Raw genomic sequence first — 70,842 nt, 5'->3', positions numbered from 1 at the left:
ATATTATTTAATTAAATTTTCCAATGAGATCAAGTTTTGAGAGACAAACCTGATTTGTTTCTACGCTGAGAAAAGTAGTGTTTTCCCAAAAATTATTTCATGGGAGCAAATATGAAATAATTTTTAGTACTTAATTCTGCTTTTGAACACAACTTTTTAAATAGATGTGTTATACACAAGCGTAATTGGAATAGAGTTAGACAATTCATTGAATTAAAACTTTTTTTCAGTGAAGGAAAATGAAAATAATAAATTACATTATATATCAAAAAGCATCGTAAAAAAAAAAAATATTTATCATTGTGTTGCACCCATATCTTACATATCTTACATATCTTACACGCAAAAAACGTATAAAAATTATGCCACTTGTATTTTCATTCTTCTATTTCTGAAGTTGTTTACTTTCACGAAAACAAGCAGCTCCATCATACAATGTCTTTATTATAATTTTCTGTATTTAAAATAAAAAAGGGGCTGGTGCTCGTTACAAAAATCGACGTAGCCTAATATGCCGATTGTGAATGTAAAAAAAAAAAAAAAAAAAAAAATTTAACGATTTCAGGACACGACAAATATCCACTTCACTAATTGTCAACTCCTCGGCTTCAATCCCCCACTGCTCCGGTTCGAGGAATCATATTCCTATTTTAGTGTCTCTACCACATCGCGTTCTGTTTTAGAAACTCGTAGTTTTTTTTTTTTTTTTTTTTTTTTTAGAACTGGGCTTTGTTATTAAACGGAGACGTAAATGTGTAGGCTGGAGTTTGGCGTTCCAATTTTTCTCTTATCTATACACTGCACTATTATAATGTTACAGTTATCATTATTTTCGCTAAAATTAACACCCGGCAATCAGCTTGAAGCATATACAACCACTTCGAGGCTAATTGTGCGATGAACAAGAGAAACCAAACATGAACCGTTTGTTTCAATAAAAATAGTTATTGCTTTAAATCCTCGGAAAATTATTTTTTTCTGAAATAGTAAGAATATGTACAATAAGTAAGCATATACAAGTGAATATTTCATTATTGTACAAAAAAGATAAAAGTTATTCTAGAAAAAAAAATTACGTGATTACTGTCAGATAGAAGTGATCCGCAGTTATACTTTACTATTTCAAATAACTTTGATGAAGTGTAATTGGCATACACGGTGTTACAACTAATTGTTTTTACATTTTTCATGACGCTGATTGCTTTGGAAGTACTCGAAGAAATGATTTTTCAATAATACAGGAAATCACATAAGTAGCAACAATGAAACGTTATGTTTGACTCTCTTCGGCGATAATTTTTTTTATCGTCACTCCGTTCCTAAGGCAGTCCACCAGCAAGGCGCATAAAGATATTTTTACAAAAACATTCACCAGCTCAATCCAATCGCGCCATGTATATCGCACGTACGGTATAGCCACGCAATGACAAAAGGTGTCAGGTAAATTTCGCAAACGACTCGATTACCGTTTAATATATCCTCGTTGTCTCGTCTTGCCCTCGTTAACCCCAACGCGCACAACTCACCCGATGCTCATTTTTAACTTTCACATGCGTGGATACATATATACATATGTGTATATATATAGGAACATGAACTCGTGATAGTTGGAAAATTGAAAAATTATATTACACGGGCTCCTCCGTTTACCCGACACCTTCTGATTACCAATGCCAGGCACTCTGCCGGTATATTGTGTTTGTTATACGTGCGCGTCGATATACGGCTCGTGTAACACTAGACGGATCGGCTCGCTCGACTTGCCGATTTCACGGCGACGCGACTTCATACCAGAGAAGGCGCGAAAAACCGAACAATATATTTTGGTCCGCAGGCAAGGGCAGTGGTGTATGGGAACAAAAACACCGACAACTTTCGATAAGCGCACTTTTTTTGATAATACAATTATCGCGCTCGAGCGCTTACCAAAGTGCCAGTGTTTCGTTAAGAGGATTGAGTTTCTCATTTTAATTGTTTTTTTTATTAATCTGTGTACTTATGGTTTTCTTATTTTACTGTAGTTTTTGTGGCTTGGGTCTGAGAATCATTTGTTTGTTTGTTTTTTTTTGTTTTTTTTTTTTTTGCTTTGTTATTCATACATTATTCTCACCAAGCTTATACTGTATATCCTAAGGCTATCGATATTTATTCATAAATGAAATATTCAATGCTCGGAATATTTAATAAAAATTTCATACTGAATCAAGATATTCACATATGCAATATTGTATTGTAATATTTAAAAAACACCATCATCAACATTTTTGCAACTAAATCCAATTACATCACAACCCATCTTACGATGTATTTTTTTTCCGTAAAGGTAAATTGTTTTAAAAACATCAATATTATTTTATGAGAGCACATGCGTATCAAAACAATAGTTTTTTTCTCGCGTCCGCACCCAAGTACCTCATCAAAGTTTCATTAGCTTCCGTTCGCAATCGTTCCACTTATAAACCATCATCACCCAAAGTCACGCAGAAACATCGTCACAGCAACTCCAAGGTTTTATCCTATGGCGAACAACTACTTAAGCCTAGTTGAAAAAAAAAAAAAAAATGCGATGTGCGGCTTTGTCATCGATCATCAAATAGTACTGTATATTGGCTTAACGAAGCACAAAAGACACAACAAGATAAGTACGTACGAGAAAGCAGTACTATCTCATGCACAGTAATTATTATTCACGAAGCCATATATATAGCTATAATCAATACCGTCAAAGTAAACCCTCTATCGCTCTATACCCTCTTCGCCGCGTTTCAATAACTAATGATGAATCGCCGCTTCGATCGTTTTGTGATGGTATTTTCTTTAAAAATAATATCGTGGAAATAGTTTTTTTTTTTTTTTTCCTCCCACTGTATTATTGTTTCGAATATAGTTGCTCTCCAATGAGGGCTCCCAGCTATGATGCATGTGTACTTCCTTGATCGGAAAATGTTTAGAGTAAAACGTTTCAAAACAGGGACACACTCCCGCGAATCGGTTCGCATTTCTATCAGATTTACAGCTGTATATTGACGATTAAAGAAAAAAAAATGTTTAATATTCATCTTGTAAAAGAGTACATGCATCTCTAAACCAATACATTTGCTTGGATTGATTGGCCGTTTGAGAGTGATACGCAAATTGCCAGTGGTTTGTTAGTCCTACATGGTGCGTCTAAGGCAATGCAACTCCAATTTTATATAAAATTTATAATACTTGTATCTCAAATTCATACAGGTTTGACGATAAAAAAAAAAAAAAAAAAAAAAAAAAGATCTTCATGACGCAACGTTGGCTCCGAAAACGTTGATTTTGATACTGTATTTAATGTAGGTGCCAATCCTCGTTCTCCTAATGAAAGGTAACTATTGTTGGATTGTAAGATGTATTGCAAGACTAATTTTTCCTACCGGCATATTTTATGCATACGATGACTATACTGATGCAAGTGCATAAGCGCAAAAGACGCCATTGTTGCTTGCACACCACTGCTCTTTGATAAACGTCCTATGCGGGGTGTAGGTGCTGCGGTATCGATTCGTAAAGTTGGCTTAGCCGGTGATGACAACCAAGCTTGTTTTATGTATAGTCAGCTAGCCAGCTCATCTGCGTACAATGGTCTACAGCAAATGGAGCATAATACGCCTTATTGCTCTCCCAATCGTGAGACTCTTTTGCGAAACAATTATGGCCAAAAATGGCACTAACGCTTTTTTTGCCCGATAAGATAATACGGCTAGCCAAAGACAATCAAGTGACAATGATCGATGCATAAGAACATTTAAATGATGGTGGCTATGTACAATACGATGATGCAAAATGACGGTGTTTTATAGTACTTTGTCCAAGCAAATGCCCTCCGCACGCTACATTGAAGTTCATACACGTAAATGCGAATGTTTTATTAGCATTTTCGTGATTCCCCACCAAGATAGCGATGATTTTCTTTTAAAGCGTAAAACGCCTATTACTAATGTCCATCGTAAAAGATCCATATCTTGTTTGCCTTTGAGGTTTTGATATTTTTTTTTACTTAGCAATTACACTCTGATGCGCGTGAAACACATAAAATCGTGATCTTAAATGATGGAAGATTGAATAAAATTATTTAAATGTAGGTGTATATATATCTGATGAGAGGTAAAATTCCATCTCCGTACAAGTACAAACTCTTTTGATGGAAAAACCTGGATTTTGCTCCAAGCAGTCCTCGATTCTTGTTATTTCCGAAAACACCGCTCGTGAGCTCATCGCGCATCCCACACCCCGAGCGATAAAATCACACGGACTTTTAAAACAATTTGGATATGTCCATATCCCAAGTGTGTACGAAATACACCCACTCGCAAAAGCACAACAGACATCCTCTGTCTTGAAAGCTCCGGTGAAAATTCATCGCTCACGTGTTTGCACGACATACATATATACGCAGCAGATAAAAAAAAGGCATTGCAGCTGTATCACATGCAGCGGCGCATGGATTTAAAATTAAAACCGTCTCTCCCTCCCACTTTGGGGTATTTGATTCGAAACATCATCGTCGTATCTACTGCAAGCGTTTAAAAGGTACAAGAAATTCCACAAAAAAAAATTTAACGTTTAGGAGCTCCCCCGAAATGGGAATTAATGCACAAAGATTGCTGTGATACATCTGCCTTTAGAAAAATTATGGACAAATTTTATAAACGCAAACAATGAGCTTGTGACACATTTTTTCCCATTTTCGAAATAGGACAACTTTTTTTCATCCTTTGTACATAAATTATTACAAAGAATTTTTTTTTTAATCCAAAAGTTTTTAAAGCAAACGGGCAGCTTAATTTATGTAAAATATAATGATTTTTCTAGTAAGACATGACCAAACTTATTAGCCATAAAAGAGAAAAAAAAAATACTTGAAAAAAAAACGGCCTCTTTTTTAGTCATATCGAACATTCGTGCCAAACATGTATAATACATGTATAATGAGTACGAAATTCATTCTTCGAGGCCTTGATTGAAATTATTTGGTTTACCGTACGGGCTGAGCTATGACAATCGTTTTGACGAACTTACTTTTTTTTTTTTTTACTGCTTTTATGCTGAATAAATATAAATTCTTCAAGCGAAAATCAATAGTGTCCGAATTAAAAATAGATATGTAAAAACAGTTTTTTGCATATTTCAAAATAATTTTTGTGCTGGGTATAGCTTTTAATTTACTCACTGCATAAAAATTATTCATAGTCTTCGGAGAGTCAAAACGACAACGTTGAGAAAAACTTTCAGTGCACAAGTGTTTTATTATGTTTATAAATAGTAATCTACATTTTGTGTCTTACAGCCAGCATCTAAAATTTATTTTATCAAACGAGGTCGAATCAATATTAAATAAAGAAAAAAAATAAATGTCATTTTTCTTAAGGTAGCCAATAAATAATGGAGTTCAGAGAATCATTGCTAATAATATTTTACGAACTTACAGTTAAAGCATTTGAAAAATCATTAAAATATTTCATTCGATACACTCAACAATAAACTTCTAAAATCTAAAATCTAATTCATTTATCTGCTAGAAAAAAATATATTTCTCAGCCAACCAAAAGAATGCACTTTCTTCAGAAAAAAAAGTTTCCTTTCCAAGTCTGCCTGAAAATCTTTGAGTCGAAGATGATCCTCGGAAAACATTTTTCCAATGTCAAGGGACTCCTCACCAGAAATTTTATGTGAAATCTCTCACATATGCCGGAATACAATATAAATATACCTTGTCATCGGCACTCTTTGCACGAAAAAGAGACTGCCGGTACCTAAACACACACACGCCAAGAAATGAAAACAGCACACTGGTAATGCATGTGTGTATACAGACCCTTGTATGCACACGTGCCTATACAGATATATACACGTGAAAAAGAGGTCGTCGCAATCGAGATTTTCAAGCGAGTGGAGTTGGTATCAGATACAACGTACATGTACACGTGGGTGAAAGAGAGAGACCGCCGTCTTTTTCTGGATCATTCGGTCGAGGTCTCTTTTGCCTTCTCACTGTCCTCTTTTTTTTGGAAAAAGAAGATAAGAAAAGAAGAAGGGTCCTTCCAGTCTTGCGCGCTTTCTCTCTTTCCTAAGACATCGAGCTCGGAGATTTTCTCTTTTAATAGCTTGGGGCTGTATAGATTTTCAGATTTTGATTGCTTCGCTCGATCCTCTTTTTCTTTTTCTTTTCCTTTCTTCTAGTCCGTGTGGGCTTTAATTGTCAGAGGCAGAGGTTTCGGTGGTTATTGGTTTTTCCGGAGGGCAACGAGGCGAGCTTTCATTTTTTTTTTTTTTTTTTTTTTTTTTTTTTTTTTTTTTTTTTTTGTTCTTTCGAGATTTCTAAACTGTCGTCGTTACCGACATTTGGATGTGTAGGTGCGTGCGGTTGTCTTCGGAGGGACGGATTTTTTCTTCCATTAGCAGTTCTTTTATTGTAATAATTAAGCCTGTGAGATTCACAAGTTTGTATACTGTTTTTTAATGGTAATCAAATAACCAAGCTTTTTTTTATAGAATTTTTATTTTATTTAAAGAGACCACGTATTCATAAATTTTTTAGATTATATTATGGACTTTTTATTGTTATTATTATTATCATTTTTATTTTATTGTTGTTATTATTATATTTTCTTATTGATATTGTCATGATAATTAAAATTATTATTATTATTATTATTATTATTATTATTATTATTATTACTGGGCACGACCAATGTATCGGAGTACCTCATTATTATTATTTTTTTTATTATTATTATTCTTGGACTTTTACTCTACATAAATACTTATTATTTCGAGTTTAGAGGTAAAGATTGGGTGAATAAACATTATTGTCGCACAATTAGATCTGTTATGACAGTAGAAGCTATGGTATACAGTTAAATGGTTGGAGCATCTTGTCTTGATTCGGCCATCGTTGCACAATTCACAGGCATATTTTTATTGTTGTAAGTATCTTCGTAAAATGCATAGAATTATAACTTTGTTGTCACCGAGTCGATGGCAATTTTCGAAAAATTTTCTAGCTAATAAAATACCTAGTACATATACAAAACAAATAAAATTCCTGGCTGATGATGTTGAAATTTGATAGATGCACCTTATAAAAATTGAAAAGTTATACAATCAATAATTTCCAACAAAGAATAATATGGTTATAACTTATATTTTGAAAAAAAAGAAAATAATGAAAAAATATGAAAAATTTTTAAGTATCGAAAAAAGTATTAAAATATTTTTAAAATGCTTTTTAATGAACCTTGTTCTCAGAGGGTATTTTTTAGTATTTTTTTTCTCGGCAAAATTATGTACAGCACTACTGTAAGTGTTTTTAGAGAAAACAATTTTAATTGAAAACATTAAAAAACATATAAAATAATTTTCCCCAAGTCTCACTATGTTCATGAAAAATTGTACATGCGAACATGGTGATTTCTTCGTGCGTCAGGCGTAACGACTGACGTAACTCAAAACTGTCAATATCAATTTGGACGCTCGAAAGAATGCATACGAGCAACGAACGCAAATGCTGCATACTCACACGCGTTACTGAGTCGCAAACAATAAGACTGGATACGAACGGGATCAGAGTGGTATGCTAATAGAGATGATACCACACAGTACGAGAAAAGACAGAGTCAAAGTAATTATAAAATTTTTTAAATATTTTGTTTCAAGAATTTTTCAATAAATATCATTTCTATGTATGTATTGCATTATACTTATCTGCAAGAAAAAATTTTTTGGAGTATTTATTGTAAATAGCGACGAACAAAAAAATTTTCTAGCAAAACATGCAATTTAAATTTTGAGACCCTATAGGAGGACAATGCATTTTCTCTTACATATTTCTTCAGCAATGTTACAAATAAATTCGTGGAAATATACTCAAATATAAATTTTTTTGTGCTATTTCGACGTTACTCTTCATGTTTAAAAACATTTTTTTTTTAGTGTGTACTCAAGTTTTTGAATAAGATCTTGTAATAGTTTGTAAGCCGAAGTAGAAAAAAATATAATCTTAATTGTTTTATTCATACTATAATTTTTTTATTTATTTATTTATGAGTATGGGTCCACAACTTTTTCAGAATCTATAAGTTAATTCCCTACGTAACACCACTATATGTATAAAAAATAAATTTCTTGAAAATTACCGGTTCCAGGTCTACAGAAATTAACTAAACCGTTTTTAATACTTACAATAGCTTCTGTTTAACCACTCAGATTAAAATAATAGATAGCCTAAATGACCTATTTTTAAACGGTAGCAACCGCTTAAGATCCCTCAAAAAAAATTTTATCTTAACATTTAGTAAATTTTTAAATAAAAAATTACAATTATTTTAAACAATGTCAGTAAATAAAAAATTACAATTATTTACAAAGAGTCATGAAAAAAATTAATATGAGAATGCATTGTGAATTAAATGTACAGAAACTAAAAATTGTTTCATTATTAAATTATGATAAAAGGTTTTTATAAACAAAATGAAAAAAGCCTTACGAGATTCACAAAACAATATGTTACTTTTAATTTGTGGCTAGTTCACAAAATTTAATTATTATAAATTCCTTGGTACTGGAAAGTAGATTTTTTTGTGAAATTGCTCGTATTTTTGTAAACATAACACGAGTGTGTGCTTGGTGAATGTGCAAGTAATAAGAAATAGAAAACTGTTAATGGAGCAACGGTTACTGTGAGTTACAGAATCAAAAGATCTTTTTTATTCTATACTAGAGTAGCGAACGGAAAGGTGTGTCACAATTGATTAAACAATGTTGCCTGTCACCGCGTAAATCAATTAAGAAAAAAGAGAGGTTCTTTACATATGATTTTCAAAATTTTCAATTCATTTTAAATCATTTCATTTTATCGTGACTTATTTTTTAATATTATAACAAGGCACTTTTAGGAAGATAGAAATAGAAATATTTAATTTAATACTTTTATACTATTAGAGAGAAGTCGTACAATGCGTGTAAGCCTCACTAAGTAGGTACTACTCTGTCCGAATGTTTAATGAAATAAATAGGTACTGAGTCTGTTAAAAAGACAAGGACATGCACGTGGAATTCAGAAATACAACAAACTTAGACATTGACAACACATGAAAAATTACTATTTACGTTGCGTTACAATATATCATATGTTGTTAAGGTATTTAATAAATAATTTTTAAGATAAATCATGCATAAAACTTTCCTATTTTTTCGGATTTTCTGATAATTTATTTCATGCAGTGTTTCGTATTTCCAAAATTAGTTTTTCACAAACGGTTGAATGGTGACTTGAAAAAGAAAAAGAAAAAAAACAGAGGTATTGCCGAATGAATGCAAAATTCGGCTCATCGAACGTGAGTTTGCACTTATTTTGTGTGTACATACACACGTGCAGCAAACTCTGTTATTACACGCAAATTATTTTTCTTGACAATTTCAGCAAAAGACAAAAAAAGTGTGCATCACCCGCGTGTATTTTGCTCAAATGCATTTTGGCTGTTTGATATTTTTACGCAACGCGTTACCTTGCGTTTAAACTTTTTTCCCCGTGTTTGCATTTATATATTTCTTTTTCATTAATGCAAACTGTTGTTCTGACTTAAAAATAAATTCCTGCTCCCAGCTTTGAACGAAAAATCCAATATAAATGGTAAAATATGTCAAACAAGAAAAAAAGACTCGTTTGGTCTGAGCAGAAATTGAGAAATCGTTCTATTTTTTACAGACCTCGAATTGATCTGGGTAATAATTAATTTGTAGAAAGGAGAATACGGACCCTATACGTGAGGGAGTGCGATGGCTTTCGGACACATGACGGACACCGTGAGCAGAAATAATGTATACCCAATCGATTAAATGGATGAGCGGGGTTTCTTTGTTGTTGGGTTTGTTGTCTCGGCAAAGGGTAGACGATGTTCTGAAAATAATATTGGTATTTGCGTCGAGGAGTATTATTGTTTGCGTCGAGTGTCTCGAGTGACATTGCAAGCTGATGACTGGACTTGGGATATTTATACACGTATGGATTATTGTACGATGTAAAGAGTTTGAGTGGGGGATATTAAAATTTTTACGAAACGCATTACGACGATGTTTGATGTGCGTTTGAGGCGCGACCGCATCGATCTGTTGGTTAGTCAACTCAGTTTACTTGGGCTGTCGCATGTATATACATCGAGAAGTTTTAAATGGAAGCTAGTGGGTGGCTGAATTTAGAAAACTGTAAATAATATTGTAATATTTATTGCTCGCTTGGATGAAAAATACATTTTTTAGACTATTTCAACATAAAAAGTATTTAAAGTGATATCAATGGCCGACGAATTAAACATCTACAAACGATTTTTCATGACCCTTTAAATAAAAATGTTTAGCAAATAAATTGGTTTATTTATTGAGATTTAAATAATATCCATACTTTTTGGGCCATTGGAAAATAATTTTCGTTACTTAGAGGATTCAAACTACTCGTTATGTGTATTGAACCTGTCCAAAGATAATTATCAGGTTTGATTATGATTTTCGTTTAGTTTGCATTACTTGCTTTGGACTCAGAACCTTATTACGTAAACACGTGCATGCATTAACCCAAATCTCGGACTGCACTGATTTTTCGTTGAAAATTATGTTTGTATCCCCGAATAGTATTTTCATGAGAAACTACACTTTTTCCTCTAAAAACCGTATAAGACACTCTCCCGTTCATTAGTCAAGCCTCGAAATCAAAAACAGACAAGCTATTTGGGTTGCAAAACGGTAGTTTGTAAACGTGCTGAATCAACGAAAAAAAAAAAAAAAAAAAAAAAAAACATAACCATCTGGAAAATGTTTGGAAAAATAAATCGCGGGTGTGAAAAAACGAACTCTTACTTTTGAAAATGGTTAAGTTTGAAAATTCAAAAAGAAAGCAAGTCATCGAACAAGTTATTCTTTTTGATGATACTTTTTTTTCAGTACACAATGTATTCGAAGCACAACCTCGAGATAACAGTGTAATCTCATCGTCGTCCGACCACCGACGCACCCAACGTCCTCCCAACTTAAAAAATTCAAAGTAGCCGTTAAAAATTAATTCCAAATAAACGCACGCTTTTAAAACACCAAGAGTATATTCGACCGACTGCCCGACCGAACCGATCAAAGAACCCCCGATCGAACTCTTAACCGATATTCAACTGAATTTTCACTCCAAATTTCAATTCAAACCCGCGAACCGGCCCCATTCGCAAGAACACCCTCAACCCCTCGTGCAGTCACGCGATCTTCAAACGACACCGGACACGCCAACCCACCCCCTGCATAAAAAGCTCAATGATTCCACGAAAATAGGATACACATGCCAATGAACCTCTTCACGCTAAACGATCGACTTTCTTTTTTAATCCACAACGTAAACAACGACCGAAGAAACGGAGAACCCACGGACCGGCTGGAGATCGGTAAGAACCGCTCCAGGAAAGAAAGAGAGTAGACGCATGTATCCGAGAAGAGGGGGAGGGGGGGGCGTTTAACAAACGAAAAAAGAGAAAGGCCCAAGTCACGCGAGCCAAATGGGACGATAAAACAAATATGTGTATATACGCGCTCTCACGTGAGGACTGTTCTCCTATACCGGTAATTACATTAGAGCGCGCGTATATAAATATACACCCTACGTTGTGGTACTCGACGACACGCGGCACCACAGGCTATGAAATATGTATATATGTTTATCCAATGTGTAGGTATATAAAATAATATACTCACTTCGGGGTTACTTCGGCGAAAGAGGAATCAACGGCGTGAACGACAGGTGTTCCAGAGTTGCCGATTCGAGCGCTTTTGGACGTTTCAAGACGCACACGAGGCGACACGAGGTATGTTTTGTTTTTTGCACCGCCAAACACAATTGAGCCTCAAAATCACTCGTGGGTTTTCTGAGGCGGGGGTTGTTGGCACAATATACGCACACACACGCGCGCGCCCGCCCTATGCACAGAGTCACTACTCGCGGACAAAGAGAACCAAGTGTGCGTTGTGCATGTAGGTACCTTATACGGACCTGCAACGTCGTTAGTTTCCACTCCACGCGATCACCGTCTCATCCCCGTCCCGCGTGGAAATCATTTTTTTCCTCGTTTGAATGTAATATCTACCCCTGTGTGTACGGGCAGTGGGCTCCGGAAAGCCAATCTTTCAGTACAGCGTGTGTGTGTGGTATAACACTCGGAAAATATAAACGAATTTTCAGGCTCAGAACAAGAGTTTTCCGGAGCAGAGCCGTTGCGCTGCCGTTCGCCGACGCGTCTAGACTGCGGTGCGGACCTCCTCGTCGCCGTATAGTACCTCGGTGGCTCTACCTCTGTCCCTCGCGCGTACACGGATGGATCCGTGGAAAATTTTTTTCTCGGGGCAAGGAATAGGAGAAGGGAAAAAATGGGGTTTTTTTTTTCTTCTCTCATGGATTGATTCATCAGTGATTCTTAAGTTGCGAGAAAACGTCACGCAACAGTTTTCAAGGGTTTTTGTCGGGCCATTTGGGGGCGAGCTCTGAAAAAGCGTGGGATACCGATTTCTTGGATCCTTGCGTTTTGAAAATCGAGATCGGGCTGTGGTAGCCTGACACCAAACATATTTGTACCTTTTTTTCACGGATCGTGCGGTGTACATTCATGTACAACGGCGCGAGTTGAACAGCCGGCGCAGTCGGTCTTACTTGTATACATACACCCAACTCCGATTCGATCGCGCGCTCTCCCCGTACGCGTATACATGTATAGAAGGCGCGTCTGTCTGGTCGATGTATAATGCATCGTAGCTACAGCTATTCCGTCTCTGCGATGGATATATATGCGTATGTGTACGGGGCTGATATTATCTCTGCCCTCTGCTATCTTTTTGTCTTATTGCCTTTCTTGTCCGCATGAATATGCACTTTTCGTCGCTTCCAAGGGGTAAGTATTTGTTTGTTTGTTTGTTTGTTTTTTTTTTTTTTTTTTTAGGGATATGGATCGATGAAAGGGATGACGGGAGGGGAATTGTATGCAGGTATGTTTTTGCATTGGAGTTTTATGTACATGAAAGAATCCGTGAAAAGCTTGTTTGAATATATACTCGTAAGGGTGGAAAAAAGGTGGACAGGAAGAACAAAACAACCATTGTAGGATTCCAAAATTGGCATTACAATGGCTCAAAGACAAACACAGAGTCTCGGGATGAATTTGTGTAACTCGTTATTTTGTAGAGACGTAAATGTTTCGTAAGTACATCTTATGATTTTTGTTTTTTGTTTTTTTTTTTTTTTTTTTATCCTGCGCGTCTTCAGCCAATTTTAATAGTAGTTTTTCAACAGTAGACTGCATGGTTGGATGGCACTCGTGTGTCAAAGACTATTTTTCCTACCAAAGGCGTATAGTAAAAGACCAAATGTCACGCAAAATCCCCTCGAAATAGAAAAAATAAAAAATTCAACTATCGAAAGAGGTAGATACTACGTATGTGCTGAATTTTTAAGAAAAAAGAAAAAAAAAAAAAGCACGGTAAGCCTTTTTTTTCTCAATGGTAGATAATCTTATTTTCTTACAGTCTGCTCCAAAGTATTAATTAACAATAATGTCGAAAGATAATAACATTGTTTACAGATTCGATCGTACGTAATATATGTGGTGCACGATGAGTCTGCATAAGGGATCGCTTGCTGTGTACATAAATGTGCGTGTGTATAGGTGGTTGAAAGAGGGAGGAGTAGTCACGGCTGGACAGGAGGGGAGGGCTCGTGTCTGGGGGCTTCGAGAGTTTCGAGCGAGCACGTGCACCCGTGGTGTAAGAGAGGCGCACACGAGGCGGATTTTTAAATGGCTCCGGAGGGTGGGACCTGACGTAGCAGGGTACGATTATAAATAGGGATGCGAAATATTCAAATTAAGAGTCCTCTGAAGTGGATAGTTTTTTTCTTGGGATTTATTGTACAGGAAAATTTCCGATGTTTTGGAGCCTGTGTTCATAAAAATTATCCAATTTTTTTAAGAACTGTGGCACAAATTCATTGTTTCTTTAAATTTATTTTTTTATTTTATTTTATTTTATTTTTTGTGATTTTAGGCCATATATTTCATTGCTCAAACAAAATTACTAAAATAGTATCTGTATACATCACGTCACTAGTGCCTGGAGCAAGTGTTTTTTATACAAGAGCTGATTTGGCAGCCATAGCAAAGCAAGGGTTACAATAACACGGTTGCATGAGATATTTTTTTGTGTAAAAATTACTTCACGTATTCTACTAGAATTACTTTTTTATTCTTTGAAATATACATTGTATAGGCTAAAAAAATCGTTGCACCTTATCATAATTCATGTTCAAGAATTTTTTCATGGAAACCCCATAGTGCATAGTTAGCATAGTTATAATTAATTTAAATTTGTAGCTTGTAATATTTATTATTCATTATTAATTACTGTGAAATTTTTTAGTAGTTAATAATAGTTTTTATAAAATATATCCAACTTATTATTAATAAAATTTACTATTTTCATCAATTATTTTGATTTATTATTTTTTTCATTAAATGACAAGTAAAAAATAAACAGAAAAACTAATTATAACTATTATGAATTATAATTAATAAAAATTTGTAGCTTGCAATATTTATTATTCATTATTAGTTACTATGAAATTTTTTAGTAGTTAATAATAATTTTTATAAAATATATCTAACTATTTTTTAATAAAATTTAATATTTTTATTTCATAATGAAACTTAATTACATTTCTTAATTAATATTTTACAATTAAAAAAAAAAAAATAATAATTATTAAAAATATTTACTAATAGCATGTAATATTACAATTAATTGTAATATTAAATATATCGTAATATTAAAATTACAATAGATCGAAGACAAATATTATTAGTCTGAAATCTAAACCTTATTAATTATTATAAGTCGTGTATTTTATAAATTTTTAAATAAATAAATAATTAATTATAATTAAATAAATAAAATTAATTTTTCTCGGAAAGATAAAAGATTGTTGTTTCAAAATTTGTTTTTTTATTTATTTACTTATTCTTATTAAAGTCGAGTTTTGACAAACTACACGAACTCTAGTGAAGGAAAACCATTATCGATAAAAATAAAAATATAAAAAATATAATAAATCATATCTAATTGATCTGTGGATTCGTTATTTTTCTAAAAAAAAAAAAAAAAAAAGATTCTTGTGACGCTGAGCTGCTGGCTCTCTGTTATTACTATCAGGTCATCGACTTGTAGCAAGTATATAGAGGCGTTACACTCTATTATAATGCGATTCGCCTACATACGTTAACGAGTGTATACGGGAGTTTTTTCTGATGCTTTCTTTTGTGCTGTTGGACTTGCTGAAGCTCGAGTTGCGCGTCGTGGCTCTTGCAGCGATTAAGTAGGTGTATTTTATACTTTCGGACTTGAAAAGTTACACATTAACAGTGAAACAATAAATTTGGTTTGCCTCTCTCTCGAAGATTTCTCATTTTTAGTGGTTTCTCCATTTGTCTGATCTTTGTACGAGACTGATACGTTTCGATGATATGCTGAGAGAAACAAATAATATAAATTATAGAGACATTCCAGCAAAAATCACCATTCCGCACAGTAAATCGAATGCAAGTTGGCAAAAAAGGAAAAAATTTTTATTTTCATTAGTAAAGATTTATTGTTTTTCAAGTAAAAATTATAATTATAATTATTATGGCTAAAACAGCAAAAATTACGATGCTGGAACAGTAAACCGTAAAAGGATCGGTTGATAAAATTTACTTTCCCGCATGGAACTGTTTACTGTTCTAACCATCGTTTTTATTTTTCGAATTATAATTTTAACTGTTAAAACAATAATTTTTACAGTTAAAAATAATAATTTTCTTTTTTTTACCAACTTGCATCCGATTTATAAAGAACTTCTCTATAATTTTTATTTATATAATTCTTCTATAATTATTATGTAATACTATCTGCTATGTGTCGATGATTTACTTTTGCAATTGACATCATAGTAAATATATTTTCATTGTGACTTTAACCAATTAATTACGAATAAAGTTAAGAAATAATAACAAAAATATAAAAAGTATACTTAAAATCGATTTTTTTGGTCTTAATGGTATCGAAACAATAAAAAAACAGGGATGGGAAAAAAAAGATTTTGTAGGAAGGAATATATCTAAAGTATATGCCTATTAAAAATAATTAACAACGATTTAATGAAAAATGTACATTACGTTTATTAATAATTGTGTCTCGGTCCATGCGACGCTTTCTCGTAAATATATATTTATATGTGTATACCAAGTATGGATTACAAATTGCATGTGTGTCCGTGTGACCTTTGTAATAATTTTTCAGTTAATTTATTTATGTTTTTTATTACTCGTCTTTGCTTTTGACTTTATAAAATAGTCTAAGAAATAGTTTAAATGCTGTAAAAAGAGAGAATTTTTTTTTTTTCGTTACTTTTTTTTAACTGAATAAAAAGCGCAATGTGCAAAAAACTGCATCAGTCCATTGCTCGTCGTTCGTATATACGTGTGTGTATAGCGAAATTGTGTAATCATCAATATTGTGCGAATCAGATGCTTTTTTTTATTTGTTTATTTATTTATTATTTCATTTGCGTTTTGGGAGTATACAAGACAGCAGTACTTATAGGGAGTTATTTGCTTTTTATACTTTTCGCATAAAAATTATCGTCGCGAGGACTCTTCCCGATGTAGTAGGAAAATATAAAATATTGCCAGAAACCTCGACATTTTCACTGACAATATAATGTACATTCCGTCAATTTATCGAAAAATCTTTTATTTTTTAATTTATTTTCATGCTTCGTTCAACAAATAACGATGACAAGGAGAACATTATTATTATAATAATAACACAATATGCGCGCTTTCCAAACAAAAGTAACGGCATTTCATTTTCTATTATTTATTTTTTTTTTTTTAACTTTTTTTTTTTAATTTCTTTTTTAACGCTGCTGTATGCAATATGTGACAGTTAATTCATAATACATAATAAATTCGCATTATCATACTATATGTATATATGCTCGAAATACAATCCATGTGATCGTATACACGATAGTATTCTCAAAAACAATAACTCTACGACTCGGATAATTCTTAATATATACACGGCACTTGGCTCTTTCATTCATCGCCTCTTGTTTCATTTTCTTTTCTTTTTTTTTATTCTCATCCTCATCAGTATAATATCGTCTTCATCGTCGACTTTCTTTACTCCCATTATCTTTGCTACATAATACTTTATTTATAAATATATGTATGTCAAATAGCGTATATCACGTTACAAAGTCGTGAAGAAAATCAATGGAACGAGCGAATACCTATCGTGTGTCAAGCTAACAAAATGAGAGGGACGAGAACTCGGGACTGCCAAAACAGAGATGCCAAAGGCTCGTCCTCCCTTATTTTTCTGGGATCGAAATTTAATTAAACGCGATGATTATTGTAACAAAGGTATGACAAGTATACACAAGTGTGTGCTCCTACTGCTAGTATCAACATTTATACATTTTACAACCAAAAAGTACTCCCAGGTTTTCTTTTTTTATTTTTTTTTATTTTAATAAAGATTGAAAAACAGAAATTTTAATTGGATTTAATGTAAGAAAAGATTCGGACCGGATGGCGTAGGGTTGGACAAAAAAAATTTAAAGATCGCGACTGCAAAGTGTAAAATAATATGTTGTTTACGTTGCCGATCATCGTATGAAATCTACGTGTTTCCCAAATAAAATCAGTATCTTTTTCTACTTCGAAAATGGAATTCTCTAATCGTACGAACTATGAGATCAGGACGATCTTGAGGGTAGTGGGTAGGCGACTAAGGGTTTATTAATGGTCTTTTTTGTGTTTTTTTTCTTTTTATAATATATATATATAGTATTTCTTTGAAAATTCGAAAAAATTGCGCATGACTTTGTATAATTATTACCAACTGCCTTTAAGAGCTAATGTGTATACAATAGAAACTTTACTGCTTTTTATATAAATAGTTGGGTATCGCGTATATGTATTACAAATTCACTTTCGTCGCTTATTTTTTTCGAGTCTTAAAAAAATTTGTCCTTCACGTCCAAAATGTTTATTGTTTTTCATTGTTATTTCAGTTATTAAAATATTTTATTTGACATTTCCTTATAAGAGACTTTATCATTTGCTCATACCTGACCCAAAGATTGTGGTTTATTATACTTTTAGGACGTCTTTGACAACACTCGCACACATACCTACGGGTTAGTTAATCGGCGCTTCGAGTTTAACATAAAAATGTGACAGTACTATACGCGTGGTATAATATACAAATAGATATACATACATGTAAACGTGATGGCACGGTTCCGCAAAAGTATAAAATAAAAAAGAAAGGTCCTATTAGTCCATTATTTACTTACAGCTTATCAGCGTTATCATATTTATGTACAAAGGTTCTAGCTGCTATCATTGTTTGCTTTATTACTAACTGTTATACGATAATTACTTCAGCAGGGAAAAAAAAAAAAAAAAAAAGGAAATTGCAGTACAATTACATAAAAAAAGATAGTGGGGTAAAAGCTGCTTGTCACTGCAACATCAGTGCTTTTTGCTCCCATTACACTGTACTTTTTACAAAAATAAAGTAGGCTTATAAAATTATAAACGTATCAACAAATGTACACTTTATCAAAAACAGAAACAGTCATATGCAAGTCCATTTGGCGTATGAACGAAAAATTGACATCCCGTTGTTTTGATCGTTTATTAGTATAAAACGGTGGATTACAATATATAATAGGTCGTTAATGACACGTTACAAAATTATCACTGTCTTGTTCTTAAAATGGACAACTAATCCAAGTGTGCGAATCGATGTATGTAATGTGTAAATTCTGCAGTCATAAGTATTATTGAGAAAATTTAAGAAAAACCCCGTTATTGTTTTTTTTTTATTTAATAATTGAGATAGCATAATACCTAAAGCGTTATAGTTTTCTATCGTAATAACAAAAAAATTACGTGCGCAGTCGTTTCGCTACAAACTTTACAATTACCATCTGCAGTGTAAGCTCTTTAGATTCATTCTATCACTAATTATTCGCAAAATTTCTGCACTATTATAAAAAATGCATAAACTGTAAAATTTGTGTATTTTATCGCCATTTGATATATTATATAAATACCTTTTACAAATTTATCTACTTGCTTCATCTCATCACAGAGTTGGTGGTAAAAAAAGTGTTTTTTTAAACAAAAAAAACAAAAAATATATTAAACGGCGTAGTTGAGTTTACAAACAAAAAAAAACTAGTGCAGCAGAACTGGTGCATCATTGAATTCGCTTGTTTATGTACCCTACGGTTGGTTTATTCCGTAAACAAATTTTCGGCACAAACAAAAAGACAGAAACCTAACAACAAAGTAACATAACTTGTCTGAAAACTCGACTTCTTTTCGTCCCCCCCAAAATCTGGAGCGTCTGCTCCAAAAGAACGCACAAAAAGCTCAGGTCAATCGACGAAACGTGATGCAAGCTAGTCATCATTGAGGGGATGAAAAACGCATCGGATGGTGCAACAAATACATCCCTATAATACGATGTTTACATGTTGTACGCAACGTAGATGGGATCGAGTTGATCCGCGAGGAAGCCGTCGCGCAGGTGCATGCGCTGCTTCTCGCCACGCGAATTAATGGGTACGACGCCCGGATCGACGACTACGACGACCCCGACGACAAGGTGATGCTCCTCGAGCACGGCACTGGTTACCAAGGCGACGAGATCTAGCGCCTCGCTTTCGCTGCCATCCAGCTCCACCACGACGACGAGTAAATTCGTCCACGTGAACACAGCACTGTAAGCACAAAACAAAAAAAAGTGTAACCCACACACTGTATTGTAACAATGAGCTTACGGTAGAGTAGAGGCAAAACTTACCATTCGGCGATTTTCTTGTGGCATCTCATGACGCTGTTCTCAATGTCGATGGGGTGGTACCTCATGCCCCGCAACAGAATCGCCTCGTCCAGAGCGCCGACGACAAACACAGCGTCGTGCAGCTCGGAATCACCCGGTGCCACGTCAACCTCGGACACCGAGCTGTTGTCCCCGGGAATCTCCGGTCCCCCGGGGGTCTGCTGCACGGCCTCGGTGCGCCTGAGGAAGCCCAGGTAGCCGGTGCGCGCGTACACCTCGCCGGTATTGCCAGTGACGAGCCGAGCGTTAAAGTGATCGGCGTAGTCGCTCTCGTCGCCGTAGATGGTGAAGTAGCCACTGGCGTTGTGGGGCGACTGGACCCAAATCTCGCCGAGGTGCGAGTCACCGCACTGGCCCTTCGTCTCGGGATTGGCGATAATGACCTTGACACCGGGAAGGAGTTTGCCGGACTCCATCAGGCAAAGCGAGTGAGGTGAGCCACGCTCGACTAGGGATACCCGGTCGTTGCGCAGGGCGCGCAAGTCGACGTAGACCGTCGAGGGTTCCGGACTCGAGGCGCCCTGCAGGCATATGGCGGTGTTCACTCGACATCCAAACGAGGTGGACACGGCTCGGGGGCTCAGGCCAAGGGCGGAAAAGAGTTTGCTGAAACTCGTCGTCAGTGCTATCCTCGGCCTCTCCTCGGCCACGACGACGCAAGTCCTCACGCAGGCCAGACTGACGCCTCGTGCCTTGAGCGTCTGCACCGAGGAGCCGAGGCCCTTTGTGCAAAGCTCCATCACACCGTAGGAGCAAAACGTATCTCTGACCCTGGAATGACTGACAGCCGACAGCCACAAGGCCGGATTGGCCTCCACCTGGTGGCGAAGAAGAAGAAAAAAAAAAAAAAAAAAGGTTTGAGTAAAAAATAAAACAATCTCAATGTAGGTCTTCTCACCTCGGAAGGTGGTATGAGTATGGAGTGGTGGCCGCTGTATATGCTGCTGAGACACCAAAGCGCGAAACCAAGACCCGAGTAGGGGTCGAGGCAGAGCGCTATGTGCCTCGAGGGGTAGAGCTCGCAGGCGAGCTTCATGGACCGGCACAGGGAGGTGACGGCCGCGTGGGACATCTTGATGCCGGCGAGCATGCCGGTCGTCGAGACGCTAAAGTCCAAATAAGCCAGCATCTCGGCCGTGGGGGCGCGATACAGCACCGGCAGTTTCTTCTTTGGCATGTCGTCCATGTCGAGGATCGTCGGCCAACTCTTGACCTCGACCGCGTTGTTTGCTTCCTGCGCAGGACCAAAGGGAGAAAAAAAAAAAAAAAAGAGCGAATGAAACCTTTGGACCGGATGAGAGATCAAATAGTAAAATGGAAGGGCCCATTACCTTAGACTTGAGCAACTTGAGGATACTCTGGTTCGTGAGAATGAGCACGGACTTGCTGACGTCGACGATCATGCGCACGGTGGGCAGGGTGGTCTGCAAGTTCTGTGGATGGGGTGGTCGGATGGTGACGGGAACGGCGCCGACGTAGAGGCATCCGTAGAAGGCGCATATGAGGTCGGTGCCGGGTGGGAAGAGCAGGGCCACGTGGTCGCTCGTGTTGATCCTGCCGCGATCGAGCAACAGGTTGCCGATGCGCTCGGCCTTCTTGTGGAGCTGCGAGCACGACAGCGACGACGCCACCGCGCCCTTCGAGTTCAGCGCAGTGAAGATCACGTGGTCCGAGGTGCCCACGGCTCGCCACCGCAGTATCTCCGAGATGAACTGGTACTGCGGAAACACGGCGTTCATTTCGCTTTGTCTGATGATTGCTTCTTCGTGCGACCCTTTTAACTCACCTTTTTCGCGCTGTCGCTGTCTTCGTCGAGTACCCCGATATCCCTGCCCTGGGCGGAGGCCAGACGGTTGCCCTGGACGATGTTGCCGACCATGACGCTCGCCGGTCCGACATCTGTAACGGAATCCCCCGCTAGACGCCCCCGCGTACATCACGTTAATTTTAACCAACGCAAACGCTCAAAATTCTACTTTCTTTTTTTTCTTTCTTTCTTTTTTTTTTTTTTTTTTCTTTGCGTTTCCAAATCATTGCAATAGAAGAGCAGTAGTCGTGGTACACCAGACTCTCCCCTGACTGAGGCCAACGACTCTTTGTTCCAGCGGCGAATTCGACCTTTTTTTTTGTTTCGTTGTGCTCCACGATGCACCCCCCAGCCCCCGTATTATCGTATTGCTTCGTAAGTTGGTGTAATTTTACTCGTCTTTTTGGTTCAGTCGTACAAAAAAGGGGTTTAAAAAAAGGTAAATTGTGTCAAGGGCACACATTTTTTTACTTGCAATTTAAGTCATTTGTTTTTTCAAACAAAAACAAGGGGGGGGGTGTTTTTTTTAAATAAAGGGGGAAGGGAGGAAAATAAGTGCACGGGTGTCGATAGTGGTCGTCGATTTACAACAAAGACTCGAGGTTTACCGTGAAACTCAGCCAAAAGAAAGAGAGGTTCACCAAAAAACGGAGTTTTTGAAATAAATAAAAAAAAATGCATTCAAATAAAACACACTATCTAAGGCTAATTTTGAAGAAGACAGATCGTTGAGATACGAGCAAGCAAAGAGAACAAAGAAAATAATGGTCGATCTTGCGTTGGTCGTGAGAGTAAAGGTATACCTGATCGTCTCGATTGGATTGAATTTTGAATTTAATTTCAAAAAGGGTCTCTGCTCTCTATTTTTCGGTCCATCAAAAACTCTCGTGTCACTCAAGTTCTAAGCGCTGATGCACGGTTTTCGGCGAATCTGCGATCGCCATCGGGTTTGAATCCTTAATTTTCGATTATAAACTAAGATCTAATGTACAATCGTCTAAAACGATGTTCGTGCCCTTGGAAGACAAGTTTTCGCGATTGACAATGATTCGACAAAAATATCGTATGTATAACAAAAAAAAACTTGTCTTTCAGTACACTGTCAACTATTTGTTTAAGTGAAAACCAAAGCGTTTGTTCGACAAGTTTCCCTCAAAACTAAGAAACCACTAGTCTATCACTAAGAAACATTGAATCGCTCAAAAATTAAGGGCCCAAAACGTACCGCGAACGCCACAACGAAATGCCCAAAAAAGCGCGCATCAGCGTTTCATACATACGTATGCAATGCACATACAATGTACTTGTCATCGTGAACAGGTAAATGAAGGTAAAAAAACAGTACAATATATGTATAGTAAAAAATTACAATAAAAGAGAGTCACACGGGTGCATTAATTTACATCTTGTTTTGAGCTTTAGCGTTGGTCGACTTACCCGAATGAATCTCACGTGGCTTTGGCAGATTCGTGACGCAAGTGTGCGGACAGAGGAGCACGTTGGCCGGGTGGAGTGTGCCCTCGAGGAAGCGCCTCTTCGTCTCGGACAGGTGTATGCCACCCAGGGGTGTTTTTGGCAGGTAGTTGGGTGGCACGAGGGCCAAACAGTAGATACCGACCGCGTGGATCGAGTCGACGGCTTGCAGGACTCGCGACATCCACTGAAAACTCTGCACCCGCGAATCAAACAACGGTGAGAAACGAGATAAACGATCAACGTTTATATAGCAAGAACGGCCGGCGTGTTTACCTCCTCCTCGCTGCAGTCGGGCCGTTGTTCGGCCACTACGCATATCCTCTCGTCTCTGAGGACCCTAACGCTGAACACCGCGATTCGGCCCCTGTAGATGAACTTCATGGGCTCGACGGCCAGTACCGTGGCGATGATGTCGTCGGCGTTGTGCTTCCGGCCGGTGACGGTCATGAGGCCGTCGCGGGAGCCGCACACGAAGACCAGGTTGCCCGGCCCGAGGAAGCCCAAGAGACCCGAGCGCGTGTACTCGACGTCCCCGAGGGGCTGGCCCTCCGTCTGCTGGGGTATCACCTTGAAGTTGTTGTTGGTCATGCCCTGGAGTCCCCAGTACTGGCTGGCCGTGGCAGGACTGTGGACGCAGATCTCGCCTACTTCGTCCGTCTTGCAGACCAACGGTGGACCCTCCATCTTGATGACGGTCACGATACCTGCACGATCAACCAAACGGGGGGGGGGGGTTTGTAATCAATTACAACTGATGGTACAGGCGGATACGGGGGGAAAGAACGTTGGTGTGTTGGCGCACTCACTTCCAGGCATGACTTGGCCGCAGTCCTGGAGGGTGAGCGAGGTCAGGGAGTTCTCCTGGTCGACCCTGACGACGCCAAAGCTCAAGCCGGACATGCTCAGCACCCCGCGGCCCGTGGCGTTGACCCCAGCCCGGCCAGGCCGCCTCACGGACACGGTGAGAGCCTCGCTCGACGAAGCACACGGGCAGACGGCGTCGGGCCTCAGGCCCTTGGGCTGGAAGACCGAGAGGAACTGGTCGCAGGAGGACAGGGACCAGGGATTCGCCCCGTCCGCCACGAGGAGCAGCCGGAGGGTCGACAGAGATATGTCCTTGTGGTCCTTGGTGGCCAGTAGGCCCCAGTGGAGATCCCGCGACTTGACCACGGCCACGCTGGCCCGGTGCTTCGTTATCATCTGCATCCAACTGGCCGGGTTGACCTTCATCAGGGCGTACGGTATGAAGATGACGTGCATCCCATTGAGGATGCTCGTGAGGGTGCTGTGCCAAAGCCCGACCTCGCGCTTGAAGTCAAGCACGCAGACCATGTTCTCGCCCTCGGTGTAGCCACACGCCTGGGCCAAGGCCCGACAGTGGGCCAGCATGGCCGCCCGGGTGACCGTCACCCCCATGACCGAGCCGTCCCTGTCGGTCGTGTACTCGATGTAGGCCGGGGTGTCGTCGGTCAGTCTGGTGGGTGGTATCCACTCCTTGGGCGTTTTGGCGAGGTGCTCGGTGACGAACCAGTGCAGCTTGGGCCAGCCCTTGAACGCCACCACCTCGCCGGCGCTCGTCTTGGGGAGATTTTTCAGGCACGCCTCGCTCGTGAGGGCCACCTGGATGCCACAGCTGCCAAGTAGAAAGCCGATCTGTTGGGAGCCGGCGTCGCGCCGGGTCAGGGGTACCTCGATCGGCACGGGGACTATGCCCGCGTGCAGGCAGCCGTAGAACGCGCACACAAAGTTTATGGGGTCGTCGTTCGGGTAGACCAGGGCTATGCGGTCCCCGGGTTTCAGGCAGCACTCGCCAACGACGCGGCTTAGGGCCTTGTTCAGCAGCGTGTAGGCTATCTTGTACGAGCGGCTCAGGAGCTTGCCGTAGGTCAGGGTCACGCATAGCTTGCCGTTAGGGTCGAGGACCGTAGCCGCGGGAGCCTTATACGATGCCGAGCCGTACCTGGAGGATCGTAAAGATTCATGCGTACGTTAAATCGTGATGTATATTTTACTACCAAGGGATAGAAATCTATGTTACCGATATTATTTTTTAGGGTAACCCTCATTTGGGGTTTCATCCATTACTTTAGATCAAAAATAAAATGGTAAAATTGACATTGATGAAACTTAAAACAAACAGAAAAGAATGAATAAGCATTTGGTCGGAAAGGTGAATTATTCTGCTTGACCATGAGTCCTTGTATACTCAAAACACTGGTAAAACCCACCTCTGAATGGCGCACTCGAGCGATCGCGGTAATCCCGAGGGTACGGACATCGACTCGCCGACCGCGGGCGTCATCGTGCCACCCTCGGGCTTCGGGGCGTTTGGATCCTTGGGATTGGCAGCTATTTCGAGCTCGATGTCGTCGTCCTCGTAGAATTCTGGCAATGGTCGGCGCTTAGGCCGTTTGAGGGTGTTCAACAGCTGCTGTATCTTCGCCGAGACCTTCCAGCGACCCGTCGTCCCCGTGTTGTTGTCCTCCACCACGTGGTACCTGTTCACTCGGTCTGCACCTGTGAACCCACCATTTTTCAAAACGATTAACTTGCTGTGGCCCTTTGTTTTCTTAACGTTTGTTTTTTCATTGCGTGATATCTTAGTTCTGAAGCTAATAGCAATACTTTCAAACAAAATGTCAATCTTTCAAATTTCCCTCGTAAGTTTGATCACGATCTAGGACATTGTAATTTATTATTGAACCACCTTGACTGCTGCATACATACATAATGTTATAAATACAATCAATTTAATGAGTATTCGACGTAATCGATTCCATCAAATGGGTCGTCGATTGCACTAGAGTTCTTGTTCTTGGATTCGATTAACCAAGATATTCTTAAACATAGCGGACTAGCCAATGGATGGATAAGTGTGTATAGAGGAATGGAGAAATAAGTAGGTTGACATGACTCACCAGCTGGTCTCCGTGACGTGTGCGTGACATCGGGTGGCTGTACGAGGTTGCAGTAGGCGTGGGGCGTGTACTCGGCTATGTCGGTTATGTCGGCGGGTGGCCGGCGCGCCGGTGGCCTGGGGGGTGGCGGGGTGTCGCGGGCCGAGCCCGTGCTGCTGGTGTCCGAGAGCCCGGTGCCGGTGGGTCCGCCGGCCCCGGGACTCTCCTCCGTGACTACGCTGTCCTCGTCGCTGCTCGACTCCCCGGCGGCGTTTGTCGTCGTGCAATTCGAGCTCGTGCGCTCCGGCCGCTCGGGGCTGCGGGCCATCACCGAGGTCCGCTTCGACGGCATCGGCAGCGAGGGCTTCGGCCGGCCCTGCATCGCCGCCAGGGCCTGCTGTACTGCCTCCTGGCGCACTTCTACGGGGCAAAATAAACACGTAGCACGTAAATTACTCGATTTGTGTGATTACGCCGGATCAAATATTGTACATGTATATTCGGGTCGACTTTTTCTTTTTCTTTCCTAATCCTCCGCAAGTCAAGTTAAACTTCTCGTACACATGTAAACGAAGTTCAATTTCTCGTGCACGTACAAGCGTCATTTAACTTCTCGTTTGTGTGTGTGTGTGTGTGTAAGTTCAACTTGAAGTACATATGTAGACGCGAAGTTTAACTTCACGTACGGTATCTAGTTTGGGTATGTGGAGTTTAATATCATGTGCAAGTTTTAGGGTACACGAATGAAGTTTAACTTTACGCGTGTTTGTGGGCAAAATTTAACTTTACGTACAAAGTCTTGTTAAACTTGATGTAAAAATTTTCGTGTGTTTATACAAGCGAAGTTTGACTTCCCGAGCAGTAATGACACAAGAAACAAGCACCTTAAGTTGAGAAATTATTTGTCATTGAATGTAGAAAAAGGTTTATACTAGCACTCGTGCGACATTATGTCGTGCAAGTAATTACTCTCTTGCAAAAATCACCGGTTTTGTACCCTTGTTGCACGATGTACGGTCATGTTTTGTAAATACCGTTGTTGTTTTGCCATAATTTATATTTGATTGTCCAAATGTTTCAATGCGAGTAAGAGCACGCCTTTTTTTCACTATAAGTACGCTTTGAGCGTTTTTACTTCATCGAATGTTGACATATACTTCAATAACCGCGCAAATTTCTCGTTCAGACAAAAAATACCCAGCACACTTGTCATTCGAGCAGCATCGCAACGGAAACATTCGACAAGGCAAAAAATTTAAGAGAAAATAAAAACAAAACGGCATTTCTAACTTTTCGTTCTGTCCACAGACGCGTCACTGCAACATTTCCCAATTAAACCCAAAACTGTGCGCAGTCATTGCCGTATCCCCCGACGGAATCAATCCTTCTCAATAGTATCCACATCAACAAACATTTTTCCACACCGTTTCCCAACTCAGCGCGCATTAAACGAAAAGACGACCAACAAAAAAAAAAAAAAAAAAAAAAAAAAAAAAAAAAAGAAAGAAAAAAGACCATAGACATCGAGCAACCGGGCAAACGAGTCAAAAGTCGGCTCATAAAAGTCGCGCAATCGCCGCTCGGCAACTTAACGCCTCCCCCATTAGTTGCTATACTTTATATACGTATAAATCGAATTCTCGAGCCAACGCGGCGTTAAAACGATCCGCGCTCAACTCGACGCCGAGTCCCGCAGGGGATATGTATATATGTACCCACACGCGCGCGATCGGCTAGCTCGACGGTATTTCGCCCTCGCCATCGAGAACACAGAGAGAGAGAGAGATAAAAAAGACACCGCTCTTACGAAAGTCCCTCCCGTGTGCAGATGTATATATACTTGCAGTACGTTATACATACAATATACGTAGGTACAGGCACGGCAGTGGCGCATTGAAATAAGGAGAGTACCTTACAAAAGACAAATACCTGCAGTACCTACATACACACGTAGTACGTATCGCCGGGAGAGATCGGTAGGGCAATCGTGCGTACATGCACACACACACACGCTTCGCGGGTACGGAATAGGTATCGAGAAAAACAGAATGGACATACCAAGGCGCTACCGCTGATATTTGTACACTGTGCCGTTGTTGTTGTTGTTATGTGTATACATGTATAATATACGTATGGCGCTCAAAGATCTGACCTTTTCTCTCTTTCAGTGCTTCAGCCTCCTGTGTTCCTTTGCCGCGCTTGTATATTGGGTATAGGTATAGGTACCGATCCGCGAGCCACGGACTTTCCCTCCGCGCATTGTACAACATACCTGGGTATATATATATATCGCGTGCTCGAGCTGCTCGAAAAGCCTACGCACTTCGAGAGTGCAATATACATACACGTGACGGTGGACTAGCTGTCGCGTGCGTGCGTCTTATCGTGTGTCGACGATTTTTCACGCCCTATACGTGCCGATCCATTCCTATTGTGACTCAGCTCCTGTATATGCATACAGATGCGGAGAATGCGGCAAAGAGGAGCGCGTCTGCGGGGTGTGACGGAGAAACGACCCTTTTTTTTTTACATCTCGATCTGTGCTTCCTTTTCGCTGTGTATTATAGGTGATCGGTAAGAGGCTCTGCTACGTGTACGTGCATGGTATCTATATATATCATTGAAGCTTTGTTGTATATATTATTAATTCGAGTGTCGGCGTTTTTTAAATAAAAGAGAGAGAGAGAGAGAGACGAAAGGTCGCGTCGCGTTACAATTACACCACGTGGTGAAAATGTTCGGCATACCGATTTCTAGTTGGAAAAATTGATGAGAAAGATATACGATAGATCGTGCCTATCAAAACATGTACACGTTATACGCCCTTACGCGATTGCTTTTCTTTGCAAGGATATAATTATATACTTAGTACAGCCTATACATATCCCTCCTCGTATCCCTCTGATGTGTATCCACAGGTAGGTACAACACCTATACATTTATACGCATGGCTAATGTTGAGCACATAACATACAGTTGTTGTGTATACGAGTACATGCACAGTAGGATGGCGAGCAGCGACTCTTGGTTGACTCTCGAGGGCGACTCGTATCTTTTGAGAAAGGCTCGGTACTTATATTGGTATACACCTATAAAGAAAACGCGCGTTCGGTGGACTTAACAGTCGTAAGTTTCGCCCCCTCCCCCAACACACTCCTCTTTCTTCATTCTCTTTATGTTTAGCGTACGCTGTGTATACATGTTTATATAAGGTTCATATTTTGTGCTGTATATAGCACAGAACAAGTCGCGATTGCGCTCTCTTTGCCCGCGGAGTGTATCCTTTTGTCCTGCCTGTATCTCGCGTGTGCGTGTGTATAATATTTCGTACTATATTGCCTGCATGCATGAAGTATCTTTGTATGTACTCTCGCTTTCGTATAGTATTGGACTTTGGTCTACGCTCGTTGTCGCGACATTTTTTTTTTTTTCTTCGGATTTGCGGTGTCATGACGCAGCTGCGTCCGTGGACCCCCTGACGTTTCACGAGGGTATGTAAGGATTTTTATGGGTCACGGGTTTTTTTTTTTTTTTTTTTTCCCCTTACGATTTCCAAGTTGACTAGCGATCATTGGCCTGGTGATAAACCGGTATCATAATAAAAATGAACATTTTGGAAAAAATTGTATGGGTTTTCAATTGAAATTTGTCCCGCATTTTGCCGATTTATTTCAAAATTCCTGTCACGAACACTCGATTTTCATTTGATGTTTTCCCAGTGTTGCTCGTATTTAATTTTCAATTGGAAAATGCTCACTGCCCATCACGTTTTTTATTCTCTGTAATTTAAAATTTTCCATGGCTAATTAAAGAGAAAAAACTACAATTGAAAGTTTATACGTTTTTTGTGATTAAAATCAAAAGCCTAATTGACGTGATCATCATCTGTTTACAAAATTATTTTGACAATCGGAATTTTCGGCACTTAAACTTTCCAACGGGGTAAGACAAAAAAAAAAAATCTTTATTTCACGATTTATTTCGCACAGCAACACTCTTTGCACAAAAGAAAACGTAAACAATCAATCCTTATCTCGCGGTGGGCGTATCGCGTGCCGCCGCTGCAGCTATTGCGCGACTCCGCAGGAAAACGCAACGCCAAACAGGTATGTGTACATATATATATATATATATATATATATATATATATATATATATATATATATTGTTTTTACCCGAGACAATCAAGCGCCGAGTATTTCAGTGGTAATGCGCTCACTCCACCCCCACCCCCTTCATCTCTCGCTATCTTCGTTATCAGCGAAACCATTTTCGGACAGTAAAAACCTTCCAACGATACAATTCGCGCCGCAACACACGGTGCTAAACTGTATCCGGTGCGCGTGTTTTTATTGCACCTCCCGCTCTTAAGTGCATTTAAGCTCGACTGCACCCGAAATCTGAGACGGCGCGCTTGGATTGCGCAAAAATAAATAAATAAATAAATAAATAAAAATGTTTGGATGACGAATTTATGTTTGACGATTGGAATAATGCGTGGATGATGAAAAGACTTTCGAGTCTGACCACAAGCGGATTGTTGGTGTTCTGTTCCAACGATTGCAGTGGCAAAGAAAATTCGATAAATGTCTAGTGCATCTTGAGACACGACTTGCCACTTTTCACTACGTTTTCCGCCTTGCGAGCGACACCGGTCAAAGTGCCGAGGCATGGAAATTGTCAGCTCGTCGTTGACGCGAACGCTATTACGGACAGGATCGCGAAGGCGGAAAGGAAACAGAGACATAGTTTTAAAGGTATGTCAATTAGCGCTTCTCTCCGTTATCTCTCAGCTCGACGAGTTGCCTCGAGTTTACGTGTTTGCCCGTAAAGCAAGTGGACTTTTTAAAAAACACCATACAGGCGTGGCGATACTTTTTTTTTTTTCGGGGTTTATTGCAAAATTTCAACTTTGGGTGTAACTAGTGGGACGTAAATTGTTGGTCAAACGAATCTTTTTCATTTTATTGTTAGTGATTGTTATGAAATATAAATTTTGTGTTTTTGTGTAAATTAATGCATTGCATTACACATGTATTGTATTGTCAACATGTATATTTCGTCCATTACAATGTTAATACAATAAATACCTGATTGCACTTTCAATATTGACACATTTTGTTTAGGCTATTTTATTATATTCATTGAGAGAAAAAAATTTTTTTAATTATAAAGAAATTACCATTCCACACAGCAAATCGGATGCAAGTTGGCGAAAAAAGATCATTGCTTTAACAGTTAAATAGGCTTGAATAGTAAAAATTACTATGCTGGAACAGTGAACCTTTATAGGATCGATTTAACTGTTGAAACAATAATCTTCACTGCTAAAAATAACAATTTTTGATGGAATTTCTGTATAATTTTTTTTTTTTTTTTTTTTTTCTTTTTTTTTCTTTCAGTGTTTTTATGGTGTTATTACAGAAAATAATACATTTTTTTACTAAGATTTTAAAATTAAAAAAGAAAAATAACTAACTTACGTACATTTCTAAAAATACTACACTATTTAAAGATAAAGATACTGTGACAAAAATTATTTTACTTACTCCATTTATAAATATACTCTACTGGATTACATACCACATTATCAATCAAAATACAAACTAGCATAGGTAAAAATTACTTCAAAATCATCAAAACAATTACTAGACAAAGCAAAATTTATTCGGAATGAAAGTTAAAGGTAGTAAAAAAATATGGTGCACATAGAAACGTAAACAAAAGGATTTGTCATGCCTGATGATAAATAATCAAACGATTGCATATTATTGCATTTTTGTTATTCTTGAATAAAAAAAAAAAACCACTGTCATCGTCATGTTTGCGAGCCGATATCGTTTTTAATGGTGTTAATCTCAATATTTGAAGTGTACGACGCGTACACGTGAATAAGTATGTGTCTCTTTGTGATGGGCATCACAAAATACTCACCGGAATGGTATCGACTCTCATTGCGCGTGAGCCTGCGGTTGCCGCGCCTCGCGGCAGACGAGTTCGAGTTGTTGCTCGCGTTGTTGTTGGCCGTGGGGTTAGCCAAAGGTGCGCCGATTCCGCTATTAGCCGCGACTCGACCGCCTGCAGCAACGTATGCAACAACAACGAGAGACAAACCATAGACACGATACTCTTTTTTTTTTTCTTTAACTTTATTTTATTTTTTTAAATCAAAGAGTCGTTGATTTGCATAAATAACAAAAAAAAAAATAATAAAAAAGGGAGCTGTTCGCAGGAGACACTTTGTGTATTGCGTTAGGCAATAAGGTTTTTGTAATTTCTTTTTTTTACCAAAGTAATGAGTAATAAAACACTTTCCAGTTATTACAAATTACATGTTAATTGGATGACTACATTAAAAAAAAAAAAAAAAAAAAATTAATTTAGTTATAATGCGTTAATAATATTTTTAAATAAAAATTTAATAAGTTGTTAGTAATTTGTGGACTGAAAAAAAATTCGTCAATCCAATAAATGTTTATTTAAATGAAAAAAAATATATACATTTGAATCAAATGAATATTTAATTAAATTAATTATATATTACGTTACAAATAAATTATTCATTTGATTTAAATTAATACCATTTAGTTTGAATAAATATTTATTTTATGAAAGTAGAAATTTTGTATGTATTCGAATAAACGTTTATTTGAATCGACAAAACTTTTTTTCAGTGTGCAAAGTGTACTTGAAAAATTGTTAAAGAAATCAGTGTGTGGGTTCTTCTAAAATAAATCTTTATAAATATTTTTCCCATAAAATTCTAAAATTGCTTAGTAATTTACGATCAAATTTATTCAACAGTCCATTACATTTTTAATTTAGTTATTTATAATTCATTTCATAAACGATATTTTGTTTACTATAGCTGAAACAAGCAACAGGTGATAATATTTATTTAATTACTAAGTAAAAATATAATTAAAAAAATAATAGTTCGAATAATTATTTTTTATGGAGCAAACATTTTAATTGTACTACACTTTTACACTTTTCCGCAGTTACACACCAAGTCAAATTTTCTACTAGCCTAATATTGTCCTTGACATGCATTTGAAGGTGAAGTAGGTATACAGTAATACACATCCTGTTATATAATGTGTAATGTAGTTGAAATATTTTTTTATTACTAATCAATCATGAAATTTTATAGTTTATAACAAATTAATTTTAATGTTTGTGACAGGCTAATAATGGTTATTTGGTAAATAAAATTTAATAATTATTATCATGGAAAATAACTGTAATTGAGATTTGTTAAGTTAAAAATTTTTCTTGGATCCATTTATTTTTTAAATCCAAATAAGAAAAATTATAAAATTTACACAATGTGTGACTGAAAATTAAAATTTACAAGCGTATTTACAAAGTGTCTCCTAAAGTGAAATAAAAAATTAACTTAATATATTACACAAAAATAATAAATGACAATAATGAAAAAGCATGAGATAAGAAAGCCATAAAAGTAATGAAAGAAAAAGTTTTGTAGGTGCTTTATTTGCAGCTAGTGCCAGAAAAATATCACAAAGAGGCCTCGTCGTGAAAGCCCAAAAAAACGTGCCATAGATATACAGACATATATATTATACGTAGAAAGAGGAAAAAAAAGGTAAAGTAAATGAAGCAAAATAAAATGAAAAGCCTACGTAGAGAAAAGAAACATGTTGGGCACAAATACGAGAAAAGAAAAAAGAAGAAAATCACTCCACAAACTGGAGCAGAGCTCTACCCTCAAAAAATCTGCGACTCTTCTGCGCCCTCTGCTACCATTCATTTATTCGCAACAACGAAAGAAAGAAGTAATAAAAAAAGATACACGACTGTAAAAAAAAAAAAAAAGAACCCCCTCGTAAAAATATTCACTGGGAGCACGTGCACAAGAAGGGTAACTTTCAACTCGGTTTCATTCCTTTGTCAACGTGATTACTATAACTGTACGTAAACAAAAATGAAACTACTGTAACTTTTACTGTTAAATTACGGTAATCCTAAATTTATCTGTAAATACAAGAAATTACGGTAAAAAATCATAGTAATTATCATGGCGTCTCAACAAAAATTACCATGCTCTAAAAATAGCTATGTTAAATGTGTGTTGGTTACCTCAGCAGGATCACAGGTCCTTCCTAATGTACACTGGTATCGGGTAATTTTATACTTCAATTATTTTGTATGTTTTATAATTTAGCCTAACAATAATACAGAAAACGTCCCCAAGCGACAAGAGGCAAGAACTCTAAACTCCGTAATGTTCTCACGGATCTGTATTAGCTTATCATTTTTTTGTGAAATATTGACGAACGCGTTTATGTCTTAATTTGAAAGCTCAAAAATAAATTACAAATCTTGAAAATTGATAAATATGAAAAATTATAAATTACCGACGAGACCACGGAAAAATGTGGGACCCAGCCTTTGGCGTTAGAAAGCGTCGCGGGCACTGTTTTTTTTTCTTCGATGGATATTTATAGAACACGTGTGCACGGGCCGCGGCCGCAGCTTTCGATGAGCGGCTGTTGTGTTGTTATCTCAAAGCGTTTACCATAAGTAATATTATCCGTGTGTGTGTATATATATATATAGTTTCCACACGTACGTGGTGGCGTCCAACGGCCGGTTGGCGTATCTAATTGGCCGAGCAGTTATATTTACTGTGAGTATTTGCAGAGTAACGTTACGTGTAGCTGCTCTTTGGACTTTGAAGACGAAAAAAAATAAAAAAAAGCGGGAGAGAACATAACGAGTTCTTCGTTTTTATGCTCGGAGGCAAATTGCACTACTGCTCCTTCCCCCCATCCCCCTCTCGTGTACTCGTAGTGCACGCGAACTAGCTCTTTTTTATAAGTAACGAGGAGGAAAAAAAAAATTGTGTACAAAATCAAATTACTTACTCCCAAAGTGTCTCCACTGAAATTATTTTTTCTTTTATTTATTTATCTATTTTTTATTTTTTTTTTTTTTTTGTGGCAACCAGATGGATACGTCGGACTTTGTGATCAAGGATGAGTAAATCAACACAATGGATGAAAAGTTTTGTACATTAAAATTTTTTGACATAAATTAAAAAGTTGTGATGAAAGTACATCAACAACGGTTGGAAAAAATTCTCCAAAGAAAAGTAGTTACATAGCATTATTAAAACCTTAAAGTTTTACATTTCCTTGGTATAAAAAAGTATTTTTCAAAGCACACTCTACTTTCAATACCATAAGGGGAACTATTTGCCCAAAATTAGTAAAAAGTAATATTTTAGTTAATAAACCAATCATGTTTGTAAGACCTCAAATATGAAAATTTTTCCATCGGAACACATACTGCTCATTATGTTGCCTGGTACACAAAGTCGAGTTTCTGATGCTTGTACGTGAGTGGCGTTCGTTCGAAAATCGTGGAATCTCGGTGTGCATGTGAGACGCATTTTCGTGTAATATCGGTAAATGTCTATTTCGATGCGATTACACGTTTTGTCGATTTCGGCACGATTTCCCGAAATAATAGAGTGTATCAAAGATCATTCGTTCACACGATTGCAAAGTAGTACCAAATTTTCTCTTTATATTTGTTTTTAACAATTAAAAGCATACCAATCGTAAATTAATTAATTTTTTTTTTCACTACACGTTTGACACTATGTACAATTTATTAACAAGTATTAGCAAATCAACAATATTATATATGTATTGAAAATAATAATTATTACTCTCATAAACATGTATGACCATTAATTATATGCCAAAAAGGGAAAGGAAAAAACATGCGACACTGATAACAAAATATTGATTTTGAGTTATTAGCCAATTCTATTTGAAAAGCTTCAAATTACTAAAACAAATGACAAACAATTCATTAACTAAACAAATAACTGATATCGATTTTTCAATTGTACGATCAAATAAAATGACAAACAAAAAAAGCACGTCAATATATCATAACCTTATCAAGTTAATACTATGTACTGTCAATTTTACGCCATGTCTGACTATAATCGGCTGTATCTACTTTTACAAAGTCTACATTATTTTTTTAAAGGAAACACTTGACAATCATCTTTCAATTTCAGATGGAGGCAATTACGTATCGTTAACGATAAAATAGTAAACAATTTACTTGCATGTTTCGTAAAAAAAAAAAAAATATATGTATATTCTAAAAAAAAAAGCTACTCCTTGACATTTAACTGGAAAAAAAAAATTCTTATCGGATACAGTTTTGGCGTATGCTCAAAGAATAAAAACGTTCAACAACAACAAAAGAGAAACCAAAAGGAACGAGAGACAGAAACAACAACAATAACGACAAAAAAGGGGGGGTGAGGGGGGCGGGAAGAAGGATCATAATCTACATTGAAAACGACAAAAAAAAAAAAAAAAAGATGATGGAAGCCGAGGCTGCGGCAGGGACTACCTGAGTGATAGCGTTTTTCGGAGTGAGTGACGCGTCGCTGAGTGCGCCGGGCGCGGGGCTGGGGGCGCCCACCGCCACCGCTGCCGCTCCCACTGCCGAAACTCGTCCTCTCGAGGCCGCCGCTGCTTCCGTTACCACTGCCGCCTTTGCGTGCGTTCAAGAAAAGACAGATTTTTGTTTGTTTTCTTTTTTTATGTTACGTGTGTTTTTTGGGTACTCTGGATTTCTTGGGGTTCTCTGATTAATGCTAACTGTGCAAATAGTTGGTGATGTTGCAACTGCTTGGGTACACGGTAAAACCATCGTGATTAATATCATCACGACTCTGGTTTCTGACACTCTTTAAGACATCGAAGGCTCGAATAACATATTCATGGTTTTGGTTCGTGTGTGCATGCGAATGTGTGTTTTGATGAAAAAAAAAAGTGGGCCCTATAAGCTTCGATGTACGGATGCGTGCATGGGCTACAATTTCATCGATATAAATGTCTCTCGCTCTCGATTGATTGATTTATAGACAGCGATTTTTAGATTTATATCTTTTGAATGGCTGCCTTTCGACGAAAAAAAAAAAAAAATCATATGTAAGTGCTGTACTTTTTCTTTCGTCTGATGACTTTGTTACGTAACAAGAGGTGCAAGTAAATGCTTATGGCTTCTTTTACGATGACTTTCTAACTGCTTTCGTTGTTTCGGATAATCGTCGCGTGTACGGTCCAAGACGAAAAACCATTATTTTTTTCTTTCAGGACAAAGTATGATATTTGAATGGAAAATGATTAATGCTTGTTTTTTACACTTTTTTTACTGAGCTGCGGTGAATTTGTGGTTCATTTTCACGTAGTAATACACTGTTGAATTTGCTAATAAACTGCACAAGGCACTTTATTTTTACCGATGCAATAATGGTAAAACTACTTTTTTAGTGCATGTAAAAATTATTTATCGTCGAAATCAGCATCAATAATTTGAAGTCCCATAATATCCTAACTGCAATGGCTTTCTAAAGTTTTTGTAAGGTTTTATTAAACTTGACGATCAAATCTTCAACCGATCAGTTGTATGGATGTAATCAAATGGAATCAATATTTGATTGCAACAAACGAGTTACTTGTCCAATAATAATTTACATTTTTACAAATGGAATTTTCATTGTAATATAAGCAAATTATGGTATTCGTAAAAACAAAATATCGTTGTACAGTATGCACCTGTAGAGTACATACAAAACAAAATGCAAGTGCAGCCGAGCATCCGCATCAATTCGTACGAGTAAGTAATCTCAAGAAAATCACTTTCTCCACACGACTAGTCGAACACACTTTTCGAAAAATCCCCCATCGCAGAGAGACCAGGCAAAACTGCAGATAGCGATCGGTAAGGATCCAAAGCGCTAGAAGAAAAGGTTTCCGCGTCCCACAGTTCCCAAGTTTCGCGCCCACCAATCCGCTGTCAAAGCCCAATCTCAACTTTGGATCTTCTTCTTCTTCGACGTTAGGTGGATTTCAAAACGCTCTGCAGGTGGTTGGTGTTGTCACTTTTTTTCTTTTTCATCCCCTCTTATTTTCCATTTGCTGCTATGCAAAATACCTTGATCGGAACAAACCCACACTCGACAGACAAACCAAATGCACGACAAGGATACCGAGAAGAAGAGATACTCGTAACGCCACTTTTTGCGAGTCTTCCCTACACGTATATATACACGTCGGTTGTTGGGAAACGCGACAACCATCACTAAATGCTTGGCTGTGCAGCTCGGAAAATTATTTTCCCTTCCCCCGGCAATTCTCTCGTTATCATCTCTCCCTCGTTCATCGGCACCAATTAATTAAACGAACAAAAAAGTACGGGGGGAGGCAGGTAAGCACAGTACACAGCGTCGTTACGTGCACGTGATGATAAAGCGCGCGGTTAATTTTAATTGGATACACACACACTCGGTGTAATTATAAATTGAATAACACGGATGGGAATTTGAATACAAATGGATCAGCGAATTGGATCTCTCTCTCTCTCTTTGCTGGGGTCACGTTGTAAATTTCCTCTGTATGGATTGATTTCGTTTGGTTGGTCAAAGCTACGGAATGTATACGTTTGCGAACTCCAATCTACATCGCATAAATGCGTACCCCAATCTAGCGCGCGTCAAAATTCTTTCATTGCCAATTATTTTGCACCGATACATCAATAACCAATTTTGATAAGTCGAACGCGACTGTGTACAAAACATTGTTACCTTTCAATACGGGCTAAAGTAAAGTTTTTACACGTAATTTTCTCTCAATCAACCAACCAAGTGTAATTTTGTTTGATCAGCATTGTAACGCGACCGCGAGCAGCATTTAGATACTTTTCAAGCTTACAGGTACACCACCTTGTATTGCTGCACACGTTTGTGCGATGAGCCATAAGCGTACACGGATACTTAATAGAGAGGGAAATTCGCATCAGGAAATAAAATGAGGAAACAATGAAAAAAAAAAACGTGCACGCGCTTCCGCATACGCACGTATACGGAACAATCCCATCCGAATCATTCCTGCGTAATGGCACCCAACAACCACCTTCATCGGCAGGCACATGCACACGCCATAGCTGTTGGTCGAATTAAACTTCCCGATATTATACCGCGCGCATAGCTGCATGACAATCATAATCATCATCAAAAAGGAACCCCCCGCTGCACACATCATAAAAGGGGGATATCGTCAATTAAACGACCCAAAAGAAAAAAAAGAAAAAAAAAAAAAAAAAGCTTGGGTATACACTGGTTGTATATACAATGCACCGACGAAAACACTTTCTTCCCCACCTTCCCTCCCTACGAGGTTTCAGTCGAGGAAAACAACACCGCGTGTGCCCCGTTCCCTAAACAACGACCCGCTCGAGAGTACAGCATCATCATCCCAGCGTCAATTAACCCCCCCGAGAGAAAAAACCTATAATCAATATACGGCCCGCCCGAGTGGCGCGGTACCTCCCCCTCCGCTCGGCAGTCTCTCCCGCAATCTTTTCCGATGAATCCCCCCCTGTGTGTGTGTATGTACCGATTACCTCCTCTGCAACTCGTATACTCGCGAGGACTGGAAAACCCAAGAGAGAGGGAACACACACACCCAAGAGGCGACTTCCGAAAGTCCATCGGCGAGACACACCGCATCTACGAGCGCATCTATATACATAAATGCCCGAGTTATACAGGGAGGGGGGGGGATAGGTACAGCTACACGGAGAGAGAGAGAGAGAGCCACCTAATATATAGGTCCTCGTTTTTCCCAGCATCGGTGCATCGGTATAAAACGTGTGCAGTGAAAGGCGGGCTCTCCTTCTCCGCCTAAAATCCACATTAATCTCGGGCCCGAGTAATGCGATTCGTCGTCTCCCTCTATCTGTTGTTTTTTTTTTGTTTTTTTTTCCCTCTTCATCTTCATTTTACAACAGCGCGTGTATTGATAGGCGAGAGTTTTCCTGGGAAGAAGTTCGCACGCGGAAAATCCAAGCAGCGCGTGCGCTCGTCGATACGAAGGCCTCGGGGAGAGAGGCGAGGCTATACCATACACCGAAGGAGGAGAGCATCGCGCCTCGGGATCTCTCTCTCTCTCTCGTTGGCTTATGTAAAGTGCCACCGGATCGTGTATGTATATACATATATGCCGTGTGGAGAGAGAGAGAGAGAGGCTCTTCCGCGTGTCTATGAGGTGCAGTTACTCGCCGGCGGGTGTATAATATGTAAGTATCGGTGATGCCCGTGGAAAGAGAGCTAGGATGGGGGGGGGGGATCCTGCCGCGGTGCGTTTCAGCGGTGAGGAATGCCGTCCTCTTCCTTCTCCTTCTCTGGTACGTGTGGATGTATGAATGTTCTGTAATACGCGTGGCGTGGCTGGGGTAGGTAACTATATGTTTACGGGGCTCCGAGGGTGGCAACTTGCGCGTCAACCCTCAAGGGATTTTTCTTTTTTTCTTTTGTTTTTTCGTGGGAAAGAAGAAATAGCACGCAATTGCGGGTAATGTCGCTACGCCAATCGATAAATCCTTGGACTGGCCGATGAAAATTTTACCTCGTGGTCGGATGATATTAGAGGAAAGCTTTCGATGTATTTATGGATCGTGGGGGTGAGATTTTGATTGCGTCCGGCCCAATGGGGATTTTGTTTTTCGCGGTCTATCGTTAAACGTTTGGCTTTTATGGGGCTGAGGATATTTCGTAACCTTTCGTGTACCTTGGACTTGAATGCAAATTTTGAGATGTACACGGTTCCTTTTGTTGAATTGTTAGTGGTAAAATTGTGACTTTAAGATATAAAAAAATTCAAAATTGACCAACACATTCACGTTGGTACAATTTTTCAACTGAAACTTTAGGATGATTTAGTACACAAAATACTGTGGTATATCTTTAATATTTTGACATCTCAAAGTTGAACCCTGTGTCTCCTATACCTGTCGAATTATTTCTGGATTCCACAAGATAATAATGAGTCAGAAATTTGTGTAATTTGAAGAAATATGACCTATACGTATTGCATGGATATACTTTCTATTTGATTTATTTTCTAAAAAAAAAAAAAAAAAAGTAGTTGGTTCAATATACGATACGCACATCTTTCAAATAGGGATAAATAATTATGTAATTCGATTAAATTAATTTAGAATTACTCTGGAATTACTTGAAAACTACTTAATATATTCCGACTGAATGTCACATTTGAAAAAGAGAATGCACAGATTCATCAGATCAACCAATTCTTTTTTAGAGATACGTATAGGTGTACGAGGAGAAGAAACATGTACTCAGTTAAAGTTTTGAAAAGTGAGCCGATCGAGCGATTGGATATAACAAGAATACCACGGACTTCATTTTTTACGAGATCAAGCTTAGCGGTAACAAGAATGGGATTACGAGTTATCCAGAAGAGACGAATATTTTTGAATAAATTTTAATATTGAAGCCTAGTCCAAATTAATCGATTCGAAAAGCTATATAACGACTTTTTCGGGCGCACAAGTTTCATCATCGCGCACTGCATTGGGGCACGCACGAGCTCTCATCCGCTCAACCGATACATAAGCTGATTATACTTTGTACCAGTACAATAACAGCTGGTTCCACGCCAATCCAATAGCGATGTTACAAGTAGTCGGAAAAGTTCAAGGCAACGCAATTATAATAATAACAATAGGCACACCGAGTTTCACGCTGGTATGCGACATTATCGATTTGGGAGAACAATGGCCAACGAAATATCATCTCTCCTTCGAACTGAGACTCTGATTTTTTAAGGATCGTTTTTTTTTTGTTTTTTTTTTACAGCACCTCCTCTACTCGCCTCACTCGGGGATACGATGCACCGTCACTGGATCGCTCGAAGGAATTTAAACTGGGGGGGCACAGCCCACACTCGTTCATATACATATATATTGGAACTCGAGCACGCTCGGCATTGTTATACTTTCGATACTTGAGACCTCAATTTTAATCCTCCTGGTGCTTCTAATTGTGTTGTCTATCGAGTGTATTGACTCTGATCGAAGTTTCATACATTAAAGTTACGTGACTCAATTATCAAAAAAATGTGATTAACAAGCATTGTCCAGTCGATGTGTGACAAATAAGCTATTGCCTCTTTATCGCGTGTTTGACACAAATTAATCCACACAATTGTCCGTTTTGCCAACACAAGATTACTATGTCGTCTCTCGCGAAAACATCGTGTCGACGTTTTTCCGTATAGCCACAGCTTCCACGAGTGAGCTTCCCCTTCTTATTGACCCGTTGCAATCTCGCAAGCCCGTCGGCGCTTAATGAAACATTATGCATTCCCAGCACACAGTTACACGCGTAATAACCCACTCAATATAAATAACGCCTCGACAATCCGATCTGCACACAATACGTGTGCGCAAAAGACAGCCCCGGACTTTCGGTTCACACGTCTATGCTCTGTGTAGTGTCTGTAGGTGAAAAAGAAAAAAAAAAAAAAAGAAAAAAAAATCACGTACATATACATGTAGGCGTGAGCGTGATATTCGAGTGAAATTGCGATAATTTTCTTTTTTCTCCCTCTCTCTCTTCGTTTCCCGTTACCGAGTTCGTTTGGCTGATATGCCTCTCCTCGTCGTAATATGTGTATACACACGAGGAGTCGGCTTTCACGCCGCTATCAATGGGAAATCGCGTTCGGCGTTGCGCAACTCGCAGCCCCGCCGACTTTTGTATACATATATATATATATATATATATATATATATATATATACACTTACGCGATGGGAGAAGATGATGATGATGCCTAATATGTGTGCACGAATGTTGTGAGTGTAATGTGCACCTGTGGATCATCCGTACGTGAAACGTGTAAGACGCGATGCGTGTGCGTGATTGTAGGAGAGGAAGAAAAAACGCGGCTAATTGTACACCATCGATTTTGCAAGCGATGGGGATGAGATATACATGGGTATACGTGGATTGTTGTTGGTGCCGCTGCAGCGACAGCAAAGGACTGGGAGTACGCGAAATACGTATCTATGATGTGAGTGTTGGCGTTGGGCAGGTGATTTTTATGTTTTTATTCGTTTTTATTGTTCTCTATTTTTTTTTTTGAAACTATAATTGTACCCAAATCCGTGATTAAGGAGGTGCAATGTTTTTCTCAAAATGCAGAGAAAAATTTTCAATGCAAAACGCTCAAGGACAGCAATGAACCGAGGCTCGTTTTTCAATTAATGTAAAAAAAAAAAAAAAAAAAAAAAAAAAAATATTCGGTTAAAAACATAATCCACGCAAGCAACCTAACTAGTTGTCGTTCAAAGATTCACTGCTCTCTCTGCATATATTGAGAAAATCATTGAACCTCCTGGTAAGATATCGTATATACAGGTCAGGTCGACCGGAAGGAAAAAAAAACCTTCGAAAAGCTATTGATACTCGTACCCCTAGTCGAACAATCAAAAGCCTTTCCTTGTACAATAACTTTGATGTGGACAGCGAGAGGAGGAGGAAAGGGACGAGCAACGGTATACCAAAGTCATCCGATTTCGTAAAAGAAGCTCCGAGAGGACATAATAAACGACAGCTTGCGTCGTCCTACCTGTTCGATTTGTGGAAATTGTACAACTGTGATGTGTGGAACTCGTTCGCCGTACGGGTTTTCGTACGCGTATACACGAGTTAACGAGCCCCACATGGCGCACTCGCTTTAGCATACGAGTGTATTATATGCACGTGCCTTTCGTACGGATGGCCTTTGGGCTTGTCGTGATTTTCCATGGGAACAGAGAAAGAGAAGTTGGGTCTTCTTTAACGCCGTGATGGAGAAAAAACAAGATAATGATGATGACTTCTGTACATACGAGGGATCCTTTTTTTTTCCTGAACATCATCTCGTATAAAATAGGATATCTATGACGAGAAATTTGTAGTCTTTGTTTTCACCATCCAAACTGTTAATGAATGAATGTTTCACTCATTGAACAAACGCTATGCGTAGGTGTTTTAAAACTCTAACTTGCAAACTAAGTAACTATAGGAGCAAACGTTAATTAAAAGGTGGGTGTAAAAATGAAGAAAAATAAGAAGCGCGAGAGTAGCATAACGAAGCGGACACGGCGCGGAGCAGCTATACGAACAGCTATAAAGAGGAAGAAGAGGCTGATGATGCTGGTGTACGGTAATCAGGAACAGTTAACCCTCATCCTCCTCCGTCTACTTTTTCCTCCTTTATCAGCTCGATTCATGAAAAAAATCGAGGCACACACGGGGACGCCGGTTGTTTGATTGAGCGCACCAGCTTCGTTAAACCTTCAGCCATGCTATACACACGCGAGTGACTTACGAGGGTACAGAGCTTTATCTCGACGCGTGTACGGCTGCGCTTAAGTATAACGTGCCTTTACGTGCTACGTACATATATCTCCAAATGAGGAAAATTACGGGTGTCCGATGCAAGGTATATTTATTTGTATGAGGAACCGTCGTTGTTGAATAACTTTTTTTTTTTTTTTTTCATACCCAAGACTCCGCAACCATTCGTCCCTCTAAAAACATGGCCCCGATAAAACGTGCACGCAGAGCGGAAAAAATCAAATCTCCCGCGTAAAGACGAAGCCCGAAACCCAAAAGTAGTTTCCCCCCTCGAAGGACTTTTTCGAGAGTCGCTCGTCGATACGCGCCATCAGCAGCCGAGTGCTAGTTGTACAGTGTACACACGACCCAGAGGCTGTTAAAGTCACGGGAGAGATAAGACTCGCGGAGCGCTCTCGATGATGGCTGTTTTATCGCGACTCATTGCCCCTATGGTGTGTGTATATACCATTTCCACGCGTCGTCACTGGCATGTATGTAGGTTGTTGCAAAAAAAAAAAAAAAAAGGTGACGAGGAGACGGCAGATGGTTCCTTGGGAGGTTTTGTGCATACGCGCGCGCAAGCCGTTATTACGATGCTGTGTTCTGGTCAGTGGTGGGATTATTTTTGCTCTGCAGTGGCAGGGAAGGGGGTACAAGGAACGAGGTCGAACTGAGAGTTTTTTCAGTGGTGGATACACGTATGATGTGTTTGTTTGCACGGTTATTGGGTATATACAAAAACGTAGGATTTATTCCGTCATTTATTTATACGAGTTATCTATTAGTGAGTGTGTGTTGTGCTTACGCTATGAATTTTTGTTTTATTTAGCGGCACCAATGAGTGAGATGTAAGAGTTTGTATCAATTTTTTGGATTCGGAAAATCTGCATTTTTTTTTTTTGACAATTTAGATCGTTTATTTATTTGGTGTTTCCATTGTAGAAAGGAATTCCATCCATCACTTAGGTTTCATCAAAATAAATACAAAAACTGAGAAAGGATAGTACGTATACTCGCATATACTTGTGGGCTGGATGGTGTCATAAAAATGTGATCACTGGAGGAAAATCAATATTTTTTCTTCATGCACGAAAACTAACGGAACACTGTAACTCCTAGATCGATAAGGAAATTGCAATAAAAAAATTAAAATTTCGTGTAATAAGTTACGGAGTTACGTGATAGTGTACATAAATATACAGTACACGTGACTATACCACTGTTGTAATAATACAAGCGTGCTATTTTTTTTCTATTTTCAAGTTTGTGCAATGGTCTACATTGGGTTAAGTACAGCTGTGGATTTCAAATTCTTTTCTTATAAAATTATTTTGGTGCGCTGAGTGACGGTGCAATAACACGGTATAATGAGTGTAATTGAGTACAAATTTTTTTTTTTTTTTTATTACGTCACAGTGCACGATTGCACACGAAATTTCCATGCTGCAGGTGAGGGACACAAGTTTTTGTTAAATTGTTGACAAAAAAAAAGACATTACATTTCACTTTTTTTTTTCTTGATTATTGTGCACTAAAAATGCCATTGATTAAAAATATATTCAAAAACCCTCTCGTACCCAAGATGCACATACGCACACACAGTATACCAAGCGTGTAATTTTAACCACTCGTTTTTCCACCAAATTGAAATCAGGTAAAATTTCCCCGTTTTTTTTCACACGCACGCAAGTAATACAAATGATATCACACGCACAAGAAAGTGTGATTGCGTAAAAAAGCGCAGCGTGTCTTGCGCTAGTACTGCTTATAATACATGCACGCGCGCGCTCAATCCTATATCGTGAGAATCCGCGACGTTCGCGTACCCCTGCTGTTATTAAATTACTCATTTCTTTTTTTAGTCTCCTCGCAATCACGTACACAAGGTAATTTCAGTTGTTACGCAGCGGTAATAAAAAAAAAAAGAATATATTTCTTGTACGCGCGGCTCTTTACTTGACCCTTTTATCCGCGCGTATTAGATGTACAATATATTACACTCTCGTCGCGCACGCGCTCAATTTATGCGCATATCGAGCGTGACATGATCCCATTTTAGCTTCGATTTAGAAAAACTTTGCTCCTGTGTTTTTTCGTTTGTTGTTTATTCTATATATACCTGCCTCATTCCCGTAAGTTAAGTATTAAAAACTACCATATTTCTTCCTGACTCATCATCTTCCAAAATAATAAACTATACACGATACAGAGCTACAGGTGCGACAAGCGAATGAAAAAAAAAAAAAAAAAATGAAATCCTCGACGGAAAGCAGCTATTTTTACGACTAGACGAAACACCCAAACACACCACTCGCAAAAAAGAGAATAGAAGAAACACGTAATCCTCGCTCTGAACATTAGCTCCTGCACACGTCTTTACAGTCTCTCCGAAGAAAAAAAAAAAACCAACAAACGCACAAAGAAGAGAACAAAATCGCAAAAATCCAACTACTATATAAGTTATGTACACCACTCGCGCGTCCTTACGCTCGAACGAGCCGGCTGTTCGGAGATGAAAGACGCGCGCGTCAAGTCCCATTGTCTCCGACGAGATTTCCTCCACGAGCTCATCTCTTCCCACGCGAATCGGAACGCCCGTACGTACAAAATATCGGACCCGCGTGAGTATACGCATTACATTGTGTTACCTTGTGTATACAATTAAGTATATCAACTCGTCGAGACTATCTCAATCTACCCGAGCGCGTATCTCGTAAGCCACGCTATCTGGTAGGTATCATCCGAGTACCGCGGAAAGATTTACGCAACGCGACGCGCTCCTATTTCCTCACTTTTTTTTCCATTATCTTTTGTTTTTTTTTTTTCACTCGGCAATGCATTTTTATATGTCTCAATGTAACCGACCGCGATACACGTGCGCGAGATCTATTACAACTCGTCGCATAATCCACGCGCTCGTTGCTGCATGATACTAGGCGTTGTCGTCACTAGAGGGGGAAAAAATGTAATTGCGGTCGAATGGAGAAAAAAAAAAAGAAAAAAAGAGTAGTATGGGGAAGCTTCGCATGTACCTTTTGCGTTGGTCATACAGATGTTGCGCCGTCTCCGCGGCTGGGATGAACGTAATAGACGAAATAAAGGCAGAAGGTATGATAGCTTGTGGAAAAGTAATTTTTTTTTTCTAGTTAACCAATATAAGTAAGCGTATTGATATTATTTTATGTGTATGCACGAAATTTATTAACGTTATTAAAAAAAAAAAAATTCATCAATTGGCGAAATGTCCGAAATCATTTTTATCTTCCAAATTGTTTGTCTTTGCGATAATGTGCTTCAGGTTTCTTCCGATTGTCCGTGCTTGCATGTTGCAAGTAATTACGTGCCCAATACGATGCGAAAAAAGTTTTTCAACGATGCGGATGAGCATTATGTAAAATAGTTACATGTTCATTCGCTCAAATGCACACAGAAGCTTGCCTAATTATTGGCTCTTCCGTATATACTCAGGCTTTACGATTTTTATCAGCTAGTTTTTTTTTTTTTTTTTTTACTCCAATACTCCTGGAAAATTTTTTAAGACAAGCTTAATATGGACATTAGGCTCGAAGTAAACAATTAAACGAAACATTTCGGAGATTTTTTGCAGAAAAACGATTCTTTTTCGCGTTAATCTTTTTAAAAAATTATAGAGACAAAAGACAATGAAAAAATCGAGAGTGTCCACGACAAAAGCCATTCAACCGTGTACTGGGAATACCAAGTATAGAGTGTGTGCGAGCAGGCAGGCACATATAGACGAGCTCGTGACGGCGTCATCAGGAATAACTTGATATAGGTATATATATACACTCCAAACCAGCCTAGCGTAGCGTAATAATAAGTGATGTACCACCACGTGTATGGGTATACGCAAGACGGTCCGGTCTGGTACTCTCGGTGCAGGTGACTTGTATGAACACGCGTGTAAAGCAACTTTTTGAGATCTCTTCTGTCGTATACGAGCAAACAATCTTGTTTGTTGGTTTTTTATATATATATATGTCTATCGTCCACAGCTAAGCACTTTTAATGTGTCGCGGCCTTTGAACAACGATGGCAAGGACGAAATGCGCACACAAACACCTTTTAATAGCGACGCGCGGTTATTGCGAAACGATGGCTCTGCTCATAAGCGCGAGTCGAGCGCGTTGTGCATAGGTATATACGTACATTACGCGCTAAAATGCGTGAATAATGAAGTTACAGCGAAGTACCTAGTTTCTTTTTTTCTTCTTGCATGCGCTTCAGGGTCGAGTCGACGAGCACCTCCTACTTTCGGAATGAATCGCGTTGTACCGATCGAAGGTGCGCATATGTACCGATATAATTGATGGGTGATTTTATAAGTAGCCGAGGATCAATAGTAGATCAGAGATGTACTTTTTTTTTTTTTTCTTTTAATTACCGCGAGCTATGCAGATTCCAAGAAAAATGTCGTTGTATGTAATTATGCGAGGTGCGCGCGGAGATCGTGTGTGGTTTTAATAATTATCGACGCGTTGTTATTGGCGTTGCGACGAGATTTCGATGCAAGTGTGAAAGCGTGAATGTTATTGTAGGTACGAGTTTCAGAGATTGAAATGGTTTGTTATTTCATTTTTTATGCGTATTTTTAATTAACGCGTTTACAAAGCGGTCGTGACTTCAATAAATAGAGAAGGCAGTTTTCCAACGTCAGGCGTGCTTTTTCTTTTTTCAATATCTCGCGTTTGATCGCTACTTTTTTTTTTTTTTTTTTTTTTTTTTTTCAAGAAAAGCGTGTACATGCTTCTTTTACTTGGTTTTATGTTTCATCTACCTATACAGTGTAATGTGCACGCGTTTTACACCTCTTAATCTCAATTGATGCTGATTTACGTTACTTTCGCTTTTTTCTAATTTCATCGTTAATAGAAAGTATCAAATACATTTTTAACGATAAACGTGAATACTCGGATGACTCGATAACATTGCATGTATAACAAAATATGTCCAAAACTAACTGGTACCTTAGTGATCGGTCTAAACCAATGGGCTTCGTTATAAAAAGGCTTTAGTCGCGTGACAACGATTGGCTGATAAAAAAAGTTGTACGAGTCAGAATTTGGCGAGAAAAAACTATTGTATACCGTGTTTGACTTTCCAGAATCAAGCATCTGCAGGGATATCAGTAAATCGATGAAACCTTGAATATTACATGTACATCAAAAATGTAATCCAATAATCATATGAGTTCCTATTTTAATTCAACCATCGATAAAAATGTGAAATCCAATGATTGATGTGAACATAATTAATTTTTAAAAAACGTATAAGTTGATCTCACCTCGTGTTTTCTTCTTAACAATAAAAATGACGCGATGCAATCGATTCACGCTACAAACAAGTCAAAGGACGTTAATTGTCCTTTCATCAAAGATTTTTTGCGCTAACAGGTTCTGAGATCCCAGAGACCACGAGCTCGCATTCCGAAACAATCGATCGTGCTGTACAACGTACACGCGTGAACCAAGTCGGTGCACTATATAAAACCCCCCAGCGCGTAATAAATTAAACCACCAACACCCTCTCTCTCGCCTACAGGAGGGCGAACGAAGTATCCAAATAGCTCTGCAAAGGGAGAGATAGCCCATCGAAATCGACGCCAAATGTGCGTACAACACTACCCCGCGTTAATTATGATACTTTTTTTTTTTTCCTCTCCTCCCTCTCCTCCTTGAGCAGAACTAGTTTTCCAGCGGCGCAATTAGCCGTCGGATAAGACCCGGGGCCTCGTAATACTCGGTCCATGTGCGCCGCGGTGGGCTCGCGCTCTTTCGTATCAGATTGGGAGCGAGAAAAACGTGGAGAGACGCGTTGGGTAGGTGTACTAGCCGTGAACCAGACCTATGATACCTAGAACGCGAGAAGACGAGGAGGAAAATGCAGAAAGAGAGAGCAGAGACTCTTGTTTTTTTTGTTTGTCCTTAGGGAGCACGTGTGTGTACACTTATAGGTACCGACACCTCAGAGATAAAATGGTGTTTGTGTGTTGTGTGTGTGTACATAATGTAGACGTAGATACAGTGACAGCATATATAGAATAGTAGTAAAAGGAGTAGAGAGAGAGAGAGAGAGAGAGAGATGTATGCGTGTACGAAAAAGAGAGAAGGACGTTGTTAGTTTGTCCTCGACGACTTACCAAGCTGTTTGGACGCGTACTGCTGGAGCAGGCGGGTTCGCTTTTTCTCGTAGCCCTTTTGCGTGATGTCTCCTGGAAAACAAAGAAAAAATGTGGTTATATACTTTTCGTCCATGTTATCGATCCAAGGGGACAAAGTTGGGGGAATGAGATTCGAGGGGGTTGGACTTAATCTGCCACACTATGGGAAATATTATCTGTTTGATTTTCCTGGCCAAGCTTCACTCGGCCTGGACTTGCAGGTAGGGAACGGGGGTAGATTTTTTTTTTTATTTTTATTTTTATTTGCAAGTGGAACGGGCCAGTTTTCTGTATTGTTGATTGTGTTTTTTTGTTTCAGCTCATATAGAACTGGGGATCAAATTACTGGATTCCATGATATAATTTTACGTCAACACTCGTGCGAGTATTTGCGAAAAACTAGTCAATCCGACAAATATGATTACATCAAATAAAATTTAAAGAGAAACTGCAGCACTTAACGGCACTCATTATCATCACCATACAAACTGACTTGTTGCTGCAGTGATAAAGTCTTCTTAATCTACAGTTGTCGCAGTGGGACAATTAAGGTTCATACAAAGCAAAAACGGCCTAAATAACAATTCACTTACTAATACATATATATATATTTTTTTTTTCACTTACTACAACATTTATATATTATAAAATAGAATGGTATTTATATAGGTATAAATATTCCTTTCAAATAAAAGTAGTATAAGATTTATTCTCGATCCATATAAACTTATAAAATGGCATGGAATGTCATTTGAAAAGGTTCTCGTATGCAATATCGACATTTCTATTGCAAAGTATTTCAAAAAACATACACTGTTATCCAGACCTGCCTCATTTTAGTTCAAACAAAGAAACAATAATGACAATTCCTGCAAGTGTGTACAAGAACAGTTGAAAAAAAAAATTGTCAGCTCAAAAATTCATAGAGAATTCGATTATTTATAGTTTATAAACCATAAAAATCGACAAGTATGTGTGCACGTAACTCGCTCACTATACACTTGGTTAGAAACGTTTAATATATATATAGCACGAATCGGAAAATTAAACTAGAAGCGACTGAGAGAGAGAAACTATCCTATAGTACTACTGATCGAAAGTTTATTGACTGACGTGTACGCTGCTTAGGTACGTTAATGTATATCTTCATGTACACATATGTCTTTTGAATAAGACTAAAAAAAAAAAAAAAAAAACCCAAGAGCCGATAGCCGTGAATTACTACGCAACAATGTCGTCGTCGATTACGCGTAATAAACTCGGACACTACGCCCCTATTTATGGACACGCAACGCGACGTAGAAAATCTCACCGTTAAAACCAAGAGCCATTACAAGGAGTCAGATATAAATACAACACAGAGGGCTTTTGTTGCATTCTTGCGCTAAAACTCGATAAGTGCTCGATAGAAATCGCTCGTTCATGCGTCTGCGTATATTTACGGTGGGGCCGAGTGGGTATCAATTGTGCGTCCTAACGCGTATTTATACCTTGTATATTATGTATTTTTTGGTGTTTCTGTAACACACGCATTATCCAAATTATAATAATTTAATCCGTTATTTGCACCCACTTTTTACTAAGCTTGTAACGCAGTACTTGAGAAAAAATTTACCACGTAAAAAAAAAAAAAAAAAAAAAGTATTTCAAAAGTGTTAAAAAAACCTACGAAATACTTGTCTCCGAGTAATTTTTTGTACTTTTAATAAGAGTAATAGGCGTGTGTTATTTTAGCGGCGTACATGCCTGCTTACCAAATAATACCTAGAGTGTGACTTCTTCCGATTTCAATATTGTTTCTATATCGTTATGATTATCATGTTTAAAATGGGGGGGGGGAGTAATTTCATAGTTGGGCTGAACGGACGGACGGTGATTTTTGGGGCGTCGTCGTCATTGTTGCTGGTACGATTTTGAAGAGCGACTATACGTTGGACTTGATCGCTGTTGTTGCAACTCGTAGAAAGTAAGTAGGCATGTATATACTCGATACGGGTAGAAAATGATAATTGGGCGGCTGTGCGTGCACGAGGATCCTCCATACCGTGTTCGACTTTTGTTTGGAGCGCGCACTGTTGTTTCGTCCAGAAAATTGATTTGGAAAATATATAGGCTGGAATGGGATGTACGTACGCGTGTGTAAGTGCACGAAACGTGTGATTATCGTCAAATGGGATTAGCGAAATTGTTGTGGTTCGCGGAATATAGTGCCTACTTGAACGTCGTAGCCTAGTTTACGTTTACGAGATCAATTACAAAATTCAATACGACTTTTTTTTGCTTACACATTCGTACATTGATCAATAGGATTAAAGGTTTCTTCAGTTACTTGACTTGAACCATAAATTTTACATCGTATGCGGCGGCATTATAATCATATATGTTAGGCAACTTTGTTGATCGTCTGTGTGTAACACGTACACCGTTTTATTGATTTACATGAATTTTCAAACACTTATAAGTAAACTTTTTTTGCGAAAATTTTATCATTTTTGTTTTTACTTCCAATACCGCATGGTTAAAAAAAAAATAAATGTAATGATAAAAACTTTTTAAAAAATTCCCAGACAAACGAGATAATATGCTTCAAGATGAAAAATGTCACCACAAATGATTTGAAAAAGTATTATTTTCTTCCAGCCTCATGACTTTTCAGTTCGTATTATGTTCCGAAAAATTCGCGATCTAAGCTTGCGCAATTGCATTGTGCCCAAATCGCGCGCGAAAAAAAAACCCGCCAACATCAGAAAAAAAAAAAAAAAAAAGGTACTCCTTCAGAGTCTGGCGTACATTTATTCGACACATAATACCCAGCGCTGTCCACAACGCGATATGCGATAGACGTCGTCGGGAAGGCATTAATACGTATTTCGCCGAGTCGCAGCTGTTGAACGCGCTCCATATACTTGTATACGTATACGCGTATATTTATGCGTTGTAATGCAACAGTTACGCTCAACGGCGATATCGTACGCACAAGAACGGCTTTAGCGAGCGGAGGACAGACTGGACGTTGATCTGGGCAGTTTTGCCTCATTAGCGAGCACATATAGCTTTTGATAAGCTGCCGCGTGATGCATGTGTGCAGTGCCTGATTACATCAGAGTAAGAGAGAGAGAGAGAGAGAGAGAGAGGCTGAATTGCATCGGTGCACGCATGAATGAAATATTGCAAAGGACGTTTTTTATCAAGTTCTTTTACCTCAATTCTTTGTCAGGGTGTACAAGAGTATTTTAGAGGTATAGAACTTTGTAGTTTGTACGACCGAGTCGCTGATGAATAAGAAAAAAAAAAAAATTTTTCGTTGATTTTTGTATGGTTCATGGTCTGATATCTTGTCTCGGGTATCTGGTCACGTTAATAAAATAATGTTTTTGCGTGGAAAAAATTTTGTTTTGCTTTTGAGTAAAAAAATAAAACAAAAAAAAATGTTCTAGGAAATTTTAAAAACCCTTAAAATTAAAACAGATGAGACATAGATGATTGGAAGGTGATAAAAAACATATGGCGACAATACGTTATTATAATTAAAATCATCAGTTTTGCGTTTTTTATGATCTACAAGAATTATTTTTTCAAAACTATAAGTTCTAAAAAAAAAAAAAAAAAAATTTTAGGTGTTTTTTTTTTGTTTTTAAGTAAAAAATGTTCTTCTGACAAGAACAAGTTTCAAAAATGTTTAACCACATTTGTAACGTCAAAAACCAAAAAACAATTTTTCTCTAAATTTTTTAAAAATTTTCTTCATTAAAATTTTTTTTTTTATAAATCAGACTTCAGATTCATGTTTTTTTTTTTAAATAACAATCGAAAGTAAATAATTTCCCAACTCATACACCCGACTTTCAGTATATATTTTTCCTCCAACGGAGAAAGTTTATCCGAAAGTTTACGAGCGAAAAATTTTTCGAAACGCACGTATGCGTACGTCCGTGTCCGCACATCCGAGCGTTGCGAAACGTACAATTTTTCAAACATAAGCATCCGGGTGTATGCACACATAACACCGAAAGAAGGTAAGAAATACTTTTGGTCGCCTCACCAGCGAGAACTCAGAGTTTGGACAAAAAAAAGAAAGTCCGAGCTCCTGCTACTAAACAGTAACTCCCTGCACTCAAATATACACCAGAAGCTTGCAACTATTCTCCTCAAGTCTCCCATCGCGAATTTGCGATCCAATGTCAAAGTGAGCGTCCAAAAATACACAGCCACGAGCGTCATCCACATATACATATACATGATAATACCAAAACACATAAATCCGGATGATTCAGATGTCCAGCCCGACATTACGTACACGCCAGCCATAAACGTGCAAAACTAAACTCGGAAAATCAATCCGGAAGTCGTTTCGTACTCTCCCATGCGTGTTTATCCTTTACGTCGTACAACCTGAGAACTAATACCCAGTGGTGCCATGTAGCAACTCCATTAGCGCGAAACTGTAAACGCGCGAAAGAGGAGGACGAATGAGAGGGGAAGCCCCAAGATGCGTGCGCGGGTAGGGTCGATGCGGTGCTTGCCGTCAGCATCTGATGCGCATTTTCGCGCGCCTGCACTTTCCGTTTCATCGGAGCTGTCGAGGATCAAACTAACTGTGTGTAAACCCGAGCTGGGAGGATTTCTCAGGAAAGAGCGGAGAAATGAAATGAGGAAGAGCACCGGCGGAGTTGTTGACAATCTGAGGTGTGATAGGGCAGAGACAACAAAAATTACATCAAAATACATAGATTTATTAATTAACAAAAAAGTACAACATAATTTTTCTCTTATACGCGTAATTGATAAAGGTGTGCGTGATTATCAATTATTTGTTTGAATCTGCATACGTCCTTGGATACCCGAGCCTGTGTCCAATCATGCGGATATGCCATAAAAAATTATGTTCTACTTTTTTATTAATTAATAAAATCCTATTTTTATAATTTGTTTTATACATTTTTCATTTTCCACTTTTCGGTTACAATTTCAATCCATTCGGTTGAAGTCAACAGTCCACGTTACATGTAACTCTTCTCACGTGTTATAAGAGTTCATCGTCTGCAGAATTAAGTAGAGACAGACAAGTAAGGTCAGACGAGCCACCGAAAAATTAAAAAGACCTGACCTGATCTACTATATTTCGGAGCTGTCATTTTTAAATTGCAAGAATTAAATGAAAAAAAATACGTTTATACTACCTTACATTGTCATTTGTAATTCATGTTAAAAAAAGCCTCGTTGATTCATGGTTAGCATGTCTTTCGGCGACTGTGGTAAAAAATGCGACGATGCCAGTTTTAGTCAGACAAAAACTTGAATTTTAATCCAATTACTTTTCAAATCAATTAAAGTAATGTATGAATCCGATTTAGTTTGGTACGACAATAAGTAAATAAAGTTATGGTATTATTTAAGTATTGGTAAAAATATTCAAATAAAAAAACAAAAACTTGAAAAAAAACATAAATATAACATTACAAAATTATCTTCACCTAAACTAAAGTCTTGCTTGTTTTATGATAACAATACCTAAACTCGATGTAACAAGAATTACTGCGGTGTTAATTTATTGTTAATGATTGAATTTCGATCGTAATGACGAATCATCTCGTTATTTCACTTAAATCTTCATCCGAATTCACGATCAACAAAGAACTGAATACCAAATTAAATACTTTAAACTCAACGATGAATTGAGAAAACTTTGTAAAAGATGCATGCACAACTCTCGTAACGCAAAAAAAAAAAAAAAAAAAAAAAGCCCATTAGAAGCGCGCACGCGTGTGGAAATAAGGAGCATGTGTAGTATGGAGGTTAATTTTGTATAGGAAATGAGGGAAGAAGAAAAAAAAAAGGCAAACACCGTTAAGTACACGGGCTACCGGGCGAAACTTGCTCGGTTCGTTGCAAAAAAAAAAGGCGGCAACTCACGCGAATTACGCACACATATGCGTGTATATATATATATATATATATATATATATATATATATATATATATATATAAATGCTCCGGGTGTGTACACGCACGAGAGAGCCAAATAACCGAAAAGGATGAAGCTGAGGGAAGATGCAACGAGCAGAACGTATAGGCTGGCCGTCACGCGCGAAGGCCGCGCGGAAAAAGGGAAAATCTCGCGCGCCGATAAGAGAGCGTTATGTGGGGGAGGAAAATATGAAATTACACATTGAGCGCGTGCTCCGCCTCGCGGGAGGCGTTAGCACGCAAGTGAGTTTTGCATCGCTGAGCCTTCGATGTTGATGGGTATAATGTGCGCGCGCGTCGAGGTATACATTAATTTGGTAATTTTGGCACTGGTGCACACGGGAGTCTCTCTCTCTCACTCGCGCGAGCATCGGTTTCAAGAGAGAAAATGTGAGTGTACATGTGTGTGGGTAGCGCTCATAACAACGGCGACTGGAGTTGTTGCGCGTTTACGTGCGTGCGAGTGCTTACGAAAATGCGCGCGAGCTCGCGTACACGTAAGTACCTATTAAGTGTTACGCTCGACGCGACTGTTGCGAGGGATATATATACGTAGATGTAGATGGAGTTTTTATGCACACGATTTGTACAAAAGGGCAATTACGCGTTTATTTTTTTTCTTTTTTTTCGGTGATATTGAGTAGCACTATGCAGAAGAATCAATGAATGACTGTGACACATTCAATTCCACGCACAGTCAATATAAATACAGGATGTCGCGAATAACTTATTCCGATTGCCTACTTTGAGCCTCTCGTATCTATCTATCCGTCATTTGCATAAATATCTCTTTGTGCTGGTCCTTTGAAAACATTGATTCTTATGCTTATTATGTAAATAATACGTGACCTCGACAATACCGGTTAATGGGACAAAACAGAAAAATCATACATGTGAGTCAACAATTGAAGAGTATAAAAAAATATGATGGTTTGCAGTTGAAATAATCGTTTGATCAACAATTTCAGGAGCCTTTAGAAACCATCTAAAATAAAGGTAGGTAATTCCAATCGCTTGGATGATTCAACGTTGGTGCAAATCCTAAATTAGAAATCCTTGGAATGACTTGGCACTTTACACCCGAACTTCAAAAGACAATTGTTTTTACTTTTACTTTCGCATCGCATGGATGGCCTTGCCATTTTCAGATGGTACACAATTTACAGAAAAAGAGACTGTGGATGTACGTCTCGAATCAATGATTATTCACAATTGCGAGTCATTCGCTTCATCAACCCAACTGTTGGGTCGAACTCACGATTTCTCGTTACGACTGTACGCAACAAAAATCGTTTCTACAATGAGCAAACTCTGTCTACAAACTCGCTACAAATAGAAACGAGAATGAAAAAACAAATAGGTAAGTCAAAAAACTCGTCTTACTGCAGGGTCTCCTCCTCAGCGAGGATCTTCTTCTGGCCAGGTACACGGGCTGTCTGGCAGCACCGCCCCCAGCGAGCCCCAGTCCAGCGTTACCACCTCTCCTAGCGAGCTGGGATTTTCTCCTGAGCGGCCTCCTCCTCTGCCCGGGTCCAACCTCCTGCTGCCTCGACCCAGCACCACTCGGCCTCTGGCCCTCCAGCACCAACACGACCGAGCAGTTTCGCCGTTCGGCGTTGCCAGTCCTACCAGCACCCACCACCGCGTCCTTGGCGTCCTTTGCCCCGACGACCAAAAGCACGCGACCCTGCCGCTGCTTCTCGGGCTCACTTTCACTACTCGTCGACGACGGAGCCAACGTACACTCGACGCACCGCGACACCGCGTTACCGGATCCACCGCCAGTAGCAGCAGTTCGCGCTGCGCTCTTGGCCACAAATCCCACAAATTGACTGCTCGCAAAGTAATTGCACTCGACCACCGTCTTGTTGCCGGAGGACTTCGCGGACTTACTGGCCGCGTCTCCCCGGTACTCCTCGTAGAATATTTTTTCCTCGTTGAAGTCGCTGATCTTCGGCTTGGGCAGCAGCGACGCGGAGTAGCTCGATATCAGGGACGACGAGTCGAGGCTCGAGGCGTTATTGTTGTTGTTGTTGTTACTGCAACAATCTCCCCTGGTGAGGCCTTGTTTGGGACCCCGTTCTTCAAAATCCCCCGAGAGCAGGAGCTTCCTGTCGTCGAACTCGTCTGACAGGTTCGAGTCGTTGGACCAGTTGTTTTCGTTGCTGTTATGCCGAGCCTTGCTGTCGTTGCTGTCGGCATCCTCCAACCTTCCTTCGTCCTGGGGCAGGTACCTCACCTCCCGCCAGACCCTGCCTCTCTGTCGGCTCGACCTCCGCCTCTCTGGTGGCACGAACCACACAGGACTGTCCGGGACCACTGGATCGGGCCTCGCCACGATCTTCTTCCTCCTTCGCGACCCGTACACCGTTGGCCTCCTTCTGCCACTACCGGCCATCGCGTTTTTCTTAGACCTCCTCGCAAAGGCGCTTGGACCCTGGGCGGTGGTGGTTGCACCAGCTGTTCGTTCAAAATATCCCTCGGGACTGACGCTTGGGGAGGGCTTGGTCTGCTGGGAGGTTGGCCTCTTGCGTCTCCTGAACAGCTCATTTTTGGTGGACACGGCCGCGGCTCGGAGGTCCGTCGTCAGCCTCGAGATGGACAGGGACAGACTGAAGCCCGACCCGGTGGTCCTCGCGGTGTCAGTCCTGTTGTTACCGTTGACGGTAGGTTTGATCCCACCACTACTGGCCAACGATACTGGCCCACTGCTGACACCACTCACTCCGATGACACTTATGGTGGAACCACGATCGCTGCAGACACCCTGGCTGAGAAGGACGTTGCTCGACTTGTTCCAACTACCGTTTCCCACGTTCACGGTTGTGACAGCGCCGCAGGTGCAGTCCTTGGACACTGGCGATGCTGGAGTCCAGACACTCTCGTTTCGCTCCTGGACCACTTTGACCTGTGACCTGGGCAATAGCGGGGACTTTTCCAGCTCGATCAGGACCGAAGACACCGCTCGACGCTTGTTCTCTACATCGTTTGCATCATCTTCATTGTTGTTGTTGTTGTTGTTTTTGTTGTTATTATTGTTGTTGTTGTTATTGTTGCACTTGCGGACTGGTGGTACAGTGGGTTTATTGTCCGGACTCGTCGTTGTAATGTATATTCTTTCCCGGGAGGACGAATCTACATTGTACCTCGAGTCCCGGGAAGAGTAGGAGTCACCAACACGGGACTCACGTTCCTTGGACGAGTTGTACGAGGAATCGGCGTCATTGAGCATCCACTGTCCGTAGACAATGGTCCCCGCAGTCTCGCGCTTTAGTTTCTTTTCATCCTCCTCTTCATAGTCGTTGTTCGGGTCGTCCTCGTTATTGCCACCTGTCTTGATTATCTCCACGTCATCACGATTGATCTTCCGGTCCTTCTTCTCGTCGATCTCGAATTCGTCCGAGTAGTGACCACTACCTCGCACTTGGATGACTGTGGGACCGATAATGACTCCACTGTTACTCTTCGCCAGTGGTTGCGACGACACGTGGACTGTGACCACAGTTGGCGCCGTCGATTTGTCGACAATGTGGACGGAGGACTCGGCAGTTGTCGAAACCGATGATGGTACCTCGCTCGACTTTTGGTGGAGTTGGTGTTGCCTGGTACGTCTTTTGCCCCGGTCCAAGTAGCTCTTGCGGATGGATATGCGCTTGAAAGACTCGCTGCGCTCGAACGACGGCTCGTCCCGGTCTTTTCGCCGGCCAACGAGCCTCCGCAGATTCTCGAATGACAGCGTCCTCATTCTCCCCTCCCTAGACGCCAATTGGTGTCAGAAGTGGAACTCGAATATCATTCACTCGCATCCACCAAAGCTTGGTGCACTAAAAACGATTGCTCCACCATCGTGACGTGACAGCGCGTTGTCGCGTTGGTTCGTTCTATCAGGGACACACACACACACACACACACACAAAATAGAGAGAGCATCGCCCACGCGAGGATTTCGCGACGGCGAGTGTTACGACACAGCGAGCGAGAGTGCACTGAGGCGCCGGGATGACCGCGGGCTTTTCGTTCGATCCGCGCGGGTGGCGTGGTCCCCCCTCTACTGTTCAGCTTTCCCTCGTCCGTTTCTCCTCCTCTTTTTCTCTTCCTTCTTCGGCTGCTCGCGCGTACGTGCATGCGGGTCGAACTATTGCGAAAGGTAATGGCCCGGCGACGCGCTCATTCCCGTAACGAGCGGCTTTGCCGATTTATTTTCCACCGCCTCTCCCCTCCCCCGCGGTGTTATGACTCCACCGCGAGCGAGCGAGGAATGCAAGTGCGACTGGCGATCGATCGCTCGAGGAACGGGAGATGCTAATGTCACTCGCACACGACTGCTCGGATGGATCGTGGGAAGAGCTTGGGTCGGACAAGTTTCACTTTCTCCTCGTCTATCCGTCCGCGTGTGTGTGGCTCAGTTGTTCCATCAGTAGAATAAAAATTCCTTTGACGGCCCTTCTTATCTCCCGGGGAGGCGTAAGGCTTTTGAAATAAATAGAGAGATGATTTCAGCGGACGTGCAGATTACGTGTTTGCGCCTTTCTTATCTTTCGGCCGAGGCAGCGTGTCACGTTTCGCGATTTCGTCTCTTCGTCGACCAAAGACCAAACAACACCAACGTTTCATTACATCTAATTCCTCCCCTCGGCCGGCAATTTTCAATGATCCACACTGTCCGTAGCAATATTGCCAAGCCAACCCGATACTTTTCGCAATCGTGAGTGCATCCTTCCCCGCTTATCTCTCAAAGATCCAGCGCGGCGTTGTTTCCACTTCTCCTTCCTTCCTCCTCTCGAGTTTCTTTCATCATGAACGCGCCAAATTACCCGCTCCCTCCTCCGGTATATCTCGTATCGTTTGTCCAGAATCAAAAATGAGGGAGAGCAAGCTCACATCCTTGCGACTTTGAGGTATTCCACCACCAAGAACCTATACTTCGTTGTTGGAAAACAACGACCTCCCCCCCCGCGTTTGTCTGTTATCGGTAAGGTACACGGTACCTCTGCACATCCTTTTGTTAATATCACTCGCGCTTATACTCCGAGGAAGAGAGGGAGAAGCCGCACACGAAACAACAATAACCGCATAAACAGCACACGTTCGCACACACACACAGACACGAGGGACGATCTTGGAATCTTCCTTTCCACTTAAAATTCACCGAGTCACGAGCAGCGGCTGCATTATCCTCTCCTCGAGAGCTTGCACATGTATAGCACGGAGGGCTGGTCTGTTTTTTTTTTTTTGTTTTGCCAAGAAGTGCACCGCTGATCCTCAGGCGAACATCACATATACACTCTCCTTCACTTTCCTCTCTTGGGCGCGCTTGTGGGTCCCTCCTTCGACCAACTACTGTCGCCACTCACGCCCACACGTACTACGTGCGTACCTTCTTTATTTTCGTGCTTTGTTTGTCCTTCTTCTTATTTTCACTCTCTCTCGATGGGAAACGTCGCGTTTTCGATTTCACTCGCGCGACTCCCCACTAAAAGACACCCCACCCGCACGCACGGAGAGAACTCGAGCTCGGTTGTTCCGATAGCCAAACGGTACAACATAACGATGGCGAACTGTCTCCTGCGGCTAATGAAGCCGGTCGTACTTTTATCGCCGGTTAGCTTCCTCCTCCCTTTCGCTGATTACAGGAACATCACGTACATAGTTCCCCCGGCCGTTGCACAAGAAGAGGAGGATGAGGCAGGCAGGGGAATTCCATCGGGGGGGAGGGCAAAGATTCGATCGAGCGAATCCGCGAGCCTTCGTTCGGGAGAGCAGGAAGAGAGAAAAGCACGGCTACGGAGAGAGAATACTCGCGCGCAGCTTCCTTCTCCTCCTCCCCTATGTCTACTGTGTGCGCACGGTATATTCCCTTCGTGGATTCTGCTCCTTTTTCTCCGTAGCGCGTCTTGTGTGTGGGGACGGGTCGCTTTTTGCAGGAGTATCTCTTCCCTGGATGTGACTCGACCGGGCACTACTATTGTCGTCACCCCCCGGTCGGATGTTCGATTGGTGCGTTTTACTCGGGCAACAATATAGACTCGAGCGCCAATAAAAATCGGCAACCGTAAACTCGGTGTTTCTCGTACGCACCCACCGAGATCGTTAAGAACAACAACAATCCACCTCTTTTGAGCTCTGTACTCTTCTTGTCCCGTGCACCCGAAAAAAAAAAAACAAACAAAAATTACTCAGTGGCGGAGGAAAACAGATTCGCGCGGCAGCGCGGCCCCTCGCGACCGAGACGCGGCACTCGACTGGCGGTGGGTAGCGCTCGCGCGCTGCGCTATACACACGGACAACAACACTCTCCTTCCCTGTGCGCGCTCTCTTTCTCCTTCTTCTCTCCGGGTCCGCTGTGGATAGACGATCCTTTTGCTGCTCTTGCCACCAACACGGCACAGGCATGTATATATATATATATGTACAAGCGAGAGCATCGTGATTCTCGTGTATATATATATGTATACGTTGAGAATAGGAGGCGTACGTGTATAGACGAAGAAGAAGGCTTGGGGCGGCCCGCGGCGAGTAAACGTCGTGACACGGGAGTATATGTATGTAAGGACGAGAAGGGCTCTGCGAGGGAGAATGAGAGGAGAAGAGATGCGTACACATCCACAGAAGAAGAAGAAGAAGAAGAAGCGAGATGAGGAGGAGGAGGAGGAGTGGCGGCAGGCATGCAGTCCTTCCACTCTCGCTCGGGCCGCTGTGTACTATGCCTTTTCTCTCCTTCTCTCTCGCGTTATCGTCCTTTTTCTTTTTCTTTTCATTACCTCTTTCTTCCTCCTCCTCCTGTCCTTGCTCGCGTGTATACGTGTATCGGTGCAGTACACACACATACACACTTGCCATATCCTTTCTTCTTCTCCTTATGCTGCGGGCTAGGTTCTCTCCTCGCTCATCTCCTCTTTTCGCCGACTCTTCTTATCCACCCCTTTACTCCTCTCTCTCTCTCTCTCTCTCTCTCTCTCTCTTGGGTGTGCTATCATTTTCTTGCCTGCCTTATACCATAGCAGCGACGACCCATGGGTGTATCTTACTTGCTTACATACTGGTGCTGTGTGCAGAAATGTTTATGCGAGAGGGATATATATATAGGCTTCGAGATGGAGTACAAGTGAAAGAGCCAAAAGGTATCGAGTTGAGGCATTTAAAGAGATGTATATGTATAGAGCTATATACGATACGCGAGAGAGGAATACTTACGTGCATGTGTGTATAGGCCGATCTCGTTTTGTGTGAAAAAGAGGGATGACAAGTGTCGTCGATTGTTAGGCGTGTTCGAGTGCGCGTGGAATATTATTGGTATGCGAGAAAGGACACACCCGCGTTTACCCACACCTATACCAATGCGAGAGCATTCACTCATCAATTTTTAAAGTGCACTGCTGATAAGTACACGCGTTTTTCTTTATGTCATGCGTGTTTTTTTTTTTTTTTTTTTTTGCGTTCAAAGTGTCGGTGACATCGTAAATCTCTAAATTTGCTTAGCGAATAAGATTTTTTACTATTACAAATTTGGGGGAAAAGAGTGGTATGTATACATATTTATCCTCGCCCAGCCACTACAATTTTTTTTTTTTTTTTTTTTTTTTAACTTCAAATGTTGATACCCGTGTTTACCACTGATCTAATATAGAAGAAGATTTTTTCAGCCATCGTATAGCCGATAAAAACAATATACTTAAGCCGAGCAAACTTCAAGTCCTTGGGTCCGTTGTTGCACACGTCTGTTGTGGGATGTACGCTATATATTTACTATCTACTTTGCATCGCAGCTCTGTGATTCGGCCGCGCAAGTCTGACAGACGTGGATACTTTCCTACGGGTGAGTACGGGGAGTTTCAACGCGAAAAAGTCTCGGACTGCAAAAAAAGAGTAGGCTACACGCATAATATTATCCTCTCCTCCCACGCGTGCACCGCGCACTTGGAAGGTTATACGCGCAACCTTTCATCTCCCGCCTCCCTCAACCCTCGAAGCTGATGACGCTCTTTTCCTCATCGTCCTCTCGCACGCGCGTTCGCACGTATACATCCATACACGCGCGCACCAACCCACGGCCGGCCGGCGCGCATTCCCTTAAAATGCCTCTCTCTCTCTCTCCGATCCTGGTTTATCGCCCGACCGCCCCCCCCCCCACGACTTTCCATATCTCTCCCCGAGAGCCCTCTCGGCTCATCTCTCCCTCTCGCACACACCGCTTCCTCCTCTTCTCTCTCGCCGCTATTATACGACCTCTGCACGTTTACGAGTTTCTCGCCTTGGGTCTTCTCCCTCGCCTCGGTGTGGTGTACGTGTGGGTACACGTGCAGTTGTTTCTTTTTCATTTATATGCTCCCTTGGCTAAAACACCGGCGAGAGAGTACAATTTGGGTTTTATGACTTTTACTGCTTGCTATATATACTCCGAATAAAAAATAAAAATCTCGAGGAAATGATGGACAACATTTTTCCTTTTTTCATGAGGATTATTAATCCAGATGTGATTTGCGTGAAATCCGCATCAGCCAATAATAGACAGTAGCGTTATTGGTATAATAATTTACACGAGCGCGGGGGATGATGATGATGAAACTGATTTATTTATGTCAAGGTTTAAGAAACCGAATGGCAACAAAGAAAGTACATACAAGCTTTGACATGTTGATATACATAGATGATATACCGATGTACAATAAATATAAAAATAAATATAAAAATAAATTAAATTATTTGAGCTACTTTAATGAGACGCAAGTTCAACAGTAATAATATATACTTCCATACGAAATAATTAAGTACAAATCGTAAGAAAATCATCACAAAATAACGTAACAATATCAGCCGGCTATACAAACAAATAAAAGATTCAATATAATTCTTTGATTTAATTGTCGCAGGTATTCCTTCTCATGATTTCAAAGCACTTAAAACAAAAGAGCGCTCGTAAGTGACAAAAAAAGGGGAGAGAGAGAGATATCGATTTTATTGAAAAAGCAAGGGACGAGAGAGGAGCTGAGAATGGAAAAAGAAAAGAGCCGCGCGTGCAAGCGCTCGAATCTCCTTAAAGGATCTTCGGAGGTACGGAGGTAATTTGTCGCGAGCTCCCATAAGTATAGATACAGGAGAAAAGGAGAGGCTGCGTGCGACGGGCCGTCTTGTAAACGCAACGCTGTACTTCACCTATAAGTAAACGTGTACGGAAAAACAGCTGTACGTGAGACTTTCCCGCTGTGCACCTCAACGCACACGTTCGAGCACATCTCAGGAGATAAAAAAAAAAAAAAGATGCAATCAATATCCTTAACGCTAACTTTACGCGAGTCGACTAAATTCCTCGCAATGAAGTCGTTGCTCGGTCGTTGCCGAACTATAACGCCCCGGGGCTCTCTCTCACGGCAACCAACTGGGGAGATACACGTATGTATATATATTTACGATTATCCACTCTGTCGTTTGTACCGAGTACACGGCCGGTAGGGGTCTATTCCCCCCCCCTCCCCTTTCCCTCGGAGCAGTTCGATAAATTCCTCTCGGGGGGCCCGGAAAACCCACACTCGCGCACGCAGCGACCAGCACAGTGGGATTGGATTACAAGGTGCGTGGTCGCGAGGCAAGGGGCACGGGAGATACAGAGAGATCAAATTCGCGCGAGCACGCGATAACAGCGAGTCCGGAGGGGCCGCGCCGAAGAAACGCGTGTGCATGGGTGAGGCACCCAAACGCAAGGGCTCTATATTTTTTTTTTCCCCTCGGAGTGATTATCTTTAGGTACAGCTGGCATAGTCCTCAACGCCCACTACGTATCTTACTCTATACGCGATACCCTCGCGCTCTTTCTTCTTCTTCTTTTTGATACCTACACGTCTTTGTTCCACCTCGAGTGTATTCTATTAAAGACCGCCGGTCGCACGTGTGCGTGCATTTATACCCTCGGTATTCTCTATACCCTGTAGGTACGCGTACGTCCCTTTCATCCGTTCCTTCGCTTCCATACCCCTCTTTTGCATCGCTTGCACTTCTTTTTTCTTGCCCCCCCCCCCGTCTCTCTTTTCCTGATGTTTGCCTCTTTTGTCCCTCTCAGCGATTGTGTGTACGTGCGGTGGTTCGACCCTTGGGGCTTAACTCCGCGCGTTCCATATGGTTTCGTTTTTATTCGTTTCATCCTCTCGGGCGCGTTGTGTACTCGTTGCGGGTGTTCACATTGGGCTCGGAGTTGATTGGAGTTACTCTTCCTCTTGTCGTTGTCCAAAAGGTGATTGACACTTTTCCAGGGTACAATGTTTCATTGGGAACCATATCTTATAGGGGACCAATCCGAACCAGTGCCGAGAACTCAACGCTGGGACCAAACCGAAAAATCATTTGAATTTGGAGTCTATGTGACAGTTTAAGGGATTGGAATTACGGTAAACCTAGTGTAGTCCATTCCGGCCCTTATAACAGCTAACCAAGTGTTAATCGGATTGGGATCGGACATTGAGGATTTGTCTATAGGTTCTTTTGCTCCCATTATTTTGATTGTAAATAAAATCTTGTCCCGAAATAGTACCTGAAATAATTACTTTTCTGGATTCCTCCTGGATATATCGAAGATGGCACTCAAACCCCAAGAGCCCTTTGGGTTATTCCTTTGAGATTCTCAGGATCGATCATTGGACTTGACTGGGGTACCATGTGAATACATTTACCACGCAGTATCTATTGATCCTATCTTCTATCTTCTCCGGACAAGTAAGGGTTGATGCCAACGATACAAGGGATCGAGAAAAAAAAACTCGATGGATGTGGTCTTCGAAATTAAAAACTCTGGTATCTTTATCCGCAACAGCGAACAATCCCAAAGGATTATTGTTCCAACAACTGGTAACGAGAAAATATACACAGACTCATGTTTACGCGGTAAGCATTACGAGAATACCGTTCCTAGCAACCCCATCAAACGGAATGACGCTTGAAAATCAAAACAAATGATGCAAACGGAAGAACAATCAAGAAGAAGAAGAAGGAAATCATTTCCCTACAACTGTACCTCCAAGCGATTCCCCCCGCCCCTTCTTCGTTTACACTAATTTGCTCTTTTATCATCTTTATCCCGCGCCGGTGTGTCTCTTTGCTCTTCTCTCGCTTGTACTAATTTCCATTCACCAAAGACACGAGTCGTGATGCATCATCCCTTTTCTCGTGTCATCGTGCAAAAAAGAACGAATAAAAAGAAGAAGAAGAAACACCTAAAGGAAGAAAGAAACGCATACCGTTGAGCAAACGCGAGAAAAAGGACCAAGACAAGTGGGCGCAGGAGAAGAAGCGGCTGTGCGGAGTGAGATGGTAAAAAGAGGGATAAAGGAGAAACGGCTGACGTTGCTATTCCCATTTACATCTGCGCGTGTATCTGCAGCCGTACACTTTGCGTTAATACGTATGTAGAAAACCGTCGACGGACGCTCGTTGTCCGTGTGTATGCACACACGAGACGTCAAGTTGGCAAAAAAAAAGACACGCGATCACACAGGGTGCTCGAGTACTACTGAACGGATCATTATACTCTTGCTGCTGTTTTATAAACTTCCGCTTTGTTTTTTGCTACGTTTTTTTTTTTTTTTTTTTTTTTTTTACTAGTACATGCACAGTCGCTCGAGGAAGATGATCATTCGTTTTCGAGGGGGGAGATGAAGCTCCGGGCGATCCGCGCACATCGGCGCATCCGTGCTGTTTAACCTTGTGTATTCAGTTAAGGGCGATGAGAGTGGAATTTTTAAGCGTGGCCTTGTCAATTTGAATAATTGTCCATCGGAGTCACCGATCGCAAAAACTTGAGCAAACTGCTTTGATGATGACGAGGCTCGGCAGATAACAGAGCGCGCTGCATGACCGACCGAGTCCTAGGCCGGTTTTAATATAACCACTAGTGAACAAGTTACTTTTTTGCTTTTATTTTTTAACAAATATGCATGATGATAGAAGAAAAAGTTTTCGAGTCAGAAAAAAATCTCCTGCGGGAGATAAGACACGACTCAATTATTCGCCGCAATCGTCGATTTCGTTTTCGCAAAATGGTTCAAACAGCTCATTAAAACGCGTGTACTTGTATTTCGACAAATAATACGAGATAAAGCCCCATGATGCGTCCCATTAACGCGTTGTTTAGCTGATGCATTGGTGTTTCCTGCTGCTCCGAGATATGCATCGACGCTATTACACCGATCCCGATTCATCTGGCCGGCGATATATCATTACGATTATCGTGGGCGGAGTCGAACACGTCCATATACTTACGACTCTCTCGAGTGGGCCGACGCTGATTATTTCATCGAACGCTCGATACTCGTCGAAAGCGTATCGCGGTTGGGAGATAACGCGATCGAAGTTGGAAAATTTTACTGCTAGGGAATCATAAATTTGTGTTTCCCCTTTTTCATCGTAAGTAATCGTGTTGTAGGACTAGATGTAATTCCGTTTTACGTAAGGACGATCAAATATGGCAACAAATATCGATCATTCAGAAATCGGTTATTGTACTTTTCATGCATGTCTATAAATTGAACAAACTTTCCTAAGTTCTTCCAATTAGAGTACCTCGAAAAGTACAAAGAGAGGGTGGACTTTGTACTATTATTACATTGAAAAAAAAGGTCTTTAAATAAATAGCATTCAACTTTTAGTGTACGATGTATTCTGATGTTTGACAATAAGACAATGCCTAAAAGCCTCCTATATATTTACACGCATCACTTAAAGACAGCCATTTAATTGCACCTCTGCGCCAACATAATATCATACGTAAGAAATGCACCACCAATTGTATATCCGATTGTGTGATTCATCTGCCATATAAACGGTGATTACGGACGAGCGTCCCAAACACGTTTTTCAGAGAAAGAGAGATCGCAATCGGACGGAACGAAAAAAAAAAAAAAAAAAAAAAAAAAAAAAAAAAAAATGAATGAATGCAAGAGAGGTAATATCACACGGACATTAGTATAAGAGATACACGAGGCAAAGAAGGATCAGACGCTTTCTCTCTCCGATATTCAAATCGAGCGAGCTGTACCATCGCGAGAATCTATTCCAAACTATTTTCTTTCGCGTACACACGAGCTGGAAAAAAAAAACAATTTTCCCAATGGCTACACATTACGTAATCCCCTCCTCTTGCACACTCGGTTCTATCGTAGCACTGTAGGTTACGTAAAGTCTTCGAATCAAAGTTCATTAGAGCAGCCAATAAAGTTATCCTCCCCCTCCCACGCCGTACGCGTACACAGTAGTGTGCATTAAAGCCTACCCGCGCTCCTAGATTACGCTCGTAATCTCGTCATTATCGAGCGCAAAAATCATAAGATCCAGTGCCAAGGTGTATAGTATATATTATCTCCCCGTTACGAGAGATGTATAGCCGATTAAAAATGTTTTTTTCCAAGCCTCGCCTCGCGATGTACACAAAGAAACGACGAGCGGTGCATCAGACCCGCTAGAAAATCTCTCTCGTATATATACACTCTGATAAACGCGTTAACCACGCGACGTGCTCGCGCGTACGTAAGAAAAAAAGAGTAACGTCACCGCATACAAATGTACACAACAATATGTAATAGACTCGCTACGTACCGCCGGCAACTCGCGGCCTTCAATTAATCAAAAAACAACTCGCTTATCATATTCTTCTTCCACGCTGCTCCTGCGAGTGTACATCTTTTCCTCTTCCTGTGTGTACTTTTATACCGTGTCTGCATACTTTAGTGCGGCTATATGGGTGTACGTATATATACGTGCACGTAGCGGGTGCGCGGTGTATAACGGGGCCAAGCGATGAGAGCTTATGTACGAACACACACAACATAATCTCTGATGCGCGAGGATTTTCCCGTGTACACTCTGCGCGTCGACGTTTTCCTTCTCTCTTCGTCAAGGAGGGATGGCCCTTCCATACCTTTTTCTCCGTCTCTGCGTCTCTATATAAGTATAACCGTACTCCGGAAGAGGGACACGACAGGGATATTTGTATATATATATGTATGTATGGACTCTATATAGGCGAGTGTCTGCATGTCTCCCATTGGTATGCACAGACACACTCGGCTCGCGAGCTTTAACTCACCACCACGTTTTACTTCCGGGAGGAGCGGGAATATAGACGGGAACTTTTATACAACATACACCATAGCCTGCTGCTGCTGGTGGGTCGACTTTTATATACACTATCCCCTTCTTCTCTCTTTCACTTGGCTGCTGCTGTGCTATCAGCCGCGCATCGGGAAATATACATGTATAATCCACAATGGCAGCCATAA

At 40.3% G+C, this 70,842-nt stretch overlaps 1 protein-coding gene across 1 annotated transcript; it reads right to left on the bottom strand.

Moving 5' to 3' along the window:
- Positions 1–17,611: 17,611 nt before the first annotated feature.
- DIP2 (disco-interacting protein 2) lies at positions 17,612–60,406 on the bottom strand. Its single transcript, XM_023391102.2, has 16 exons — positions 59,611–60,406; positions 57,965–59,544; positions 50,590–50,665; positions 44,611–44,624; positions 36,589–36,732; positions 32,119–32,262; positions 26,206–26,604; positions 25,516–25,804; positions 24,094–25,247; positions 23,561–23,991; positions 23,249–23,480; positions 21,791–21,921; positions 21,336–21,722; positions 20,903–21,238; positions 19,966–20,822; positions 17,612–19,882 (listed from the first exon to the last, which is right to left on the bottom strand). Exons 1-16 carry the CDS (start codon positions 60,324–60,326, stop codon positions 19,630–19,632), a joined length of 7,143 nt encoding a protein of 2,380 aa, XP_023246870.2. The 5' UTR covers positions 60,327–60,406; the 3' UTR covers positions 17,612–19,629.
- Between the last annotated feature and the right edge of the window lie 10,436 nt (positions 60,407–70,842).

This window comes from Copidosoma floridanum, unplaced genomic scaffold (assembly GCF_036245765.1).
Source record: "Copidosoma floridanum isolate Cflo_tuat_1 unplaced genomic scaffold, Cflo_Japanese_pri ptg000014l, whole genome shotgun sequence".
Taxonomy (NCBI): Eukaryota; Metazoa; Arthropoda; class Insecta; order Hymenoptera; family Encyrtidae; genus Copidosoma; species Copidosoma floridanum.
The sequence above is the reverse complement of the archived record's forward strand: the minus strand, read 5'-3'. Positions and strand labels throughout refer to the sequence as shown.

What these genes read in the sequence shown, in the direction of transcription:
- DIP2 (XM_023391102.2), bottom strand. Translation starts at nt 60,326, where the DNA reads ATGAGGACGCTGTCATTCGAGAATCTGCGGAGGCTCGTTGGCCGGCGA. An exon ending in AACAACAACAACAATAATAA is followed by an intron (nt 59,545 to 59,610) that starts CAACAAAAACAA and finishes CAAGCGTCGAGC; the next exon opens with GGTGTCTTCGGTCCTGATCG. An exon ending in ACAGCGACAGCGCGAAAAAG is followed by an intron (nt 21,723 to 21,790) that starts GTGAGTTAAAAG and finishes GTGTTTCCGCAG; the next exon opens with TACCAGTTCATCTCGGAGAT.